Here is a 54,051-nt window from a genome sequence, read left to right as displayed (position 1 = left end):
TAATTAAAGAAAACAGAGTAGTGATTCCTAATTAGACCTTTAACGGCGTGTTTTAAAAGTTCGACGTGGTAATATCATTCACACGACGAAAAAAAATAACATCAGACGTTAAAAGAATTTTTCACAGTTTAATAAAAATTTAAAACAGAGTGAGCGGGCTTACAATTAATTTTGCTTTTTCTGCCACCTTTGGATCGGGGATGTTACCATGTTTGTCCTGTCTAGCTCTCTTCCATAAGGTAGATCGATCAATTTCTACCCCAGGCATGGTTTCCTCCAATTCATCCTCCAATCCAGCATATCCTTTTTGAGACAATCGATGATTGTACTCGAGTTTCTCCCTAATCTGTGCATGTTGAGAATGCACAGACTCAAAATCTTGGGAAAGCCTTGAAGCTACAAAGGCATCCCACTGTGCTTTCTCTATGAATTTATAAGTTTCGGGGGGATGGCTTAATTTCTCCTTGTCATTGGTGTAATTTCTCCTTGTCATTGGTGTATGGAAGGATATAATGCCTAGTTAGTGTAGACTTGAAATCCTTCCATTTCTTGGCAGCTGAAGCTAAAACAGATTTCTTGCCCCCTTGACCTACGACAAAAGCCATGTCAACTGCCTCCCATATCTGCTCCTTAACATCCTTGGGGATTTGGGACCATTTCTTGTCCACAAGGGGAACTCTGGAGCGAGCCAAGACACCAATGTACGACTGCATTTCAATATGTGCTTGGCCAATACCTTTCCCCATTTTATTGTACTCAACAATTGGCCTCACTTTCTGAAGCTTTCTCTTCACAACACGAGGCATTGTGCTCATACCTCGACCAGTCTTTGAATCATCAGAGATTGTTGTCTGGCTGGTTCTGTCTCAGCAGATGATGAAGCAAACTTCATCTTCTTCGAAGACTTCATCTCCTTCGAAGACTTGTCTTGAGGAGCTACAATTCCAAGCTTCTTGGAGCCAGAATCTTTAGTTTGTTGTTGAGAAACCATTTTAACTGACAAAACTGCAAGTGAAAATATTTCAGGAAAAGATTAAGAACACAAACGACGGTTATTAATAAAATACGACGTATGATATGATTTTAAACGACGCAATGAAATAATCTCAGACGTAATAAATGTTTAAAACCATTATTTATATAACGTCGTGGTATTTATGTTCACACGACGTAATAGTAATACACCGTCGTGGTATTAACATTCACACGACGTAAAACAATAGATATACCGTCGTCTATATTAGATACCAACCCTAATTTCAATAGTAATACACCGTCGTGGTAAAAACATTATTAATATAACGTCGTGGTATTGATTTCATACGACGTAAATAGTAATAAACCGTCGTGGTATTAACATTCACCCGACGTAAAACAATAAGACAGACTGTCGTCTTTTTAGATACCAACACTAGTTTCTTTTTCTTTATATTTTATCAAATAAGGGAAAAACAAAAACCATTGTTCAGAGAAATCAAACCTGCAATTAAACAAGCAAATAAAAAAAGACTTTATTTTAAAAACAACTTTGTCAATTTTCAGACGACGGTAGAACGACTGACGAACCGTCGTGGTCTACATATTTAACCACGTAAATAAGAACTACCGTCGTCTTATTTAGTTGAGGTAGTTGTCTTCAAAGTTGGAAACTTTCCCTCTTTGTCTTTATATTTTATCAAACTTGGAAAGAAGTAAAATGATTTTGGCCAGAAAAAAGGTAAAAAGATTTTTCAAACAAAAAACGTATGAGCATGCAAAACAGTAACCAAAATAGTGAAAATGAAAGCTTACCTTTTGCGTGCGATGAAAGCAAGAGGAAAAAGATCGATCTTTTGCGTTCAGAGACGACGAAGAAGACGAGAGGAAGGCGATGAGATACTCTGACGGTGCTCTGACAGGAAAAAAGACGAAAAGTTTTCTCTTGTAGATTGAAATTTTTAATCGGGTTTGGAAACTGTGCATGTGTAAGTCGAAAAGTTGCTAATATATAAAACGATTTCAAAAAAATAATACGGCGGTTACATATAACTACGTCGTTTTTAACTAAAACGACGCAATTTTTGTTTTGCGACGCACTTTAACTAAAACGACGTAGTTAACTAAAACGACGCAATTTAACGTCGTTAGGTTTAATATAACCGACGTTGTTTTCAAGTAGACGAAAAGTTGCTTACATATAAAACCATTTCAAAAAAATAATACGGCAGTTTATTTTCCCGTGACTTTTCAGTTTATTTTTCAATTACAGTGCGTTATAAATAGAGTTTTTTTTCCCGAGGAAATTTAAAATGAAGGAAATTAATATTCAGGAATATGTAAAGTTTCTTTTTTGGATGACAGATTTAAATAAAATAAGAATATAAAAACAACGACTGTTTTTGTTTTTATGTCGTCGTTTTTAGTCGTCTTAAGTAAGACTAAGACGACGTAATATATTTGTTGAGCGACGTTGATTGTACGATTTAAACGGCGGTTTTTGGTTCGGACCGCCGTTGATTTTAAAAATTTATTCTATAAATTTGTCGCTTTCATACATTTTCGCGGTTAAAATTTAGGGTTCCAAGTTCTTCCTCTCTCAGAGACATTGTCTCTCACATCTCAAAGACAATAATTTGGATGTCTTTCTCAAAGAGAAATTGAGCTTACTCGCATCAAATCTATGTCCACAAGAAGAAGCTTGTCAACTAGCCTTCTCACTTCTTGATCAAGCCCGATAGGACACTTAGTGCTTCTGAATACTCCTTGCTTTCCATCAAAAGAGATGCAAGCCTGGCCTCCACTCGCTTGTCGAAGGAAAGTTCGCTTCTCAGGGAAATCTGAAGATCAGATGTGCCTGATCCTCTGCTTGATTTTCTTTACTAAGAAGATCCGTCAGATTTGTGATAGCCTCTTCCTTTATCCGTAGAGCTTCAGAAGAAGAAGATGGGTTTCAAGAATGCGATAAAGAATAGAAATGGCTTCAGATGGCCTCTAAAGCATGAGCAATCGAATCAGTAGTTGCTGGGAGATAAGATGAAGACATTGTCAATGCTTTTCTCGTCGTTTATATTAAGGTAGATTTATAATTACCGACGTAGATTATTTTGTTAAACGTCGTTAAGTTTAATACAACCGACGTGGATTTTATCAACTTCGAAATAATTGTCTCTCTGATTTCAAATCTGTGTCATCTGTTAAGATTATGATGTGGAACAGAGTTCCGTCTGGTAAGATTTCGTAACCCTTGGGATCCCAGAAAAATCTGATTATGTCGGCGGTTTTCTATATAAACCGTCGTGGTTATTTCAATTCTTGTCATTAAGTAGATCTACCGGCGTAGGATAAGAAAATCAAAGAAAAAAATTGTAAACAAAAATTCTTATTAAGACGACGGTTTAAATTAAAGTTACGACGTATAAAATGAATAAATACGACGTTAAATATTTAAAGATAACGTCGTAGAACTATACGAGAATGGCGTCGATATATTTATATTTTCCGTCGTTGTAAATTATTTTAATACGGCGATATTTTGTATTTTAAAGCCGTGGATTTGTTTGTAATTATACGGCGTCTTATACGAAAACCTCGTCGTGTTATTTTATGAGTAAAAACGGCGGCTTTTATTGAAATCGTCGTCTTTACTTTCTACGTCGGTCGATTCATAACTTCTGCCGTCCTTTGTTGGCTTTGATTTTACACTGCTGAAATCTGTTTCAAATAGACGTCGGTTGTTTAATTAGGTACGTCGTTGTTTTTGAACAGCCATTTGAATCTCCATTTTTTTAGTTGTCTAAGGTGGTATAACACGACGGTGTTTTTAGAACCGTCGTTTTTTTAAAAACCACGACGGTTTTCACTTGGACCGTCGTTGTTTTCTGGTCGTCTTTTTCACTTTTTGTAGTAGTGCGTATTTCAACGTATACAACTATAGAGGATTTTCTGCAGAGTGATAGCTTCATCCCAATAAGATACTCTTATTATCACATTAAAAGGATGACCGGTGGGTTCAAGGACAAGCTGGGTGAAGGAGGCTATGGATCTGTATTCAAAGGGAAATTACAAAGTGGTTGTTTTGGAGCAATTAAGATGTTAGGCAAGCCAAAAGCTAATGGACAAGAGTTTATCAATGAGGTTGCTACAATTGGTCAGATTCACCATGTTAATGTGGTGCAACTTGTTGGTTATTGCGCTGAGGGATCAAAGCGTGCTCTAGTATATGACTTCATGCCCAATGGGTCTCTTGATAAGTACATTTATTCCAAAGAAGGAAGTATCCCCTTAAATTGCAAAAAAACATTTGAGATTTCCCTTGGAGTGGCTCGAGGAATCAAATATCTACATGAAGGTTGTGACATGCAAATTTTACACTTTGACATCAAACCTCACAATATGCTTCTTGACGAGAATTTCATCCCAAAGATTTCTGACTTCAGACTTGCAAAATTATATCCCATAGATAATAGCATTGTCTCTTTGACAGCAGCAAGGGGAACAATGGGATACATGGCTCCTGAGCTATTCTACAAGAATATTGGGGGTGTTTCGTTTAAAGCTGATGTTTATAGTTTTGGAATGTTGTTAATGGAAATGACAAGTAGAAGGAAGAATTTGAATGCATTTGCAGAGCATTCAAGCCAAATCTACTTCCCTTCATGGGTTTATGATCAATATAATGAGGGGAAGGACTTGGAGATGGGCGATGTACCAAAGGAGGAAAAGAAAATCGTGAAAAAAATGGTTATAACGGCCTTATGGTGTATACAAATGAAGCCAAGTGATTGTCCTTCTATGAAGAAAGTCATAGAGATGCTCGAAGGCGGTGTTGAAGTCCTGAAATTGCCTCCCAAGCCTTTTCTATGTCCATAAGAGATGCAAGTGGGTGATCATGATCAGGAAAGTTTGGATCAAGCATATTCTAAGACAGCTCGTACAGACTAGTCTATCAGTTTGAAACTCAATGCCATTTTACCGGTTATGTAATAGTAGTGTGCATGTAATTGAAATCAAAATTGTTGTGAAATAAGGAAACAGGTCAAGAACCAAGAATGTATTTGTGGAAAAAGGACTACTAAAGCAACTAAGCTAAATAATAGAAACAACTAAGCACGACTAAATCATGACATTCAGCCAATAACCATGACTCCATGACAACTTGGACTCTCCTATTAACTAGCACCTAAACAAGCAAGTCCCTAAAGAATTGGACTTCTACAACTAAACTAGATAAACATAAACATTATAACTAGAATAATAAATATTCTTAACACCCTCCCTTAAAATGAATGTTCTACAGACAATCAGTTTAAAGGTAAAACTGCAATTCTTTAACCATTAAGGGCAACGAGCGACATCCTTCAAAGAACTAACTCCCTACAAATTTCTCTATTTCACGAACATAGGTAGCTTGAGAAGCTTATTTAAAATATCAGCAATTTGGTCCTTATTTTTACATCATCCTTGCAGAAATCACGAAGAAAATGATTTCTCACATCAATATGTTTGCTTCTTCCGTGCAAAACTGGATATTTCAAAAGCTTAATAGTGGAAACATTATCACAATAGATTGACGTTGGACCTTGCTGCACGTAGTGAATTGCTTCAATTAACCTTCTCAGCCAAATGGCTTGGCATGCATAGGATGTTGCTGCAATGAATTCAGCTTCAGTTGTTGATAAAGTCACAATCGGCTGCTTCTTAGATGATCAGGCAACTGCCTTTGTACCCATCCTAAACACATATCCTGAAGTGCTCCTTCGATCATCTTGATCTCTAGCATAGTCACTATCTATAAAACCAAACAAACCGAACAAACCAAACTTTGCTTCCTTCTTATAGAAAACATCAAAATCAACTGTACCTTTTAAATAGTGAAAAATTCTTTTTGTTGCTGCAAGATGAAGCTCAGTGGGATTCTCCATAAAACGACTAATAAGACTCACAACATGCATAATATCCGGCCGGGTTGAAATCAAATACATAAGACTTCCTACAATTTTCTTATAAAGAGTGGGATCAACCTTTCTTCCATCCAAATTCTTCACGAGCTTCAAATTAGACTATGTTGGAGTTCCAACTAGATTGCAATCCTTCATATGAAACTTGTCCAAAATTTCTTGAACATACTTCTTTTGTGGGATAAAAATTCCAGTAGAATATTGATTCACTTCAATTTACAAAAAATAATGCATTAACCTAAGGTTTGACATGTCAAACTGAGTCATCATGGAATTTTTAAACTCATCAAACATAGCCTTATCGCTCCCTTTGTAGATCAAATCATCAACATATAAACATTCAATAAGAAAGCATCTATGCGACTGTACCAAGCTCTAGTACTTGTTTCAGCCTATAAAGTGCCTTGTTCAGCCTATTTATCCATTTCAACAACATCATCACCTGTAACTACCATATCATCGACATATATTATCAGCAAAGTAACATCCCTATGTTGGATAAATAGGGTATGATCCGAGTTACATTGATGATATCCATATTTCTTCATTGCTTTAGTGAACCCTTTGGCCACAAGTCTTGCTTTATATATGTTCATTGTGCCATCAATTTTGTGCTTAATTGTGTACACTCATTGACATCCAATAGGTTTCTTTCCTTCAGGTTGTGAAACTATCTCCCATGTTCCATTCTTCTATAAGGCCTCTATTGACAGGACCCGCCCTCAATTTTCCCCAAACCCGAGGCGAACCCTGTGGAAGTTCCCAACATCATCCCGATGCCGTCCCCACTTAAAAAAGACCGAGACTTTCTGCCGAAATTTCGGCAGAGTCTCCCCTATAAATTGGACCTTTCCCAAAATTTCAACCTGCATAAAAACACATTTAATGTCCACAACTGGCAGCATGCACGATATAATTTCATGCAAATCACATAAACGGCCTTCGGCCTTCCAATAATTCTCAACTACCAAGCATTCTAACAAATCAATTCATGCCTTGATAAGGCAAGCAATACATTCCAATAACATTTAGTCTGCGGCTGCACCTAATAACCTTAGGCTGCCTACGTACCCTCCTTGAGGGATCAAGCCACACGTAGTTCTTCCATAAAATCTAAATCCACACTTAGGCGATACCTTATTTCATTTCTCTGTATTTCACATAATCTCCCCATACACCGGTACTACCAACGTCACGTATAGGGCTTGTCAACACGCCGGATAACCTATGCCACGTGTGACCATACCATACTATCACTCCCCATACGCCGGTACAACCAACGCCACGTATGGGGCCTGTCTCAACGTCGGATAACCTACGCCACGTGAGACCTGCACATCATATCACATATCTCCCCATACGCCGGTACAACCAACGTCACGTATGGGGTCTGTCGTCATGCCGGATAACCTACGCCACGTGCTACCTCAACACAATATCACATAATCTCCCCATACGCCGGTACAACCAATGCCATGTATGGGGCATGTCTCAACACCGGATAACCTACGCCATGTGAGACCTGAACATAATATCACAAATCTCCCCATACGCCGGTACAACCAACGCCACGTATGGGGCCTGTCCGCACGCCGGATAACCGACGCCACGTGGGACCTAATTTTCACTTGGTGGTACTTGTAGTGTAACCAAAATCAGGGGAGGTACCTAACGTAGTGCGTATAGCACTCCAAACTGACATTCTAGACTCTTTTGTACCCTCGTATAAACATATATAATTATATATTAATTCTAATATTGTGTAAACCCCAACAATAGTCTAGCACCCGATAATCCCCCTGGGAAGGTGACATTACTCCGAGAGACTCACGGTCAACCAAGGGTCAAACTACTCTAACACTGGTCAAACGGGCCCACAGGACCTACGACCTCCAAATTTCGATCCGAAAGTTCCTATGGGTTCTATAAAGTATAGGACACTTGTCCTACAAGTTTGGTTCAGATCGGACGGTCGAATCGGTCACGATCGCACGATGTGACGGTTAATATAGAATATAACTTTAAATTATTTATTCGGAACATCCGGGGCTCCGATTCACAATCCGTGAATTCCTACACGATCCTAGAATTACCTAGATTAACATATATTAAATTTGGGACCATCCAACGGTCCCAACCTATCGAACCCAGATAACGCACAATATGCGATTGTCCGTTCGATAGTCAAACGACGTCCGAGTTGAGATTCGCGAAATCCTACGCACTCGTGATAACCTAAGGATCTCGTCGGAATGCAGTGCTACTCCCCTACCCTCGCCAACGCGCCGCCACACGCACCGGCAGCGTTGGGTGTCCAAAGCGATTACGCATCGCCAAAAAATCTCAAAATCACGGCTCCAAACTCCTACCCTAGGTATAACACCCTATTTGGAGCAACTTTTGTTCTTGGACCTATCCCAAAACTGACCGAATTTCAATTCGAAAATCGAATTGGGTACGCTAGGAATCGATCTTATCCTACCCAACAGGCAGCTAGAGCATGAAGAAGGGATGAATTTCCATACCTTGATCGCCAGAAATGGTGGCCGGAGGAGGGAGATCGGAGCCGGCGATGTTCGGGCGAAAACCAGGCGAAAATCGCCTTTTTTCGGCGGCTGGAGCGGCGGCTGATGTCGAGGGAGGGCTGGGTCGTGACGCCGAGGCCGAGCCGGTCCTTTTGGCACTGGTCACGTCCGCAGCTGCTGCCGGTGGCCGGAGATATGAGGAGAGAGAGAGAGAGAGAGAGAGAGAGAGAGAGAGAGAGAGAGGCCGAAGGGAGAGAGAGAGAGCTCGCGGGAGAGAGAGAGAGAGAGAGAGAGAGAGAGAGAGAGAGAAATCTGATTTTTTATAAAAATCCCATTTCTAAATAATTACGGTTGTGCCACTGGGCTTCTTTTGACCATATTTCTCTCATTACAACTCCGATTCGAGCCCACTACGTGTCTATGAACTCGTCTCAGTACGGCCTATCCAAAAATACTAGTCACTGCCCCAAACTCTCTCCGGATAAGAAAATGACCAAAATACCCCTATCTCAAGGGTAAATTAGTAATTTCCCTTAAATAGTTTAAATAACTTAAATAAGGGGTTAATTTGGGGTCGGGGTGTTACATCTATCTCCACATTCATTGCTTCCACCCATTTTGGGTCTTGCAAAGCTTCTTCCAATAAACTAGGAATTTTAATTCCTTCTATCTCGCTGACAAATGCTTTATCTTGAGGAGACAATCTGTGTATGGAGACATAATCAACAATGGCATATTTCACCTTGCCTTCTAGAGAGAATCTGTCTGGTGGTATTACCTTGTTTACTCGTGCAGGTAATGTTTTCACAATTTCAACAATATTTTGAGAAGCACTGGGATCTGAAAGACTTACCTCAGGGACGTTCAGTGGAGCATGAGCAAGTATGTTTTTGAGAGGGGGGTCGCTATTGTCCAGTTCTGCTTAGCTGTTTGGCTCTGCTTAACTGGTTAGCAGCTTATTTCTAGCCCGCTTGGCTCAACTCAGCTGAGCTGAGCGGCTCGGCCATGTGCTAAAAAAAATCTCAAACCAATTATGTGCTTCTTTCCCTCGTAATTCTATCTCAAACCAATTATATGCTTCTTTTACTATATTCTCCCCCTAAAGGATGATTGGGCACATGTGCTGGAAAAACATCTCATTCTCCACAAACGTAACATCTATGGTAACATGAGGGAGAGAGATTCTTTTTAGTTCTAAATTTTTTAATGTTCTATTTTAATATTAATTCGTTTTAATCATTATAATATTTAACTATATTTTTGCCTATGTGGAGGTGGGCTCCACTTGCCACATCACCCCTTAATTTGTGGATAATGATCCATGTGTATGAAATTACAAAAACACTCATGTCACGTCATCATAGTTAACAGACGTTTGGATGGAGTTGATGGCATAAGGCAAAGTGGGTCACCAAGCCACGGTCAAGCAGGGTAAATGAGCCACTTTAAGTTTGGGTGGGCAATGTGAGATTTGACCACAGTTTTAGGGAATTGGTGTAAATAAGCCTTTATTTTTTTTTATTAAATTTATTTATCATTTGCAGTCCCCAAGGTCAATATGCGTGCTCACGAGTAATCCTTGTCGTCTGGCTCCATCCAAAAGTCTTTTAAATTGATGACGTAGCACACATGTGCGCGTCAAATATCCAATGATATGATGTCACATGGATTTAAATAAAAATGTATATATTGAAAAAATAATAAAACATTAAATTCATAAACCTAAAAAATTCACCACCTCCATTGCAGGCCAACCCTCACCCCCATCTGTCACAAACTCCCCAATCGCCTCCTCCTCCCTAGCTGAACCCCTCACCCAAGTAGACCATCTCCCCTTCCAAACCCAAACTCACCATCTCACCTGACCGACCACTCATTCCAACCATAAATGTTGTTATGTTAACTCACAATTGTACGAGCCAAATTAATAGTATAGCAAGACAAGTACAAGGTTGTACCCACGAGGACTGAGAAGTTTAACTTAGTTATGTACTTAGATTACCGAATTCAAGAAAGTATGAAGTTAAGTCTAAACAGATTTAAAATGAGATTGAGTTTGGAAACAAATGGAGCAAGATGAAATTGGTGTTTGAAGTGAGAGTGCTTGTGATTGTGAAAACAAACGAACAAAATGAAATTGTGAACGAAAGCAAGTAAAGAAGTGTAACAAAGAGTGGTTTTGAAGGTTGAAAAACATATTTGGAGGCTAGGGCATTCAATTCACCATAACAATTCAATTCTGGATTATAAGGATTCAAGTGACAAGTCTAATTCAGATTCAAAGATTGATTCTAGCTAGGTATGATTAAGCCATGGTGTCTGGTCTTACCCTTGTATTCCTAATTCCCTAATTTGATAATCTGTTGTCTAACCTAAAATTAAGCATTAGGAATCCATTAAGCATATAAGAACATTTTAAAAAACCAAGCATATTATATCTAATCCCTGTTGTCGAATGTCCATACATACTCTTCCTATTCATAGTTCAATTTGAATTAAAGCATGGTGTCTACTCTTAATTCCAACCAAGATACACAAATCTAAATGGTAGCTAGGCATTCCGATTAGCATATAAGCAAGTAGGCATAATGACTAAGAACACGAATCATGAATCAAACTTGAAACTTGAAATTTATAAACCCAGAATATTCATGTTAGGTTACATCGAAGCCTTAGTTATGAATTTAGTTACTCATAATGGGAAAGAAACTTAGGCAGAAATGAGAAAACATAATGAATGAAATAATAGTAGAAAAACCCCTTTTCTGAAGTTCTTGTGGTGTCCAAGGCTTCTCCAAGTGCTTCTCCACGTCTAAGGCTTCTTCAAGAGCTTCTTCACTTCTAGAAGGATGTATGACAGCTAAGGAGGTGATTTGGGATGAGTTTGGGTAAGTTGTGATGGCAGAGATAGAGGAAATTGGTAAGGAAGTGGAAGGAAGGCTTACTGGAATTGTTTTGGTGATTTCAGGCCATTTAGAGTGTTGGGTTGACTGTGGGAGTGTTTCATGATGGATGGAGTGATTTGTGGGATTGTGAATGCCAGGATGTGCACACTTTGAATGTGGAATGGAAGCGGTATTTATAGGGAGAAGGAAGTGAGAAATCTGAAGTGAATATGGCTGTCACCTACAACACCCACTTACCTAACACACTAATGCAATAGAAAATCAGTTTCTTTTCTTATTGGGCTGTTGCACTTCACCAACAAATCCCACTAGAGACCATAGCTCATGCATACATAGCACATCATGACCAAGCAACAATCAGCTCATCCTTAGGTCAGCATGACATGTAACTTCATGGGCTCATGAATTGGGCTTGCCTTAATCAATTGAGAACTTTAAGCCATCCATCTTTGAAGTTCAGAATGTCATGTTTCCAACCACATGTCATTTGGGCCAATCCAAGGCTGAATGAAGAGGTTAAGGCCAAAACGAATTACTAACTCAGTCTTCATGTTTTTACATTATTTTGCATCTTTTCCTATCCAAAACCACTATCGCTACCTAAGGCTCAATGAACTGAATGATAAACACAAAAAAGATTAAAAGCACAAGTTTAACTCAAAAACATAACCAAATCATAAGCTATAAGGATACAAAATGATATACAATTATGAATCGATCAGCAACCCACCCCATACCCGCTCCACCTCCAATGTCCCCAGCCTCCACTACCCACCTTAACCCCGCTACCCAAGCCCCCAACCAACTCAACAATCTCTGCTTCCAGACCCAAACTCACCATTCACCTTTGTATATACTTCCGCCCATCTTTGTTAGATATATGCCCTAGAGCCAATATAAAATGGATAATTCTAAGGAAATAATATATAATAGTAAAGGGGTAAGAACGTTGCTTTAGATACATAACGTACACAAAGTAACAAGTCCATAGATTAAGATATATGTGGAAAGTGGTCTAAATAAGTTAGATGCACGAGACCTTTCCATACATATAAATATCGTATCTTAAAATGTTCCTGGTCAAGGATCACCAATTGGACAATGGTGACCGTTAAAGACTAGTACACATTATTTTTGCTCAATTGGGAGGATGGCTAGTCTCAAGTCATTCGTGTAGAGACATTGAGACAGATGTATAGGTGCTCTATAGAAGATGGAGTCCACTAAACCCGAAGAACTCTAGAATTCTTGTATGGAATCTGACTCACAAGTGTCAAACAAAGAATTCTAAGTTGTGATAATGCAAATTAATCCTTAGAACTGAGACATCATAGTTGTCTTGTGTATATGTTGTTTCTCCTTGAGAGTACTATACGGTCGTATCAAAATGATGTGACTTAAAAGTGTTCCTCAGGATTTTCAGCATGTACGCAGAGACATATGAATGTACAACAAAGGAATCTCTGCTCTTAGTAAGAAGAGAGAATACTCTAAAGAAATGATTTGTGAATCTTTGGCCAAAGTATTGGATGGAAATTGAAACAAGAACGTTTGCAATGTCATCAAATTGAATCATATAATCAAGAAATGTCATATTAGGGATTTTGACACAAATTTACCATATCCCAAGAATATGACATAGAGTATTGAATTAGAGAAGGATCAAGCTGCATTGTAATCACAAACTGACTAGGTTGTCTAAAATGAATTCTTTTTAGATTGGGTAGCTATGACATACTGCTAGGTGTCACTCATGCCTTGTGGAAGCCCTATAAGGACTAATTATAATTAGCCTTCACCAATAGGAAGAATTGTATGGAGGGATACAATTTACACTTAATTCAGAGTGAATCATTCATACCCACTGCTAGGGGTGGGGATCAGGACCAAAATGTAACACCCCGACTCCAAATTAAACCCTTTATTTAAATTATTTAATTATTTAAGAGAAATTACAAATTTACCCTTGAAATAAGGGCATTTTGGTCATATTCTTAACCGGAGAGAGTTTGGGGCAATGACTAGTATGTTTGGATAGGTCATACTGAGACGAGTTATAGATACGTAGTGGGCTTGAATTGGCGTTGTAACGAGAGAGATATGGTGAAAGAAAACCCAGTGGCACAATGGTAATTATTTCGAAATGGGATTTTTACAAAAATCAGATTTTTCTCTTTCTCTCTTTCTCTCTCTCTCTCTCTCCCTCTCTCTCTCTCTCTCTCTCTCTCTCTCTCTCTCCCCGTCGGTCTTTCTCCCTCTCCTCGAAACTCTGGCCACTAGCCACAGCTGTGGACGGGGCTGGTACCAAAATGACCGGGGCGTCGTCCTCTTCCAGCCCCAGCCGACTCCCGCCTCCCTCCGCCGTGGTTTCTCAGGAAAATGGAGAAGAAGAGGCTGGTGTCGTCCGATCTTCGTCGCCTTCGATCTCCCTCCTCCGGCCACTGATTACGACGAGCGAGGTATGGTTTCTCACCTACTTTTCATACTCTAGCTGCCTGTTGGGTAGGATTGGATTGATTCTTAGCGTAGCCAATTCGATTCTCGAATTGAAATTAGGCCAGTTTTGGTATTGCGATTTCGGCCACTTCTGGTCAGTTTTTGGGGTAGGTCCAAAACAAAAGTGGCTCCAAATAGGGTGTTATACGTAGGGTAGGAGTTTGGAGCCGTGGTGTTGAGATTTTTCGGTGATGCGTAATCGCTTTAGACACCCAAAGCTATCGGAGCGTGTGGCGGTGCGTGGGCGAGGGTAGTGGAGTTGCACTGTGTCTCGATGAGATCCTTAGGTTGTCACGAGTACGTAGGATTTCGCAGGTCTCAATTCGGACGCCGTTTGACTATCGAACAGACGATTGGATATTACGTGTTATCCGGGTTCGATAGGTTGGGACCGTTGGATGGTCTCGAATATAATATGTTAATCTAGGTATTTTTAGGACCGTGTAGGAATTCACAGATTGTGAATAGAAGCCCCGGATGTTCCGAATAAATAATTTAAAATTTATGTTTTATAATAACCGTCAGATCGTGCGATCGTGAGCTATCTGACCGTCCGATCTGAACTAAACTTGTAGGACGAGTGTTCTATACCTTGCAGAACCCATAGGAACTTTCAGATCGGAATCTGGAGGTCGTGGTCCCCGTGGGCCCGTTTGACGAGGGTTAGGGTAGTTTGATCCTTGGTTGACCGTGAGTCTCCCGAAGTAATCTCACCTTCCCAGGGGGATTATCAGGTACTAGACTATTGTTGGGGTCTACACAATATTAGAATTATTATACATGTTTGTATGAGGGTACAAAAGAGTCTACAATTTCAGTTTGAAGTGCTATACGCACTACCTTAGGACCTCCCCGGATTTTGGTTACACTACAAGTACCACCATGCGAAAGTTAGGTCCCACGTGGCGTAGGTTATCTGGCGTGCGGACAGACTCCATACTTGGCGTTGGTTGCACCGGCTTATGGGGAGATATTATGATATGATGTTGAGGTCGCGCGTGGCGTAGGTTATCCGGCGTGTCGACAGACCCCATACGTGGCGTTGGTTGTACCGGCATATGGGGAGACTTGTGATATGATGTTCAGGCCTCACGTGGCATAGGTTATCTGGCTTTAAGACAGGCCCCATATGTGGCGTTGGTTGTACCGGCGTATGGGGAGATATTGTGATAGTATGGCATGGTCGCACGTGACGTAGGTTATCCGGCGTGTAGACAGACCTCATGCGTGGCGTTGGTTGTACCGGTGTATAGGGAGATATGTGATATGATGTGCAGGTCTCACGTGCCGTAGGTTATCCGGCTTTGAGACAGACCCCATACGTGGCGCTGGTTGTACCGGCGTATGGGGAGATATTGTGATAGTATGGTATGGTCGCACGTGGCGTAGGTTATCCGGCGTATTGACAGGCCCCATACGTGGCTTGGTTGTACCGGCGTATGGGGAGATTATGTGAAATACAGAGAACAGAAATAAGGTATTGCCTATGTGTGGAATTGGGTTTTAAGGAAGAACTACGTGTGGCTTGATCCCTCAAGGAGGGTACGTAGGCAGCCTAAGGTTATTAGGTGCAGCCGCGGACATAGATGTGATTGTGTTAGGAGGTTAAAACCTCACATGTTGAAAATGGAAAAGTTAGATGATGTGCGTTGAAATTTAATAGTGGTAATTTATATTTTTAATTTATCGTTTGCCTTGCTTAAGGCATGAATTGATTTGCTAGCATGCATATAGTTGAGAATTATTGGAAGGCCGAAGGCCGTTTATATGAATTGTATGAAATTATATTGTGCATGCTGCCAGTTGTGGTTATTAAATGTGTTTTTATGCAGGTTGAAATTTTGGGAAAAGTCCAATTTATAAGGGAGAATCTGCTGAAATTTCGGCAGAAAGTCTCGGTCTTTAGTAAGTGGGCCAGACATTGAGGTGGGGAATTCCATAGGATTCGCCTCGGGTTTTGGGAAATTCAGGGCGGGGCCTTACAAAAAAATCGGAACATCGAATCGGACAGGAAAAAAGAAGGGGAAAAAAATCGGTTGACCAAAAAAGTCAACAAATCGGACTGGAATCAGATCGAACCGGTTCTGGTTTTACACGACACCAAATCGAACTAGACCAAACCGGACAGGTTGTAGTTTTTTATTTTATTTTATTACAAATTTTTAAAATCCAATGCTATATTTTAAATTTTGTAATTAATATTTTTCCAAGTTCAACTTCAAAAATTTCTCATTGTATGAATTGGATCATTTGTTAATTTTTAAGCCAAAGAAATAACTTATTTATTATGATTTTTATTTTAAAAAAATAAAAAGAAAAAACTTTGAAAAAAAAATGAAAAGAATAAATTAATAATCGGGTTCAAAACCAGCCAGTTTTTTTATATTTAAAAATTGCTTAAACTTAACCAAACCGGATTAGTTAAATAATATCGGTTTTGATTTCGATTTAAGGTGAGAACTGGACCAAACCAGACTGTGCCTACCCTACCCACTGCCTCGCTAATTAGAACTTATAAGATCGTACATTGAAAAGAAATTGATCGAAAAATTATGAAGAGAATGAATGATTTTGTGACTTGGTCAAAGTCAATATGAAAGTCAAAGGTCAAACGATTGACCCAACACTTGGCACGGTCAACTGAGGATGACTGGGACCAACACTCGTTAGACAAGTGAGTGATTAAATTAGTTAAGTCACTAGAGTAATTAAATTGATTTATATTACGTATAAATATTTTGTATTGAATTGTGGACACTATTATTGTCTGGATGTCTATGTATAAGGAATTGGGTAGATTGGAATACTTGGAATTTGGGATATGGTTATGGTATATGAGTTGGGATGTGGAATATGTTATATTGGAGTGTTGATAGCACCACCCTATGTACCTCCCCGACACTTAGATACTTGGAAACAATGGATACTTAGATATGTCGGAACCCTGGCACTCTTGACGACGTGTTTCATAGGTCCTTTGCTTGGCAGTCTGTACGCTAGGACTTAGTTCAGCCGCATGAGTATTGAGGATTCTGCTGTGCGTGTCTGGGAACCCAATCCCCCGGTTCAACAGCTCGTTCCCTAGCCACATGGTTATTGAGGATTCTTCCATGTGGTCTAGTCAAACGATCCCTCGGTTGGATTGTTTCCCCGATACAAGTTTGGTAGTGGTCATACCTATATATATATATATATACACTTTTATTCTTATTTACTGGTAAGGATCCTTCCTCACTGCTATGCCTATGGGCATGTGTTTTGGAAGAGAGTGGTATGGGAAGAGAAAAATGTCCAGTTTGAGTTGTGTTATATGCTATATCGGGATTATGGGATATCTTGGTTTTAAAGTTGATTTTGTTATATAAATATGTATATGGGTATTTGTGTGGGTACATTTGTGGACTTGTTTCTAGGTTGAGTTTTCTGAGCATGTGCATTGAGATTGCTCTACATAGGTACGAACTTTTGCAATGAGGTTTGGATTTGAGATCAGGTATTTGCAAATAATTTGACATTTTATGTTTGCGCATACTCCTAAGAAAGGGTATGGTTGCAGGAGAAAAAGGATATTTTGGATTTTGATGTTTAAATTTTATAATAATAGGATTATTTTGGAAGTTTCGATTATATGGTATTACAATAAAGACTAAATGATTAAGTTTGTTTTCCAAGAAAGTGAGAAGTATTAATTAAATGGATTTCTTTATCGTATATTTTGTTATAAGTATACTAAATCGGACTATGTTTCAAGTATCAGTTTGTATATATGTACGCATACAAAGGATTTTGTTTCTTGGCATTATTTTCTAAAACGAAGGGGTTATTTATGTTGCATATAAATTATGTTAAACACTTTGTTTTCGTCCACTCACATTTTATGTTTTGCACCCCTCAGGTTCTAGATGTCCAAGGTCGAGACCACCACATCGAGGAATCATCATTGTCCACTCTGTAGGAATGTTCTACTATCACTCTCTATCTTCATTCTTTCTCAGGTTGTAAACTTAAATCTTTAGTTGTGCTGGTTGCTTGTTTGAGTTTGGGTAAAGGGCGTGTGGCCCATTTCCTTAATTTTAGCAGTTTTGTGCCATTACCTTGTGTATGCTGGAAATTGGGGCTATTTCTGTATTTGTTTGCAAGTATTGAAATTTAGGGGATGTTCCAATTACAAGGGAGACTTTGCCGAAATTTCGGTAGAAGTCAAAGTATTTATCCGTTTAAATTAGGGCTACAAGACTTTTAGTAAAGTGGGTTCGGCGTTGTTTAAATGTCAAACAAGAAGCAGGGTTCGTCACAGGTTCCAAGGGGGGATCTGGGTCGGCTCCTGTCAGAGTAAGTGAGAGAAAGAGCAGTGAGAGGAAAAAAGAGATAGAGGAGGAGAAGCGGTGATTCACACAAACAGAGGAAGAGAATGAAGCTGAAGCGAAAATAAGCTGAAGAACAAAAAAAAAAAAAAAAAAAAAAAAAAAAAAAAAAAAAAAAAAGAAAAAAGAAAAAAGAAAAAAGAAAATAAAGGCAAGAGAAACAAAATTTGGTTGGTTAATTAGATTAAAAGACAAAAAGCAATCGCAAGAGACAACATGTGGCAAAGAGCGGTAGGCTAATATTTGGGGGAGTAGGGACAGCTTTGTAAAATTTGAACCAAAGAGTAACTTTAAATCTTGCACTAAGTTGGAGCCCACTCAAGCATATATGTGGATCCACTCTTGGTTAAGTTCCTACACCTGCTTGAGGTTGAGTAGGGTAAAGCAACTTAGTTAGATCAAGGACCCAGTCTGTATGTGGAGAGAAACTCACCTAATTTCCAATGACATTTCCTAATTTTTGTACTTGTTCCGCTTCCTATCGCTATTCTCTTTAAAAAAAAATATTAATTTTTTTTTTAATTACCCATCTATTCAATCATATACGTTGAAAACTAGCTCCTCATTATTTATAAATAAACAAGTTCCCCCATATAGCCATTGTACACTTTGACATTTTACATATACACTGACTTAGTAACGTTAAATATCATTGTAGCGTCTCGTAAGCGAGTCTCTAGATGAACTTCTAATAATATTATCCTCGTTTGCCGGTCTAATGTATCTTTTCAATTTGACAAGCAAGCATTATCCATGATTTATATAAAGGAATTATTGAAAGATCAATGTCCTTAGTCCAAAAAGAAAATGCCATATATAATTTAATTTGGCAGATCAACTGACTTCCACTTCTTGGAAAGTGATGGTTGCTCATGTATTCAAACCCTTGAAATTTTTCCTTGTTCCAATCTCACATCTCCCTTGGTGTCCAAAATTACCTTCCACATTTCGAATCAAAGACTTAGACCAAAAATGATAATATATTACAAAATTTGAGTTCATTATTGCAATGGTCCTTGAATGAAATATTGAGTTTCATTTTGACCACTCAATTCAATTTTTACAATTATTAAATGCTTACATTGGTAAGGAGTGTTTCTATAATTGCATGTGGGAAAATGGTGTAATTTAGTACCATGATCCTACTTATTCTAACTCAACAATTGTTTCTAACTCTAGATTTAAATTTCTTGATGGCCCAGTTGCAAAGCTTCTTGTAGAACCTGTGGACGCAAAAGGATTAGGAGGTTTTGTTAACTTTTCTCCTCCTTCCAACATTTGAACCACCGCATTCATGGAAGGACGATCAACCGGGTTCCATTGGATGCACCAGAGCCCTACAATTGCGAGTTTCGTTGGAATTTCATCATCTCCTTCTTCTCCAAAATGGATTCGTGGGTCTTCTCCTTCGTCTAGAAGATTATAGACCGCCTCTGGGTAGTAATCTTGGTTTGTGTTCTCCGTGGTTGCACCAATATTCGTTTTACCTCGTATCATCTCAAGCAATAACATTCCAAAACTATAGACATCTGACTTATAAGACACCTTTCCGAAGTTCCTGGAGAACACTTCAGGTGCAATGTAGCCCATGGTTCCCCTAGCTGTAGTCATTGACACAATACTTTCGTCCTTGGAACACAACTTAGCCAAACCAAAATCTGAAAGTTTTGGAATGAAGTTGTAGTCTAGCAAAACGTTATGCGGTTTGATATCAAAATGAAGGATTCGTTGATCACATCCTTGGTGAAGATATTCAATTCCTTGGGCTACGCCTAGAGCGATATCTTGCAACTTATCCCAACCAAGGAAACAATATTTGCTATCTGCTGATGAAATGAAATCCTGCAGCGAACCATTGGGCAAGAACTCATATACAAGAGCTCGTCTAAATCCATCAGCACAAAACCCAACCAAGCGAACTACGTTGACGTGGTGGATATGACCCATCGCTCCCACTTCGTTTATGAAATCTTCCCCATCTCCCTTAGAACTGTCGAGGACTTTCACAGCAACAAAGAGTTCAGAAGAAAGCTTTCCTTTATAAACGGTTCCATAGGCTCCTTCTCCTAACTTGTCCTTAAATTGATCTGTAATCCCCTTAATGTCTGCATAAGAATATCTGCTTGGCTTGAGCGCTCTGTACTCCTCTAAAAATCTTTCAATTTTCAATCGATTCTCCTTTTCATTTTTGTCATGGCTATAGACACGATACGCTGCAATGACTAGTAGGATCAGTACAAAGGAACCCAGGAATGCACCTACACAGAAAACCCTATCTGAATATATGGCGCCAACGTTTTCTACACATAAAACAAATCGGAAGACCAGTTAGGTGACTCACCTGTAATCACTGATTTCGTTGTTGCACCTGTAAAAGGGTGACACAGTCAGAATATTTCTGAAATTGATATATTCCATTAATGTGAAATTAATATATTCTGGCTCGTTTGATAACTAATTCATTTTCATTCTTTAGCTTCCAGTTTTTATGTTCAATTGTTTTTAAAACTGATGGTCTAACTTAGTAGAAAAGTGCCTTAACTTACAGACCAGTGGTCTCAGGTTTAAACCCCAATAGAATCTTGATAGTGTGTGTGTGAGAAATCACTCTCTTCTTGTAGTTTAGACTATCGTTTGGCCTAAAAACAAGAAAAAAAAAAATTTGATAACTGAAATCATGTTTTGTAATAGTTGAAAGTGTTTTCAGTTTTCAAAATCACCCATATTTTTATAACCACTTGAAAGTGTTTTTGTTTTCGGTTTCATTTTTTTATCCTCCTTTCTCATTCACCAGTTTTACATCACCACACATGCATTGCACTGCATGTACAACACCAAAACTCAGTATTTGGGACCTCCTAATTTGTACTCCGTTGCTCAACTCTTGCGTTCAACCGCAAACCCAATTTGAGGCTCGAAATTGCTAGATAAAAAATTCATCATACTCCAAATTTTTTTTATTTTTTTATTTTTTTATAACATGTACTTTCATTCTCAAATTCACAATTTGACCCTAACTGAAAACTGAAATTAACAACTTTTGAGTAGTTTTCAGTTTTTTTAATAACAAAAATTGTTACCAATATTTTTTTCTTTTCTGTCTATAGTTTTTTTTAGATGAAAACTGAAAAACTGGTCAGGATTTTAGCCATTATTATTATTTTTTTAGAAATACGAGTAAAGACAAAGAAAGCTGTTGCGATTCACTTAAAGATCTTTAACAAAAGTAATAAGAGACTAATTGAGGCTCATATTCCCATGATATCCATAACCTATCCCGTTCTGAAATAAGCAAGCAGAAATGAAAACATCCATATGCTAATTTTTGGAATTAAGAACTTGAGCACAAAAACATATAAAAAGGAAGAAACAAATAAACAAATGTTACCCACTTACTCATATTTGCTTTCCTCAAGTCCAGTACACATTCAATTTCATTGTTAGTGTCACTGGTCTTCAATCTACACTTCTTTCCCTCTGCATCACATTCTGTACAATTTGGTTTAGACCATCGGAAAAGAGCCGCTTGTTCGCCCTGAAAATAATAAGGGACTGAGAAAACATTATACATCTTGGTACATGACTGTAGGGCTTCAACGTGACCAGCAGAATCAACTGCATAAACTTGGTGGCCGGGGCTTCTAAGGCATGGGGCAGCCACAGGATAATTTGGATTTGGATCCAGTCCCTCATGCTGCATAACTAAAGAAGAACAATTGAATAGCGTAATGTTCTGAGTGTCGATTACGTAGAAGGGAGAGAATGACATGTTGCGGATTTCTATAAGCTTTGCCACCAGGCAATTATCGGGGTCATATAGATACATTTTCTGACGCTCATAATTTATAGATTCCACAGAGAGTTTGACCGGAATTGTTGGGAGCTCAAGAACAGTCTCTTTTCTGTCATTGCAAGATACAACAAACCCAGGATATCCACAATGATCTGGGTGTCTATCTTTGATCCTGAAAGGGAAATGGATAGCAGGGCCATGATAGCTACACTTCAATTCTTCGCAGGGTTTTTGGGTTTCTCCATGAACTTTGCAAAAAGCCACTAAGATTAAGCAAAGGCAAGTGATGTGAACTGCTTGTTGCATTTCTGTGGGGATAATGCCCATAGATTTACTATAAAACTTCTCTAATCTCTTAATGATCAAATGACACAAGCTATATATTATCTATGTCTCGCTATTGACTCAATCCATGGCTTCCCTCATCTAATAGTGACGGCATCTAATCAACGACACTAAAATATTGGGTAAACATTTTGCTTCCTACGGCAAGGACTCATTCAAGATTCAACTATGGTAATGGAAATGAAACCTCTGAGAAAAGACGATCTAATTTCACATCTCTACTCATTAGCTTTACAAAAAATTTGTGGAGCAATTGTTATCGAGATCCTAGTTTGATTAGGATATTTATTTCATATTCTATTAGGATTTTATTTCTCTCTTTTTTATACAAATCTTGTGTAATTAAGATTTTTTTTATTTTTTATTATATGACCCTACTAGGATTTCCACCTTTTTATTATAAATACCTCCTTTAGGAGAATAGGGATACAACTGAAAATATTCTACCCTATATCATTTGACTGCAATTTCATTATTTTATCAGGTGACGTTGTTCTTGACTTTTTACATAGAAAATTATTTGTTTAATGAAGTTGGTGAGCCTTAAATCAGCAATGACGACAAATGATGCTCCATAGAACCTAGCTAGTGAAGAATCGTCATTTCATTATTAATTTATTAGTAGCATGATGATGGTTATCCACTTATAAAACTACTAGTTTTAATTGCCCATACCTGTGCTTGTGTACGAATCAAACTCCAACCCAGCTGCGCGCTCTCTCTCCATGGAAAGTGGAAGGTCTTTCTTCACCTTGCCGTCATGGTTTGTAATTGTAGCCATTCTTGTTGTTGGGTTATCCGGTGGATCTTGTAGCGCTAACGATGACGGTACTAATTGTACCTCTTCCTGCGGCAATATCCACAACATAAGCTATCCTTTCCGACTAAAACATGATCCAAAGCACTGCGGCAATTCGTATTTTACTCTGTTATGTGAGAAGAACATTACACTATTAAACCTACCTTCTTCTGGAGAATACTATGTCCAGGCAATCAACTACCATAACCAAACAATCCGACTCCTAGATCCTGGCCTTGAGAAGGACAATTGCTCCTCCAGTCCTCGTTATCCTTTAGCCTTAATGAATCGATATCGGATCATTTATCCGAATGACGGCCGATATTACATATCAAGTACACCTGTAACTTTCTTGAAGTGCGCAAATCCGGTGAATTCTTCAATCTATGTGGACACTGCCCCATGCATTAGTACTACTTCTTTGTCGTCGCAGCCAAAAACGTACGGTTATTTCATGATTGGCTGGACAAATGCTTCGGACTTTGTGATCGGCTGCAGTGTAGAGTGGACGACGGCTATGCTTGACTCGTATAACAATCTACACCAAAACGCTTCCTATGAATATATACACAACGCTCTGCTGTATGGCTTTGACCTGGGATATTCGCCTGGTTACTACCCCTTATGCAAATCAGGGTGGGACCGCTTTTCTACTTGTTTGCCGTACACCTTCTCAGGTAAGTGATTATTTATCGTGAAGTAGAAATAATCACACCATACATATATATATTTGGCCCAAGGCCATAGCTTCCTAAATAGGATTCTGAAAATGGTTGTAACACCCCGACCCCAAATTTTCTCAAATTTAACCCTTATTCAATTATTTAATTATTTAAGGGTATTTTAGTCATATTTTTAACCGGAGAGAGTTTGGGACCATGACTTGTATTTTTGGATAGGTCGCACTGAGACGGGTTCATAGACACGTAGTAGGCTCGAATCGGAGTTGTAACGAGAGAGATATGGTCAAAAGAAACCCAGTGGCACAATAGTAAATATTTCGAAATGGGATTTCTATAAAAATCTGGTTTTTTCTCTCTCTCTCTCTCTCTCTCTCTCTCTCTCTCTCTCTCTCTCTCTCTCTCTCTCTCTCTCTCCTCGAATCTCCGGCCACCGTCCACAGACTCTCTCTCTCTCCTCGAATCTCCGGCCACCAGCCGCGGCTATGGACGGGACCGGTGCCAAAAGGATCGGCTCGGCCTTGGCGTCACGACCTGGCCCTCCCTGACATCGGCCGTCGCTCCAGCAGCCGAAAAAAAGGTGATTTTTGCCCGGTTTCCGCTCGAACTTCGCCGGCTCCGATCTCCCTCCTCCGGCCACCAATTCCGATGAGTGAGGTATGGTTTTTCACCTAATTTTCATGCTCTAGCTGCCTGTTGGGTAGCATTTCATCGATTCTTAGCGTAGGTAACTCGATTTCCAAATTGAAATTCTGCCGATTTGGGGATCTCGATTCCGGCCACTTCCGGTCAGTTTTTTGGGATAGGTCCAAGAACAAAAGTGGCTCCAAATAGGGTGTTATAACTAGGGTAGGAGTTTGGAGCCGTGGTTTTGAGATTTTTCGACGATGCGTAATCGCTTTGGACACCCAACGATGCCGGTGCTTGTGGCGGCGCGTGGGTGAGGGTAATGAAGCTGTACTGTGTCTCGATGAGATCCTTAGGTTGTCACGAATGCGTAGGATTTTGCGGATCTCAATTCGGACATCGTTTGACTATCGAACGGATTATCGCATATTGCGCGTTATCCGGGTTCTATAGGTTGGGACCGTTGGATGGTCTCGATTATAATATATGTCAATCTAGATATTTCTAGGATCGTGTAGGAATTCACGGATCGTGAATCGGAGCCCCAGATGTTCCGATTTAATAATTTAAAGTTTATGTTTTATATTAACCATCAGATCGTGCAATCGTGAGCGATCTGACCGTCCGATCTGAACCAAACATGCAGGACGAGTGTCCTATACCTTGTAGAACCCATAGGAACTTTCGGATTGGAATTTGGAGGTCGTGGGCCTCGTAGGCCCGTTTGACCAGGGTTGGGGTAGTTTGACCCTTGGTTGACCGTGAGTCTTCTGGAGTAGTCTCACATTTCTAGGGGGATTATTGGGTGCTAGACTGTTGTTGTGCTTTACACAATATTAGAATTAAATTACATATTTATATATCTTTGTAAAGGTATAAAAAGAGTCTAGAATGTCAGTTTGAAGTGCTATACACACTACCTTAGGCACATCCCCGGATTTTGGTTACACTACACATACCACCCTGTGAAAGTTAGGTCCCACGTGGCATAGGTTATCCGGCGTGTGGACAGGCCTCATACGTGGCATTGGTAGTATCAGCGTATGGGGAGAGTACGTGATAATATGTTGAGGCCGCACGTGGCGTAGGTTATCCGGCGTGTCGACAGACCCCATACGTGGCGTTGGTTGTACCGGCGTATGGGGAGATATGTGATATGATGTGCAGGCCTCGCGTGGCGTAGGTTATCCGGCGTTGAGACAGACCCCATACGTGGCGTTGGTTGTACCGGCGTATGGGGAGATATTATGATAGTATGGCATGGTCGTACGTGGCGTAGGTTATCCGTCATGTTGACAGGCCCCATACGTGGCGTTGGTAGTACCGGCGTATGGGGAGATTGTGTGAAATACAGAGAAATGAAATAAGGTATCGCCTAAGTGTGGAATTAGATTCTATGGAAGAACTACGTGTGGCTTGATCCCTCGAGGAGGGTATGTAGGCAGCCTAAGGTTATTAGGTACAGCCGCAGACTAATGTTAGTTATAGTTTTTATTTGAATTTATTGTTTGCCTTGTTTAAGGCATGAATTGACCTGTTAGCGAGTTTGGTAGTTCATTGAGTATTATTGGAAGGCCGAAGGCCATTTGTGTGAATTGCATGAAATTATATTGTGCATGCTGCCAGTTGGGGATATTAAATGTGTTTTTATGCAGGTTGAAATTTTGGGAAATGTCCAATTTTTAGGGGAGACTCTGCCGAAATTTCGGCAGAAAGTCTCAGTCTTTAGTAAGTGGGCCCGGCATCGGGGTGATGTCAGGAATTCCAAAGGATTCGTCTCGAATTTTGGGAAAATTCGGGGCGGGTCCTTTCAATGGTGGATAAAATCTCATTTACTGCTTCGGTGAAATATTCTTTAAAAGCATCTTTTCTATTTTGGGAAGCTCTATATACTCGGGGCTCTATTTATGATGTACTTTGGTTTATGTGCGCTTTACCACTGCAAGTTAAAAGTTCAATTTATTGAAATAAAATTGAAATGACCATCACCATTGCTTATGCTCTTATTATGCTAATTATGTTCATTTTCATTTCATTTGTCATTGTAGGTTTCTTTCGCTACATGGCACGGAGGTTTTACGGTACGTAATTGATTTTTGTAGAATAAATTGGCTCTCTCTCTCTCTCTCTCTCTCTCTCTCTCTCTCTCTCTCTCTCTCTCTCTCTCTCCAATTAGTAGAGAAACTTGAACTTGAACTCAATGATATATAATGAAGTTTTTCACTTTGATTATTAAAAAACAAAAAAATGATACTTTCGATACACGTTATAGTAGGGCTGGGCTGTCAACCTGTCACACCCCCAAATACATGGTCAGTAATGTTACTTTTATCACATTTTTATGCCACATTATGTGGTTGTTGAGGTGGTTATGCCATGTCATTTAACAAAAATGCTAGTTATACCACATTTATATACCACATTGTGTACCACCTCTATTAGAGAGGTGATTCCTATTGTACCACCTCTATTAAAAAAGTGGTATGCAAATGTGATATGCATAGCATTGCTCTTAATGTAATGAGCTATCTTCTAATTATTTTGTTATATTTTTAATTAAAGCATACAAGTACCGAAGACAATGAAACTATAAATTTTTTGTTATGCTGAGGTAGCATTATTTTATACTAAAATATCACACGTGTAAACAAGTTTTGTACGAGCTAGTAAAAGTAGTGTAAACAAGTTTTGCATAAATTACATTGCTAAAAAAAGATAGAGATAGAAACAAATGAAAAGATGAAATTACATTATTTAAGGATAAAACGTAGAACATGTTTAATGTTTGTTTAATCATATTCTTCCCTCTTTCCCATGAAGCTACTTGTTGCCTGAAAAATAAAAAGCAATATTCTCTCTAACCTTCTTTTTTGGACATTCTCTTTTTTTTTGCTTAACATGTGTCATTCTCCTTACACTTAAAACAATATCATTAATATTTTATACAAGTTAACTTTTGCTTTCCAAGTTTACCCTTATTCAATGTATTCAATTTATCCCAAAAAAAATCACAACTTTCTTACCATCTTATTAATTTTTTTTAAACATCGACATTTCCTCTTAAAAGCACATATTTTCTTTTAAAAAAATATTTGACGTTAGAAAAAAAAATTAATAAGATGGTAAGAAAGTTGTGAAATTTTTTTGGATGAATTGAATACATTTAATAAGGGTAAACTTGGAAAGCAAAAGTTAGCTTGTATAATATATTAATGACATTGTTTTAAGTGTAAGGAGAATGACACATGTCGATCAAAAATAGGAGAAGATCCAAAGGAGAAGGTTAGAGAGAAGGTTGCTATCATTCCTCAAATAAAAATGTGTAGCATCATGAGTTGCACCAACCCAGTCAACACTGTCAACTAGCATACATTAAAATGATTTGTAAGATGATCATGAATGAATACCAAGTGCCAATGATCAACTGATAGAGAATATAGTTATGCTCAAATTTTCATACAAAAATATAACTATGTATAATATAGTTATACAAAAATAGTATATAACAGAAGAACCTATGTATTTTTCAAGGATCTTTAAAATGGATAAGAAACAAGTCAGATATAACTATTTGAGGCGAGGTTCACCCGGAAAGTTTTGAAAATTATGATGTTTGAGAGGTTGTGGATTAATGGAAACCACCTATAAAGATGCATTTGAGTTATAAAAAAACATATTAAAGTCATTTAGGTAACCAATTAGAAATAATAAAAAAGACAAAACACATAATTTTCCAGCATCCAGAAAACTCATAAACTCACTGGATTCTGCAATGTTTTTTTTCTTTTCCAAAAATGTTATAATCTTGTTTTAGGCATAACTTTCTCATTTCTTAACCTTTTCCCGCTAATTCAAAATCCTTAATTGAAGCATTTTTGACATAGAATATGATTCTTAGTTTAGTTTTGAACAAAATCTAACATTAAAATATTCACCTGTGACGAAAATTTCGTTTAGCTCATCTAGTTCTTCAAGTTGATTCAATCTTAATGCGCAAAGAACGATATGAGAGTTTTCTGAGCTAATAAGGTTTTGAAGCTCTCACTCGAAGTTGAACTCTTTAAGTCACTCTGGAACTTCTTTTTGAACTTTCAATTTCTTAAACCTTTTCTCTCCAATATTTCTATAATAATCCGGGAGAGAAAGGTGAAGTGCCTTATATATTTGGACACTAAACTTCCTAGTAAGAGGCGTTTTGGGCAACATAGCATAAGCATGAGCCCAAGAACAAATCCATGTTGATGTTGTCCAAAACAGACAATATCTTGCGGATGAAGCTGGGTTGTGACAATTTGGTTGAGTTTGTGATCTGCAAAGGGGAAAGATGATAAGTAGGGAGACCAAGTATTAAGTTGATGGATTGAACGCAGGCTTTCTGTCAAAATCAGCAGGCTTTCTTACCCTTCCAAGTTCCAACCTTTGGTGATCAACCCCCTTAACTTAATCATGTTTATGTTACCTAGTTTCAAGCCGATCAATTGGTCATGACTTATCTCACTTCAACCTTATCTGAATCCATTCTTACCCTGGCCTTTGGCCTCTCTTCTTCTCATGCTATTAGGGAGTACCTTCGTCAACCCTTCTCTCAAGTCTTCGTTGTGAATTTTTTTTTTTTTTTTTTTTTTTTAAAAAAAAAGGTCTTTGTTGTGAATGTTGCCAATATTCTCTTCCAACTACCCAAAACCATCTTCGAGTACCTGCAGCATGCCAAGGTTGTCTCACTGCTATTTAGCCCTTCGTTCTGCCAACAAAGAAGCCATCCTTGAAGATTTCCCATCCTTCCTAGTCGAGCCGCCTCTCTTTGCTATTCAAAGTGCTACCTTTGCTTTCCCTTTCTATAACATACCTTGATGCCCTCCTTTCCAATTTATAATTAAAAAAAAATCAATACCATTCAAATCAAAGCCGTATCTAAATAATGCATCGTATGTAATTTTTTATAACAGAGAGAGAAAGAGAGAGAAGAGTAGCAATTGAAAGAGAATAAGATGAAGAGATATCAGAATTAGAGAGATGATAGAAGCTTTTCCGTAGTGGAAGACCGTGTCACCAAGATTTGCATCTGCAATTGTTTCCTCAAATGAGTAGTTTTCGAACATTTTGAAAAATGATTATTTGCCTGTTTGTTTCAAACTCACTGTGCCAAGCTCATGCTTGGTCCACCACTCCTGAAGGGGGATGTTAGGCTTTGTTTGGTGGGTTGACTTGAACTGGTTAGCATGGGCTTGGACTGGCTAGGCTTTGAGTCCAATCTTGTTCATTTTTACACCAACAACATATTGGAATTAACATTTTTTAAAAAATCAATATATATATGTTTATTATTAACAACAACCAGAGGCAAAAAATTTTGCCTCACTGTCTTTTTTTTTTTTTTTTCTTCAGTATCTTTCTTCCTCTTTTTTCAATATATATTTTTTCTAGTCCAAATTTTTGTATCTTTCTTTATCAGATGAAATTAATCTTTTTTCCAGAAAAAAAGGTCATTCTTTTTCTATCAAAAGAAAATCTGTCCTTTTTATTATATAATATTTATAAAAAAGATAATTACGAGTGGAAAGATTGTTGACTAAGAACAAAATGGTAATTTGAAACAAAAGAAAAAAAAATACAGTATAACTTTCATATCCAAGAAAATACCAACTAAAAACAACATTAAAAAAAGAGAAAAGAGGGGGAGGTTGGGAATGATGCAAATTCTAGATGGGAAACTAGATCTTTTCAACTTTTTTTTAAAGATATAAAAGAAAATCAAACCCAAAAAACCACAGCATGCAACATCTAACCTTATTAAAGAAAAAGGAAAAAACAAAATCTAACCCAGAAAAAATAAGGAGAGAGATCAGTTAAAAAATAATAATAATAAGAAGAGCGAAGAGAGGAGAAAAGAGGAGAGCAGAGAGACCGAAGATACCGCGAAGTGGTGGAGGGAGACGACACGAGGGGGACTTCATGTTCGGCAAGAGGAGACGATGCGATGGAGTCTTTGAAACCAATGTCTCGATGTGGGTTTTGATATCCTAAACAAACATTTAAGTCCTAGCTAGTGTGGGACACATTTAAGCTCACCAAACATCAAGCTTGGACCCATGTATGAGATAGACCGCTCAGATTGTAACAAGTGTCACAATCTTAGAGATTTAGCTAAATCATTTTGTTGAAGATTAGCTCTGTTAAGTAAGAGAGAATATAAATAGTCATCTGAATTATCTATACAAATTCATCCAAGCTTTCGATCAATAACATTGATGACAGGACCTGACCCGAATTTCTCGGAACTCTGGACAAATCTTATGGATTTTCCGACATCATACTGATGCTTGGCCCACAAACTAAAGACACGAGACTTTCTGCCAAAATTTCGGCAGAATCTCCCCTGAAAAATGGACAATCCCAAAATTTTCAACCTGTTAAAATACTTTTAAACATCCCAACTGGCAGCATACACAAGTTAATATTCATGCAGTTTACATACATGGCCTTTGGCCTCACAATCAAACCCTAATGGGGCGACATCAGATCAATCTAATAGAATTTAGTTTGCAGACAAGCAATAAGGTTCAACATAAGAGAAGCGAATGAAATTTAGTCCTACAGATGCTTGGGGGCTCGGAAGCAGAGATCTCAGCTCTGCCGCTCAATTTGAAGCTAACTACTGCCTGAGGGTGCAAAACAAAAAATTGTGAATGGACAAAAATAAAGTTTCCGTTAATTGAAAACAACGTATAGTAACCCTACCGTTTAGAAAACGATGCTGCAAAACCATATGCATTCAAACCATCATAGATATAAACATATATATAGCCTCATCAAAACCATGGTGAAACCAATTCTCGTAAAGATATCCAAATACCCATCTCATACAAAACCATTTTCCCAAACCACTCTCTTGAAACGCGTGCCCGTTGGCACGGCAAGAGAGGAAGTATCCTCATCGATAAACAAGAAGGAACATATAGGTGTATATATATATATAGAAGTATAATCACTAACAAGTTTGTACTGGGGAAATAAATCAACCGGGGGATTGTTTGACTAGTCCACATGGAAGAATCCTCAATTGACCATGTGGCTAGGGAACGAGGCGTCTAACCGAGGGACTGACTCTACCAGCACGCACCGTAGAATCCTCAATACTCTTATACCTGTGGCAAGTCCTATGCGCGCAGACTACCCCGCTAAGAGTCTATGAAACACCCCATCAAGGTTGCCTGGGTTCCATCATATCCAAGTATCACCAAACATTCCAATCATCCAATCCATAATTTCCATATCCGGAGAGGTACATAGGGTAGTACTTATAGCACTTCAAACTAACATAGCTATAATCCACTCTCTTTCCATAATCTCATTACCGACACCCACGTACCCCAAAAATAACCAAGCATAGATAGAAATTCTCGAAATCAATATATATAAACTCAAGATACTCGAATATGCCAAAAACCCGAATATATTGCAAATACTTTACAAAAATATTAAGTTCAACAATTGATTATATAATAAACTCAATAAACCATTAAAACAATATGCATTGTTTTTCCATCATAAAATAATGCTTGTTATTTGAAACAAAGTCCACTCACAAGTAGTCCCACACTGCTTGACCTTGAGAGGGTCCCCCCTTTTGCGTTCAAGTAGCCGGAGTACCTATTTCAATATACGAGGGCGAGATTAACATAAAGTACTTTGAATGAGAACTTTAAATAAAATCATAGTTTCCCAGGTTTCATGTGTGTGTATGATGAACGAGACGTCCTAGGGTCCAATTACGTGTTTTGGACGGTGGAATAGCCTCGGGACATGCTCGGTCAACTGAGTAGTTAAACTTTCCAAATCTAGTCAACTGGGCCCATGACCTCTGATTTCTGCTTCGGAAGTTCCGATGAGTTCAACAAGGCTTATAATGCATGTAGTGCAAGTTTGGTCCAAATTGAATGGTCGGATTGCTTGCGATCACACAATTGGACGGTTATCATTTAATGCAAACTTTAAGTTATTGAATCAGAGCATCCGGGACTTCGATTCACGATCCACAAATTCCTACATGATCCTAGAGATGCTTAGTTCAACATATATGAAGTTGGAGTTGATCCAATGGTCCGAACATATCGAACCCACATAACGCCTAATATGTGATATTCGATTGACAGTCAAACGATAACCAAATTCAACTCCAAGCATACTGTCATGCTCTGGATGACATGGGGATCATTTTAGAACCCAAAGAGCCGCCACAAAGTGGCCACGTGCGGCCACATGCGATCGAAAAATCTCTAAACTACCGGTCCAGACATATACCTATATGATCAGAACAATGAATGGAGCAACTTTTGTTCTTGGACCAAGGCCAAAAAGTGGGCGGAGATGGTCGGAATTACGGGCCGAAACTGGCAAAAACTTCAATCACTAAATCAAGTTACAAAACGTAGAAATCGATCCTATTCAACCCAAACATTAGCTAGAACACATTGAGAGGATGAAAAAGCATACCTAGATCGAAGAAATTGGTGGTCAAAATCGCCAGAAAGTGCTCTGGGAAGTTTGGGTCAAAACCAGCTGTTCTTTCGTGTTTTTCGGCGAAATGGGGTTGGGATGGATAAAGGGAAGTGGCCCGGTCATTTTGGGACCAATAAAATGAAGGAAAATCTGATTTTAATAACCCCTTCGAATTATTTATGGTTCTGCCACTACGTTTCTATTGATCGTAACGTTTTCGTTACTACTCCGATTTGAACCCACTACGTGTCTACGGACTCATCTCAGTACAATCTACGTAATAATACCATTCATTTTCCCAAAATCCTTCTGGATTAAAAGTAACCAAATTACGCCTATCCCTGGGGCAAAATTATAATTTCATAATTTATTAAATTCATTTAACTTAAACGAATATTAAATTTGGGTCGGGATGTTACAATTGATCCTTCTTTGTTCATATCCTTTCATGCTTAACAAACTGTTGTGGACGTATATATAGTTCTAGTGATAAGAACAATTACAACAATATACACCAAACCAAAAAGTAATTTTCCCTCTTTCTCTCCCCCAATATAGAAAACACAATAAGAATAGTAAATAACAAGTGATGTTGCTCACTTTATTTTCAGGTTTTGACTTTTCAAACTTTGTAAATTCATCTAATGTTGCTCACTTTTGTTGTATTTCTCGTAGAATATCGAGTGATGATATCCTTTATCTTCGGTATGAGCTTTTGTCCCTTGCTTTAATATTTCTTTGTTTTATTGGAGAGGTTTAATATTTATTTATTATGAATGAATTTAGAAGCAAGAGGAAGTAATGAGTACTATTTCATAATTTTCCCACACAGTTGGATTTTTTCTGGCAAGATATATGTTGTGTGTTGGCATCTTGATCTATAAATGGCGGACGAGGCATTTTTCAATGTATACAACCATAGAAGATTTTCTGCGAAGTGAGAACAACTTCATCCCAATAAGGTACTCTTATCATGATATTAAAAGGATGACCCGTGGGTTCAAGGACAAGCTAGGTGAGGGAGGCTATGGATCTGTGTTCAAAGGGAAATTACGAAGTGGCCGTTTTGCAGCAATTAAGATGTTAGGCAAGCCAAAAGCTAATGGGCAAGAGTTTATCAGTGAAGTAGCTACAATTGGTCGGATTCACCATGTTAATGTGGTGCAACTTGTTGGTTATTGCGCCGAGGGATCAAAGCGTGCTCTAGTATATGACTTCATGCCAAATGGGTCTCTTGATAAGTACATTTATTCTAAAGATGAAAGTATCCCATTAAATTGCAAAAAGGCATTTGAGATTTCTCTTGGAGTGGCTCGAGGGATCAAATATCTACATGAAGGTTGTGACATGCAAATTTTACATTTTGACATCAAGCCCCACAATATTCTTCTTGACGGGAATTTCATCCCAAAGATTTCTGACTTTGGGCTTGCAAAATTATATCCCGTGGATAATAGCATTGTCTCTTTAACAGCAGCAAGAGGAACAATGGGATACATGGCTCCTGAGCTATTCTACAAGAATATTGGGGGTGTTTCGTTTAAAGCTGATGTTTATAGTTTTGGAATGTTGTTGATGGAAATGACAAGCAGAAGGAAGAATTTGAATGCATTTGCAGAGCATTCAAGCCAAATCTACTTCCCTTCATGGGTTTATGATCAATATAACAAGGGGAAGGACTTGGAGATGGGCGATGTACTAGAGGAAGAAAAGGAAATCATGAAAAAAATGGTTCTAACAGCCTTATGGTGTATACAAATGAAGCCAAGTGATCGTCCTTCAATGAAGAAAGTCATAGAGATGCTTGAAGGGGGTGCTGAATTCCTGAAAATGCCTCCCAAGCCTTTTCTATGTCCACAAGAGATGCCAGTGGGTGATCTTGATCAAGACAGTTTGAATCAAGCATATTCTAAGACCGAGCTAACATCTACTTTGTCAGCTATGTGAAGGCACAGACTAGTCTATCAGTTTAAAACTCAATGCCATTTTACTGGTTATGTGTGCATGTAAAGTGAACATCAAATCCTCATTGATTGGGGGGGGGGGGGGGAAAGGTAGCCATATTCTCGTGAGAACAATTTGTCCTTATTTTAAGTAATTTAGTTGTTTAATATGACAAAATTTCGTGAATTGTATATAAGTTTCTGTTTGCATGGCTTGTTGAATGCATATAAGCTCGTATTTGCATGCATGTCATTAAGTTTGCTAGGTCAATATATTTGAGAGGTTTCAGTAAAATTGAGGGATCCATAACATGTCGAATTTGGGTCCTTATATCAGAGGAAAAACAAAACAACTACAAAGTAAGCCACCAAACAACACTAATTAGTAACCTAAACATTCTTCACGTTCTGACCCCCCAAAAAAAAAAAAAAAAAAAACATACTTCATGTCCACTTAACTAGGCTGAGAGTTTAGCATTAAAGACGTCTATTCTGTCCTGCTTCTGAGCTGCGGGTTTTTCCCAATCTTAAGCACATTATTTTGAGTAGGGATTATTCCTAATTGTTATCTCATGATTTGTTTAATTTTTCATAAAGAAAAGCAAAAATGTATTTATAAATTAGGCAGAAAGATCACAAGCCATAAGGGTTAGAACAAATACCACAAAGATTTTAATACAAAAATGGGAGCATATGTTAACCAGGCAAGGTTAATCCAGATACATAAAAATACAATGGCAACATCAAGTGCACAAGGTGTATCTCTACTAATATAACTACATAAGGCCAAGGAAATTTTGGCATGAAAAGCGCATACCTGAACAAGGCACACATAAACTGCAATGCCTAAAACTACCAACTACAACATTTAAACTCTCGAAAGTAGAGACTACAAACCCAACCCAACTCACAAAGAGTTGATGCAAATTACAACTCAAGAATTGTAAGCACACAACAAGCTGCTCAACCACCTCATATGTCTCCAAATCCACCAAGTAAACAACCAGCTTACTGCTACTTCGTCGTCATCAAAAATTCCACGGATAACAAAACCACAAGAGATGCCAATGAAATCAATATCGCAACCAAGTGGAAAATCCAGCCAAAATACTAGTACACAACCCCAATAGAGAAGGAAGGGATTGGGAGGAGAGGGGATGAGAAGAGGGATCAAAGCCAAAGTAAATCACAAGCACGGTGCGAACGGGCAGCAGTAGAAGGGTCAGACCCATGGCTCCCTTGCCTAAGACTTTGAGAGCTTTGAGGTTTTCGATGTTGAGTTCCGGTGAGGTATTGGATAGTGATGTTGCCGCACTGTTCTCTCAAATCTGAAGCAATATCACCTCCTCTCTGACCTCACCTCTACGATTTCCACCAGCACCAAAATTCCGCCTTCTTCAACCAACGTCATTCAAGCCTCAGGCACTAAAACGAGAATGCTCAGGACAGGAGCAGACTTGCCCACAATGTTCCACCTGAAATCTGCCATCAATTCCACCAATGGCTTCATGATTCATGATTGGACGGCTCTAATCTTGTTCTCCTTCACCGAGCACAACGAGTTGTCAACGCGTTCTTCTTCCTGCAAAAACCTCCACTCTCGAGAAGGTTCACCAGCGGCTGTATCGCTCTTGATCGTTCGATTATGACTTTGTTTAGAGAGAGTGGGTGCATGTGCGGGAGGAGCGGTGGTTAATTGTTTATGTGTCTTGCTCTATTTGATACAAATGGGAATGAAAATTTGAGGCCGATCAGAAAGTGGGTTGCAGTGAAGTTTGTGACTTGTTGGAGCTGGAGGGCATTGTTTATGTCATTTAATGGTGAAATTTGGTTGGGTTGGTTTTGTTTTCAGAGTGAGAAACACAAAGATAAAAAGAGAAGAACTACATGGAGGACAAGGAAGGGCCATAGGAGCACGAAATTGCACTCCAAATAATGCACAAGTGAGCGTCACGCTGTTGGGTCTGATCGGAGATTGGATCAAATCCCACAAAATCTAATGGGAGGAATGAAATTGTCAATATAAATTAGTCAAGGGGATAAATTGGCTGATTTTTTAATTCAAGGGGTCTTTCGGCAATTTCCTCCTTTTTATTTGATTTTATAATAAAAATATCATTAACTCAATTTGATCTTCTAAGTGGGCTTAAAGCATATTACTTTTTGAATACTGCTAGGGACACCAAGTTTGTATACCAAATTTGAGTCTCAAATCCCATATACCTAAATGATCATAATTGGGTTAAGTTGAAGCCCATGGCTGCAGCAATTTTTGAGGTAAGGAATGGGGTGCACAGGCTTGGGTGATGAGGGAGATTAGATGTGCTTTCTTACTTTCAGATTCTCCTTCTTCTGAAGTAAGGTTCTAGCCCATTCTCTATCTTTATTCCTTTTCTCTCTCTTCCCCAACCCTAGTTCCCCACCCCACCGACACCCACTCAACCCTGTGTCGTTAGTTGCAGAGAAAAGAGAGAGAGTTTTCAAAAAAATTCTTTGTACAATGATCTAATTCCTAGTCTTTGTATAGTTGATTTTAGACATAGAACTTTTGGTATTTGGTTGCTTTTAGATTCTAGATTATGCAGACATAGCTTTGATACCACATGTTAACTAGATCGATTACATACATAAAGAATACAAACTCCTACATATCTGGATCGGCCATAGGAATGATCTGGGATGATGAAGCCAAAAACTAGTCTGACTTTGAACAGAAACCTTCTACTTAATTCGATCCTTTCTTCACTTTAATTCCCGATGGGGTATGAATGCTTTGTTTGTGATGGATTGATCGAATGAGCAGAGGCCTCTATTTATATGCATCGGCTAGAGAGTTTTGCCCATCAGGAAACTTTTTAGCTCTCACAATTGAATTAGCCTTAGGTCTCCCAATCCACAATGAGATAGGATATCTTCTAACTCTAGTGATTAACTTCAAACGCTTCTCCTTATTACAGTAGCAAATAAGATCGGTTCCAAAATTCCTAATCCATGTCAAACTCTAAAATTTCAATCCAATCATCAGACCACACTTAGTGAGTTAGAGCAAGTCCAGCAGTGTGAGCCGGACTCGGGCTGGGGGGGTTTGGGAAAAAAATGGATTCCCAGCAGTGTGAGGCAGCCCGGGCAAGCGGTGGGGGCCACAAGACTGGGCAGGCCCGAAGGCGATTTCGGCCCGAGTAAGGGCCCGAGGGCGGTGACGTCATGGGTGACACCAGGCTTGAAAGGACCCGTCCCGAATTTTCCCAAAACCCGAGACGAACCCTTTGGAATTCCTGACATCACCCCGATGCCGGGCCCACTTACTAAAGACCGAGACTTTCTGCCGAAATTTCGGCAAAGTCTCCCCTATAAATTGGACATTTCCCAAAATTTATACCTGCATAAAAACACAATTTATATTCCCAACTGGCAGCATGCACAATATAATTTCATGCAATACACACAAATGGCCTTCGGCCTTCCAATAAATCTTAAACACTACCCAACAAATCAAATACCCCTTTATGACTAATAATAGTCTGCGGCTGCACCTAATAACTTTAGGCTGCCTACATACCCTCCTTGAGGGATCAAGCCACACGTAGTTCTTCCATACAACCCAATTCCACACTCAGGCGATACCTCATTTCGTTTCTCTGTATTTCACATAATCTCCCCATACGCCGGTACAACAAACGCCACGTATGGGGTCTGTCAACACGCCGGATAACCTACGCCACGTGCGACCATGCCATACTATCACATATCTCCCCATACGCCGGTACAACCAACGCCATGTATGGGGCCTGTCTCAACGCCGGATAACCTACGCCACGCGAGACCTGCACATCATATCACATAACTCCTCATACGCCGGTACTACCAACGCCACGTATGGGGCCTGTCGACACGCCGGATAACCTACGCCACGTGCGACCTCAACACAATACCACAATATCTCCCCATACGCCGGTACAACCAACGCCACGTATGGGGCCTGTCTCAACGCCGGATAACCTACGCCACGTGAGACCTAACTTTCACTTGGTGGTGCTTGTAGTGAACCCAAAATCCGGGGAGGTACTTAAGGTAGTGCGTATAGCACTCGAACTGACATTCTAGACTCTGTTGTACCCTTGTACAACCATATAATTAACTATAATAATTCTACACTTGTGTAACCCTCCACAATAGTCTAGCTCCCGATAATCCCCCTGGGAAGATGAGATTACTCCGGGAGACTCACGGTCAACCCAGGGTCAAACTACCCTAACCCTGGTCAAACGGGCCTACAGGGACCACGACCTCCAAACTCCGATCCGAAAGTTCTTATAGGTTCTATAAGGTATAGGACACTTGTCCTGCAAGCTTGGTTAAGATCGGACGGTCGGATCGCTCACGATCGTACGATCTAATGGTTAATATAAAATATAACTTTAAATTATTGAATCGGAACATCCGGGGCTCCGATTCACGATCTGTGAATTCCTACACGATCCTAGAATTACCTAGTTTAACATATATTAATTTCGGGACCATCCAACGGTCCCAACCTATCGAACCCGTATAACGCCCAATAGGCGATATCCGTTCGATAGTCAAACGACGTCCGAATTGAGATCCGCGAAATACTACGCGCTCGTGACGGCACGAGGACCTCAAAACTGACCAGAGACACGCCGCCACCCTCGCCCACGCGCCGCCACACGCGCGGGCAGACCGGGTGTCCAAAGCGATTACGGTCCGTCGAAAAATCTATGAACCGAGACTCCTAACTCCTACCCTAGGTAAAACACCCTATTTGGAGTCACTTTTGTTCTTGGACAACCCCCAAAAAGTGGCCGGAAGTGGCCGATTATGGCGGCCGAAGTTCGGCCAAATTTCAATTCGAAATTCGAATTGTCTACGCTACAAATCGATCAATTCCTACCCAACCAGCAGCTAGAACATGCAGAGGGGATGAATTTCCATACCTTGATTGCCAGAAATGGCGGCCGAAGGAGGGAGATCGGAGCCGGCGAAGTTTCGGGCGAAAATCGCCATTTTCCGGCGGCTGGAGCGGCGGCCGATCTCGGGGGAGGGCTGGGTCGTGACGCCGAGGCCGAGCCGGTCCTTTTGGCACCGGTCCCGACCGCAGCCGCGGCCGGTGGCCGGAGATACGAGGAGAGAGAGAGAGAGCCGACGGGAGAGAGAGAGAGAGTCGCGGGAGAGAGAGAGAGAGAGAGAGAGAACCAGATTTTTATAAAATATCCCATTTCGAAATATTTACGATTGTGCCACTGGGTTTCTTTTGACCATATCTCTCTCGTTACAACTCCGATTCGAGCCCACTACGTGTCTATGAACTCGTCTCAGTGCGACCTATCCAAAAATACAAGTCACGGTCCCAAACTCTCTCCGGTTAAAAATATGACTAAAATACCCTTAAATAATTAAATAATTAAATAAGAGTTAAATTTGGAAAAATTCGGGGTCGGGGTGTTACAAGGCTGGCGTCAGCCCTCCCGCGTTTGAATTTTATTTACTGTTGGCGCGTGCAATGCACGCGCCAACGTTAAAAAAAATTTCAAACGACGCGCTACAGTAACCGCCAACGGCTACCTTCCACGTGGCAGCGTATTGGCTCTCCGATTCTTTTTTTTTCTTCAATCCAACGGCAGCCAATTTTTCTGTAATAAAAAATTGAAAAAAAAGCGAATTTTTTTTAAAAAAATACACAAAAATTATTGAATTTTTTTTGTATAAATACCAACCAATACTCTTCATTTTTAACACCAAATCCTCTGTATCCTTCTACTATTATTCACTTTCTCCTCAATATTTATTCACTTTGTAGTCAATATTTTTTTCACTTTCAAGTTGTATTTTTGTCTATCATATTATGGGTTCTTCTACTGAAAATGGAGGGGCATGGAGCATGATGGAAGATGTTAGCTTGTGTGAGGCTTGGGTCCAAGTTAGTCATTGTCCCGTAACGGGCAATGAGATTAAATTTTCTCATATGTGGAAAAAAATTTATCAAGCATTTTGTGAAAGGGCAATTAGTTCTACACGTACAGAAATTAGGGGTGGGCACTCAAACCGGCGAACCAGAAATCTGAGCCGAACCACACCGAACCAAACAGGAAAAAAACCGAGTTGACCAAAAAGTCAAAAACCGGTCAAAAAACGAACCGGACCGGTTTGGACCGGTTTCGGATCCAGTTCCATGTCTTCAAAAACCGAACTGGGCCGAACCGAACCGGTGAAACTAAAAATATATATAATTTCAATATATATTTATATTTAATGCTATATTTTTAATTTCACTAAAAAAAACCTAATATTTATCCAAGTTCAATGTCAAATATCTCTCTTTTCTCACTTTAATATTTATTTTTTATATGAAATTGAATAATTTGTTAATTTTCAAGTAAAAAAAAAATATTTCAGTTGAGAATTGTATTAAAAAATAATTTTAAAAAATAATTTTTATAATCCGGTTCAAAACCAAACCGGAACCGAAACCGGACCAAAATCGGTTCAAACCGAACCGGACAGTTTTTGAAACTTTTTATTTTAAAACCGAACCGAACCAAACTGGATGAATAGTACCGGATCGGTTCTAATTTGAGGCAAAAACCGGTCCAAACCGAACCGTGCCCACCCCTAACAGAAATGGCATTATCCAGTAGGTGGAAAGTTCTTAATAAAGAGTTGGCGAAATGGAGAAATGCCTTAGCAAAAGCGATGGACAACCATCGAAGCGGAGAAAACCTTAGCAGTGAGGTAAATTATTTGTCATTTTCCTTCTATTGATTTCTATGTCATATTAATTTTTATTTAAATGTTTCTTGCAATTTATATATTTTGTTAATATGTCCCTAGTTTTTTTTTAATTATACATGTTGCATTTTTTTAAAATTTATTGAATTTGCATTAGTTTTTTTTTACATGTTGCATTGCCAATATTTTATAAAGTTTCTTGCATTTCCATTTAATTTTTTTTTTTATAGATTATGCAAGCACAAATGTGGTTTGGTGCTACTGGGCAAGGGAAAAAAAGTTTCAACCATACCCATTGTTGGGAGGTGGTGAAGACTTGTAAGAGATTCCAAATTATTCCAACCGGTCCGAGACGGTAGTCTTGAATGAGACTCCACTTCATGAGACGCCGGCATCGGATTCACCTATGGATTCCCCGATGAGTCAAGACTCACCATTGAAAAGGAGCCAAGGCCTATTGGGAGGAAGGCGGTGAAGGCGAAGAGAGTGAGTAATTCTAGCAAGAATGCATCTAAATTTTTGGAGGAACTTTCAAAGCACCAAGCCATGAGAATTGAAATGGACTTGAAACAACAAGAGCACGATATGGCTATTCAACTAGAATATGCAAAAGAAAGGGAGTATGTACGCGAACAAAACATTGAAAAAAAAGATCGGGAAACCATGGCGATGGATACAAGTCATATGTCCCTTGAAACAACACAATTTTGGAAGCTAGAACGAAGGGATGTTATGAGACAAAGACTTTTTCGTGACGATGGACCTAGCAACACGGATTGGTTAAATGATGAAAACCATTAAATTAGTTTGCTTGCCTTTCATTCCTTAGTTTACTTGCCTTTGATTTCATTGTATTTTTTGTTTTGTTTAATTCATGTATTTTATTTTATTAGTTGTATTGCTTTTCTTTTAGTGAATAAAGAAAATATTCAACAAAAATCCTTTTTATTCAAAACATTCCATACATAAAAAACAAACCACAACCAAAGCATAAAAAAAAAAAAAAAAAACAACCCACAACTAAAAATAATAAAGTAAAAAAAAAATAAAGCATAACTAAAAATACAACATAAACATAATAAATTAAAAAAACTTCTTCACTTCACTTCATTCACATTCATTGCCTTTCACCGCCCATAAATGCTCCATCAAGTCAACTTGACGGTGTTCATTAATATACGACGATTGCATCTCCGTGTAGCGATCAATCATACGGGGCATGAAACTACCGTCTCTAACCAACGGTTTATGCTGAACTGGTTCTCCATTTGGCCCCACTGGTTTTTCATAAATTCGTGTTAGAGCCGTGTCCATGGGATTTGGTTCATACACTTCATCAGCATCGTTAGGGGTGGGCATAAAAACCGATAAACCAATCAAATCGACCGAACCAAACCAAACCGAACCGAAAAAGAGTGTTTTTTGACCAAATTGAAAAAGTCAAACCTGAACCTGAACCAAACCGAAAGTCAACGGTTCGGCCCTCGGGTCAATTTTTGTTAGAACCGGAGAACCTGAACCGAACCGATGAATATTTAATTATATATATATATATATTACACGTGGCGTCATTTGATTGGCCAAAGAATAGGCTCAGTGAGCCTGCTTGCAGTGTATCCTCACCCTTTTTTTCTTCTGTAACCCTCTCTCACCTCTTAGCGACTCTCGGCTCTCGCTCTCTCTCCCTCGGTCTTCACTCTTCTCCTCTTTCCGTTTCTTCTTCTTCAAAACCCTAACCCTAAGTAAGCAGCGGCGCCTCTCTCTCCCGAGTCCTCAGTCTTCAATCGATTCATCTCTCCCGACCTTAGATCTTTTGGCGAGAACATCGGCGTCGCTCCTTCGTCGATCTTTCTCACTCTCCTCTGGCAGGTACCATTTCTTCTCTCGATCTCCTCTGGCAAGTACGAGTTCTGTGTGTTACTGTTTAGGTATTAAGACAGGATGATAGAACTATGATGACTAGAAAGGAGTTGTTCGAAAACAAATTGAGAAAAGCAGCTCATGGATGGAAACGGATCAATGAGCTTTGACTTTCTGGTGTGTCTCCATCTGGGAGATCTTGTTTCGTAGATTTGTTATTTTTGTTGTTATTATTATCATTACTGTTACTATTTTTATATTTTTCTATATCATTTTTCATTTGCTTTAATAATGCAAATTATGCTACCATTGTTACAGAAGAAGAAGCATCCTGGTTTAGGCATTATGTTGATCAACCAGCATATACGGATCTTCACTGGGTAAGCGCCAATTCTCCCTTTTTGTGCCATTCTAATTTGTCTATATTTCAATATCCTGTTTGATAGTATTTTTTTTACTACAATTTTCCCACTTCCTTCTATGATAAGTATTCTGCATGTTTTTGTAGCCTTCAAATATTTGAATTGTTTGTATTTTTTAGTTAATATGTTAATCTTCTCTTCAGGGAATGTTTGTGCCTTTTATTAAAGGATCTGGTACTGAGGAGCAGCAAGAGAAATGGTTGCCGTTGGCATATAAGATGCAAATTATTGGTTGCTATGCACAGACTGAACTTGGTCATGGCTCCAATGTTCAAGGGCTTGAGACCACTGCAACTTTTGATCCAAAGACTGACGAGTTTGTTCTTAATAGTCCTACACTCACTTCAAGCAAAGTGAGTAATTTTAATAATGTTGCTTTTTTGTTTTCTTCTGATTTTTTTTCTTTTGAGTGAAATTTTAGTATCTATGATAACAAGCTTGTGATGGGAATTGTGCTTAGTGTCATTTTGATCTAGATATTTTCAACCATAATGTGGTGGTTATATTTTTCGTTGATTGAAATATCTAGTTTAGGCACTTATTTTCCTTCCTTATTGGTTGTGAATAGTGGTGGCCTGGTGGTTTGGGAAAAGCTGCTACACATGCTGTTGCTTTTGCCCGTCTTATTACTGATGGAAAAGACCATGGAGTAAATGGTAACGACCAAGTGTAACATTGTTTGGAACTTCTATCGTGAAGTGAATGGTCTATTGATTTTAATTATAGAACCAATTCTCTTGTTTTAGGTTTCATTGTCCAACTTCGGAACTTGGATGATCACTTACCTCTTCCAGGCATAACAGTTGGTGATATCGGCATGAAATTTGGAAATGGAGCATACAACTCCATGGACAATGGTGTCCTGAGATTTGATAATGTCCGCATACCAAGGGATCAAATGTTGATGAGGTATCCACTTGGTATCCACTCTGCATGATTTTGTCCTGAAGATGTGTTGTATTTTGGTTCGTGTTTTGTTCCAGGTGATCGATTACAAGACTCAGCAAAGTAGGCTCTTCCCTTTGCTGGCTTCCGCATATGCTTTCAGATTTGTTGGTGAGTGGTTGAAATGGCTCTATACGGATGTAACACAAAAGTTGCAAGCAAATGATTTCTCCACATTGCCTGAAGCTCATGCATGCACTGCGGGTCTGAAGTCACTGACTACTTCTGCAACTGCTGTAGGATATTATTGCTGCTCTTTATTCTTCTATGTTTTAGCTTTCTTTTTGAGGCCCATGAAGCTTTTGAGTGACAGCAAACATATACTTCCCGTCCCATTGACAGAAACTCTCTCTCTCTCTCTCTCTCATAATTTCTTTTTTTGAAAGGATGCCATTGAAGAATGTCGGAAATTATTTGGTGGGCATGGTTATTTATCTAACAGTGGGCATGAGAATGCTTTAATAGGTTTTGGCAATTTGACAACAAAAAAAGGGTTTTGGCTGAAAAGAAATCGGATTTGGGCTTTGTTTTGCTAAAAAAATATTTTTTGGGCTTTTTTGGGCCGAAAATAAATAAGATTTGGGCTTTTGGAAAATTGTAAAAATGGGCTCAAGCCCAAACCGAGAGAATTCAGAACCGACCCGAGAACCCGGTTTGGCCCATTTTCAGATTTCACCCTAGACCCGACCTGACCCGAGAACCGAGCTCTCCTTCGGTTTGGCTTGCGGGTCGGCCAAAATTTGACCCGACCCGAACCGTGCCCAGGCCTAAGCATCGTAATCATATTCATCTTCCACAATCATGTTATGGAGGATGATACAAGTCATCATTATACTCCTAAGCACCTCCTCGTCAAATAGACGTGTCGCACCCCTAATAATAGCCCACCGGGCTTGAAGGATACCAAAGCACCTCTCAACATCTTTTCTGTACCCCTCTTGATAGCGAGCAAAAATTTTTTGCTTATGGGATCGGGGATGTGGAGTTGTTTTCACAAATGTTGTCCACCTCGGGTAGATGCCATCAGATAGATAATACCCGTTCTGGTAGATGGTATTATTAATTTCATATGTGATATTTGAGGCTTCACCTCTCAAAACATCATTGAACACCGGGGATTGACCTAAGACATTCAAATCGTTTTGAGATCCGGCAACTCCGAAGAAGGCGTGCCAAACTCATGTATCAAAACCAGCAACTGCTTCCAGGATGATACTTTTCTGCCCTTTTCTATTTCCGTAATCCCCTTGCCAAGGAGTTAGACAATTTTTCCACTGCTAGTGCATGCAGTCAATGCTAGGAAATCCTCGAGACTCATCTTTTTGGAGAAGTCATTGCAGGTCCCTGGGCGTAGGTCTGCGGAGGTAGTCTCTGGTGTACAGAGTTTCCACTGCATCACAAAATCGCACCAAGCTCTCCAAAACAGTGGACTTCCCCATCCGAGCAATCTCATCCACCTGATCAGCAGATGACTCATACGTCAACATTCGTATCACAGCTGTGAACTTCTGCTCTGGAAGAAGTCCCAAATTTCCAGCACAATTTCTCCTTTGAACAAAATATTCATCATAATTGCAAATATCATGCATGACTTTATTGAATAAATGGGGTTGCATTCTATATCTTCCTCGAAAATGAACATCAGAGTACAGAGATTGTGGGATAAAATAATCTTCCATAAGATTCTTACCCCGAGAATGTCTATGTCTGTTCACATTTGGGCGACGGCCTTCTCGTGAACCACGGCACCCTGGTTTTCTTCCTCCAGCAATGCAACTGCTATGCCAAGTTGCTCATCTAGTTCTCTCTGCGCCCTTTTGCTTGCAGCTCCTCTACGCATTCTTTCTCTAGTTTCTCGCTCTTGCCTCTCCAAAACCTCTTGCATGTCTGCCATTGAGAATAGAGAATGAAATCTAAAATTTGAGAAATGAAAATGTAGAGAAGAACTGGTGTGGGAGGTATGAGCTGAACCTCTGGTTTTATAGAAAAATGTACACAGATAGATATGACACGCGACGCAATCTTAGAGGGTGAAAATCTTATCTGAAATTTGAAATTTGAAATTTATCTGAAATTTGAATTTCGAAATGTATCTGAAATTTGACATTTTGAATTTATCTGAAATTTGAATTTTGAAATGTATCTGAAATTTGAAATTTATCTAAAATTTGAAACCGAAAATCTTATCCGATATGAATAGTATTGACACGTAGGAACCCAAAAATCTTATCCGAAAATATTATCCAAATTAATTGTTTAAGTAAACAAAGTTGTGAAAAAAACAAAAAAATGAATAGTATTTGCCATGCAAGCCTAAACTGCTGGAAACACACTTTGCTGGAGGGGGCTAGGGCAGCCACTATTCACGTGAATAGTAGCTGCCCTAGGGCTCCCCTTGCCAAGGCAAGGGGCTAACTAGTGGAAATGCTCTTAAGACACAAACAAGGTTTGGTGAATTTGTTTTAGTGGTGTTGTGCCGAATACTTGCAGTGTTCATAAACAAATTAGATTCCTTGATCAGATTAAAATGAAACATTCCATCCACAACAGTTCCATAATAAATTGAAATTTTATTCCTTGAAATAGAAAACCCAGAAACATTGACAACGACCTCATATTGAGCTTTAACAAGCTTAGAAACTGAAACTAAGTTCTTTCTCATGGAAGGAAAATAAACTACGTCTACTAAATCCAAAAAGAAACCATACTCTAACTCGATTCTAGCTAATCCAATGAACTCCACTTCAACTTGGACTCCATATTTCAACTCAATGAATGTCCTGAGTTTCATCCCTATATTGATCACTTTTAGTATGTGCATCCTTACATGTTCATCTCCTACATATTTCAACTCAATGAGTTGATTCATCAAAAACCCTGTCTTAGCTTTCTCAGACTTCTTGTACTTGAGTGCAATTGACTCAAGAAAATCCTTAGCATTATCCTTCACTTCAATTCCACCTCTCACTGATGGTGACATTGATTTCAGCATAATGAGTATGGCCATCCTATTTGCCTCTTTCCATTTTGCATAATAGGATTTTTCTTCTGCAGAGGCTATCTTCATAATAACTGCTGAAGCTTCTTCTCTCAAGGCCATGTCATAATCCAAGAAACCTAGAGCTATCTCCATGTTTGCTTTCCATTTCTAGTAATTGATACCAATCAAGGTTTCAATGGAACTCAAATTCATAGCAGTTTCAAAGCTGGAGGATTTTAACAGATAAAAAATAAGTACACAAACAAAAACTGTCCCCATAAAAACTGTACATTATTGATTAACACCTGTAGGTAGTAAATCAAACATGTTTTAGTGATCACCAAGTTTTATCACAAATGAAGTTCCTGTACGAATAATCTCCTCACATCTGTGGATAGAAATAAGATTTCATTAATCCATGTGTAATATCCCTTGCATCATGCCACCATAAACTCCTATAGAATCAAACACAAACATCTATGGACAGAAGGTCACTACTACAAATAAGCAAAAAGACGACGGTAAATCACCGTCGTGTATTGAGTTTTTCAGTGGTCGTGGAATCCACCGTCATCTTTTCCCTCATAAACCACGACGCTAAATCACCGTCGTTGTTAAAATATACAACGTCATCAACAAATACAAAACGACGTCTTTATTCTACAAAAAGAACGAAAAAAGCAGTCGGGGATGAGAATAGACGACCAACTCTCTAAAAAAACCGTCGTTAAAAAGGAAAAATATGACACATATTAACAGAACAAGGCCGCAAAATAGACATACAACGACGAAATTAAAATAATACGCCGTTAAATATAATTTTCACGACAACAAAAAATATGACGCCTTTAAGAAAATTAGAAGACGACGTTATTGATTCCTACTACGTCGCATATATAAAAACAGCCGTCGTATAATACATTTTCCACTTCGATTTTTCTATAAAACATGACGTGGAAATAGTTGTCAGTGTCATTGTTTACGACGTATGTATTTATATATTAGACGTTGAAAAAAACAAACAACGTCGGTTACGAATATATGAGAGTCGTATTACAAAATTTATACGTCCTATTTTCAGAAACAACAACGACGATAAATTAGACGTTGTTAAATAAAACAACGTCGAAAACAAATAAAAACAGACGTGTTTAGTCTGCATAAGTTTTAAAAAATAGTCGAGGATGAGAATAGACGACCAACACAAACAAATCACCGTCGTTAAAAAGGAAAAATATGACACATATTAGAAGAAAAAGGCCGCAAGATAGGCATACAACGACGATATTTAAAACATTACGCCGTTAAATATAATTTTCACGACGTTATTGAAAACTACTCTGTCTCTTATTGAAAACTACTACGTCTTTAAATACATGAGAAGACGACGTTATTGAAAACTACTACGTCTCTTATTTACAAAAGACCGTCGTGAAATAAGTTTTCCACTTCGATTTTTCTAAAAAAGATGACGTGGATATAGCTGTCAGTGTCATTATTTACGACGTATGTATTTATGTAGTTGACGTTGAAATGCGAAACAACGTCGGTGGCATTTATATAGTCGACGTTGTATTTATATGTATTCAGTACTCACGACGTACTTATTAATGTAGACGACGTTGAACTTCTAAACAACGTCAATTATTTACGACGCATTTAATAAACCACGTCGGTTCTAAATTAATGTTCAGATATTTAATCTCATTTTTAGACGTCGGTATTATGGGATTGGAGTCGTGTTATTTTGGATTACATGGCTGTTCTTAATCCTTCCCCGACGTGATATCCTGGATAATTGCTTCACAATAGCGTCGTGGTTCTTCATTGTTACGTTGCTTTAAGACGTCGGTAAATATGCTGAATAAATGGTTAACCATAACGTCGTGTTTTATTTGAACAGACGTTGTTTTTTATGCAGAATATAATGATGTAATCTGGATCCAGTATTTTTTGCACTGATTGTTTTGTGGCCAAAACCTGTATAATGAAAGTGAAGAAATCACATTACAATATATTATAAAATGAATGTCATACACTGCCAATTACATAAGCATCATTCAATCCATATATCTTCACACCCATCTCGAATATTTTGACCACCTAACTCACCCACCAGTTCATCAAATGTGTCAACATTTGGCATCCCTCTAGTAAATGGCTCACACTCAATTATCACATCACCTAAGACTTCATCACCAATAACATCATTATATTCTCTATTAGGCATTGATAAAACTACCGACCAACCACGATGCATCGGGTCGTCAACAAAAAATATTTGTTTGACTTGAGAAGCCAAAACAAATTGGTCATTCCTATGTCCAATTTTACTCAAATCTACAAGGGTAAATCCAAGTTCGTCGACTACAAGACCAGAACTATCTATCCAATCACACCTAAAGACTGGGATTGTAAACTTTTGGTAGTCAAGGTCCCAAATTTCTTGAATGACACCATAGAAACCCATATTTGAGAGAATTGGGTTTTTATCCTTGGCACTAGCAACTTGCATGGTTTGTGCAAGTAAATAAACTCCACTATTTTGAGTTGTCCGCACATCATCTTGTGCCTTGATATTGAATTTAATACCTTTAATAAGATAGCTCCTATATAATGGCACTGCCATGTTTGGACCAGCTGCTAGCCACCTTAAATTTTCTGATACGCCATTATTGTCTTCCTCAAGTTCACTTTGAACCTGCAAATTAATCAAATCTTAATTCAATCTAACATAGAAATAAGAAGAAAATTAAAAAAGAAATATGTTATTCAACAACATATACCTTGAAGCGTAGCCATTGAATGAAAGTGCTATTGTGCTTATCCTGCAGCCACTTTGTTCTCTTTCTAAATTTTGGATAAGCAGTCTTGATGTGGATCATATGTTGCCTACATGACACGAAAAATTCAAGCATTACGGTCCCAAATATATAAGATAAACATAAGAAATAATTTAAAATGGAAACTTGAAGAATAAAACTCATACGTACTCGATATAAGGTAGGACTTCCTCCGTATTCTCCAAGACATATAGATGTGCTTGATTCAACAGGTCCTGATCAACTACGCTCACTGTGCAACCTGATAATGGCTTTGAAACTCCCATCTTTTGGCTTGAAGGCACTCCAACTGTACTAACATCAGATAAATGCTGAGTACAAAACTCTACCGCTTCTTCAGCTATATACCGCTCAGCAATGCAACCTTCGGGACGAGTACGATTCTGAACATACCCCTTCAGCACTTTCATATATCTTTCAAACGGATACATCCACCTAAAATATACTGGCCCACATAGACGAACTTCTCTGACAAGATGTACTACTAGATGAACCATGATATCAAAGAATGAAGGGGGAAAGTACTTCTCAAGCAAACACAGAGTAACTACTACATCTTCTTCCAACTTATCTAGCTTGGAAACATCAACAGTCTTTGCACATATAGCATTGAAGAAGAAGCACAAACGAGTTATTGCATACCTTGCAGGCTTCTCCAAAACAGAACGAATTGCCACAGGGAGCAATTGTTGCATTAAGGTATGACAATCATGTGATTTAAGGCCAAGAAGTCTTGAATCTTGTAAAGATACAAGATTTTTAATATTTGAAGAATAACCTTCAGGGACCTTCATACCATAGAAAGAATTGCAAACCTCTCTCTTCTCTGCTCTTGACAAATTCCAAGGCCCAGGAGGCAAACGAGTACGTCTTTCTCCATACTGGGTTGCAAATCAGTTTTGACCCCCATGTTCAATAAATCTAATCGAGCAGCAATCCCATCTTTATTTTTTCCAGGGATCTCCAGCAATGTACCAATGATACTATCGCAAACATTCTTCTCAATGTGCATAACATCTAGGGCATGCCTCACAGGAAGGTATTTCCAATACTCGAGATCAAAGAATATTGATTTCTTCTTCCAACAAACTCTGTCACCATTTTCAACCATATGCAGCACTTCTTCTCCGGTTAATGGCTCGGGAGGTATGCCATATTCAGGTTTCCCATTAAAAGCTGCACGTTGCCTCCTATATGGATGATTGATTGGTAACCATTTTCTATGCCCAATGTAACAAATTTTGTGGCCATTTTTCAACCTGTGACTAGGTGTATCATCGCCGCATATTGGACAAGCTTTATATCCTTTAACAACACAACCAGATAAGTTTCCATAGGCGGGGAAATCATTAATTGTCCACATTAATGCAGCTCTGAGTGTAAAGTATTCTCCATTATGTGCATCATACACTCCTCTAATCCCAACCCACAAAGATTTTAAATCATCAATCAAAGGCTCCAAGTAGGCGTCTATATCATTTCCGGGTTGTTTAGGACCGGAAATCAATAAGGTTAACATCATGAACTTTCGTTTCATGCACAGCCATGGAGGGAGATTATATGTAACTAAGATAACCGGCCAACAACTATATCTGCTACTTAGAGAACTGTGGGGATTGAATCCATCAGATGAAAGAGCCAATCTCAAGTTTCTCGGCTCATTACCAAACTCAGGCCATTTATCATCAAGAAGTTTCCAAGACGGGGAATCCGCCGGATGAGACATCTGACCGTCAATTGATTTTCTAGCAGCATGCCAAGTCAAACTCTTAGCTGTCTCATGTGATTGAAACATCCTTTTAAACCTTGGAATTGGAGGAAAATACCACACCACCTTTGCTGGCACACCCTCTTTCAAGATTGAATCTTTGCCTTGCTTCCACCTTGAGATACCACAAGTAGGACAATTAGTTGAATCCTCATACTCCTTCCTATACAAGATGCAATCATTGGGGCATGCGTGCATTTTCTCATAACTCAGCCCCAATGCACACAAAGTCTTTTTAGCCTCATACATAGAGGTTGGTATTGTATTTCCTTCTGGAAGCAAATCGCCTTGAAGTATCAATAATTCTGTAAAGCAGACATCACTCATCCCATGTTTTGCCTTCAAATTATACAACTTCACTAATGCCGATAACTTCGTGTACTTTCTACAACCAGGGTACACTGGTTGATCTCCATCCCCAATCACATTGGCAAACTCATACGGATCGGAACCAAAATCACCAAAATCACCAAAATCATTATCATCCATATCAATTTCTTGAGACACAAAACTGTACCTACTATGGCCATCATCTTCTTCAACATTTCTACTAGCATTAGTAGTTGCTTCCCAAGTTCTCCGTGAAATGTCCAATTCTTATAGCTTTGGTCAATTCCATTAAAGTATAAGTGATCCCTTATAATTCCAACCCCAAACAACTTCAAATTAACACATTTAACACATGGACAACGGATATGTGTTGTAGTTAGAAAGATTTTCTACAGCAAAGTTCAAAAATGCTTCCACCCCAAATTCATATGCCTTAGATCTTCTATCCGAGTGCATCCATGACTTATCCATCTCCGACACTATAACCTATTATCTATAATAAAGTGAAAATACAGGCAATGACCATCACTATAGCAGATTATACAAAGATTTAATAGCAAGTAATACACAACAGAGACGACGGGTTTTAAACAAAAACAGACGTATTTGGCATATATAGACGACGGATTTTCAACAGACGTCGTCTATTATAAGTAATACAAACGACGGTTTATGAAAAAACCGTCGTGTATAAGTAATACAACGACGGTAGTTTAAAAAAACCGTCGTGTAATCGTCGTCGTATGCCTTAAAATTCGTCGTGTCTCAGTTTATATTCAAGAACACAAAACCCATTAAGAACACAACATATATATGAAACCAAGCAAGAAACCAACATATACATGAAACCAAGCAAGAAACCAACATATACATGAAACCAAGCATGAAAACAATAAATCCATTCCCAATTTAACATAACATAGGGTGATTAAAAGATCCGACAAAATTAAATCCATTCCAAATTCAACATAACAGATAATGTAATCCATGAACCCATTAAACAGAAAATCCATGAACCCATACCTATAAGCACATTATTAACTGATCGCAAAGCATACAACCTAATATCATTCAATGAATTTACAAGGGGAAGTTAGGGTTTGTACTTACAGGTTGGACGAGCTCACAGATTCGACGGAGCCTGGAGAGTGCAACTTTTAATTAGAGCAGAAGTGAGAGAGCGAAATGTTATGTCGCGCGAAATCTGAAAATTTTAGTTTTCAGGGTTCGAAGTATAAGAATA

General features: G+C 38.8%; 3 protein-coding genes and 1 pseudogene across 4 annotated transcripts; 3 read left to right on the top strand and 1 right to left on the bottom strand.

Moving 5' to 3' along the window:
• Window positions 1–3,897: 3,897 nt before the first annotated feature.
• LOC117612795 lies at window positions 3,898–4,920 on the top strand (annotated as a pseudogene).
• A 14,453-nt stretch (window positions 4,921–19,373) lies between these two features.
• Window positions 19,374–22,347, bottom strand: LOC117612794 (rust resistance kinase Lr10-like). Its single transcript, XM_034341439.1, has 2 exons — window positions 21,624–22,347; window positions 19,374–20,485 (listed from the first exon to the last, which is right to left on the bottom strand). Exons 1-2 carry the CDS (start codon window positions 22,345–22,347, stop codon window positions 19,374–19,376), a joined length of 1,836 nt encoding a protein of 611 aa, XP_034197330.1.
• Window positions 22,348–33,846: 11,499 nt separating this feature from the next.
• LOC117612793 (rust resistance kinase Lr10-like) lies at window positions 33,847–34,917 on the top strand. The gene has a single exon (XM_034341438.1). It carries the CDS (start codon window positions 33,877–33,879, stop codon window positions 34,915–34,917), a length of 1,041 nt encoding a protein of 346 aa, XP_034197329.1. The 5' UTR covers window positions 33,847–33,876.
• An 8,739-nt stretch (window positions 34,918–43,656) lies between these two features.
• LOC117612796 (putative peroxisomal acyl-coenzyme A oxidase 1.2) lies at window positions 43,657–45,331 on the top strand. Of its 2 annotated transcripts, XR_004583566.1 has the most exons (6): window positions 43,657–43,697; window positions 43,839–43,900; window positions 44,086–44,295; window positions 44,511–44,598; window positions 44,689–45,123; window positions 45,274–45,331. XR_004583566.1 is itself a non-coding variant. In XM_034341440.1 (5 exons), the coding sequence occupies exons 3-5, from the start codon at window positions 44,089–44,091 to the stop codon at window positions 44,877–44,879; spliced, it is 486 nt and encodes a 161-aa protein (XP_034197331.1). In that variant the 5' UTR covers window positions 43,657–43,697; window positions 43,839–43,900; window positions 44,086–44,088; the 3' UTR covers window positions 44,880–45,232. The 2 variants fall into 2 exon arrangements, 1 of the variants encoding a protein (XP_034197331.1); XM_034341440.1 differs by lacking the exon at window positions 45,274–45,331 and having other exon boundaries at window positions 44,689–45,232.
• The last annotated feature ends 8,720 nt before the right edge of the window (window positions 45,332–54,051 follow it).

The sequence above is a fragment of the Prunus dulcis genome, unplaced genomic scaffold (assembly GCF_902201215.1).
Source record: "Prunus dulcis unplaced genomic scaffold, ALMONDv2, whole genome shotgun sequence".
Classification (NCBI taxonomy): domain Eukaryota; kingdom Viridiplantae; phylum Streptophyta; class Magnoliopsida; order Rosales; family Rosaceae; genus Prunus; species Prunus dulcis.
The sequence above is the reverse complement of the archived record's forward strand: the minus strand, read 5'-3'. Positions and strand labels throughout refer to the sequence as shown.

Bases quoted from the DNA above. Each gene is read 5' to 3' on its own strand.
- LOC117612794 (XM_034341439.1), bottom strand. From the start codon at position 22,347: ATGGGCATTATCCCCACAGAAATGCAACAAGCAGTTCACATCACTTGC. The intron at 20,486-21,623 runs GTAAGTGGGTAA...TTTTCTGTGTAG, and splicing joins CTTGAGGAAAGCAAATATGA to GTGCATTCCTGGGTTCCTTT.
- LOC117612793 (XM_034341438.1), top strand. From the start codon at position 33,877: ATGTATACAACCATAGAAGATTTTCTGCGAAGTGAGAACAACTTCATC.
- LOC117612796 (XM_034341440.1), top strand. From the start codon at position 44,089: ATGTTTGTGCCTTTTATTAAAGGATCTGGTACTGAGGAGCAGCAAGAG. The intron at 44,296-44,510 runs GTGAGTAATTTT...GGTTGTGAATAG, and splicing joins CTACACTCACTTCAAGCAAA to TGGTGGCCTGGTGGTTTGGG. The intron at 44,599-44,688 runs GTAACGACCAAG...CTCTTGTTTTAG, and splicing joins AAAAGACCATGGAGTAAATG to GTTTCATTGTCCAACTTCGG.